Source organism: Hibiscus syriacus, unplaced genomic scaffold, assembly GCF_006381635.1.
Source record: "Hibiscus syriacus cultivar Baekdansim isolate YM2019G1 unplaced genomic scaffold, ASM638163v2 tig00002511_pilon, whole genome shotgun sequence".
NCBI classification, from domain to species: domain Eukaryota; kingdom Viridiplantae; phylum Streptophyta; class Magnoliopsida; order Malvales; family Malvaceae; genus Hibiscus; species Hibiscus syriacus.
The window spans coordinates 759,936-832,024 of NW_024061932.1; the positions used below are offsets into that span (position 1 = coordinate 759,936).

General features: G+C 34.8%; 2 protein-coding genes and 1 pseudogene across 5 annotated transcripts; 2 read left to right on the plus strand and 1 right to left on the minus strand.

The window, feature by feature from the left end:
- Positions 1–1,042: 1,042 nt before the first annotated feature.
- LOC120147315 lies at positions 1,043–5,542 on the minus strand (annotated as a pseudogene).
- Positions 5,543–12,623: 7,081 nt separating this feature from the next.
- LOC120146558 (potassium channel AKT1-like) lies at positions 12,624–32,545 on the plus strand. The gene is made up of 7 exons (XM_039160087.1): positions 12,624–13,028; positions 13,117–13,174; positions 13,260–13,580; positions 13,669–13,826; positions 14,192–14,322; positions 14,411–14,567; positions 32,535–32,545. The coding sequence occupies exons 1-5, from the start codon at positions 12,778–12,780 to the stop codon at positions 14,250–14,252; spliced, it is 849 nt and encodes a 282-aa protein (XP_039016018.1). The 5' UTR covers positions 12,624–12,777; the 3' UTR covers positions 14,253–14,322; positions 14,411–14,567; positions 32,535–32,545.
- Positions 16,162–21,319, plus strand: LOC120146530. 4 transcript variants are annotated; one of them, XM_039160060.1, is made up of 11 exons: positions 16,162–16,258; positions 16,878–16,941; positions 17,020–17,079; positions 17,162–17,641; positions 18,231–18,289; positions 19,923–19,986; positions 20,059–20,118; positions 20,366–20,391; positions 20,621–20,694; positions 20,820–20,905; positions 20,994–21,319. In XM_039160060.1, exons 2-11 carry the CDS (start codon positions 16,878–16,880, stop codon positions 21,098–21,100), a joined length of 1,080 nt encoding a protein of 359 aa, XP_039015991.1. In that variant the 5' UTR covers positions 16,162–16,258; the 3' UTR covers positions 21,101–21,319. The 4 variants fall into 4 exon arrangements, with proteins under 4 accessions (XP_039015991.1, XP_039015998.1, XP_039016008.1 ...); XM_039160067.1 differs by having other exon boundaries at positions 16,162–16,252; XM_039160073.1 differs by lacking the exon at positions 16,162–16,258 and adding an exon at positions 16,315–16,636.
- Positions 32,546–72,089: the final 39,544 nt, after the last annotated feature.

The following is a 72,089-nucleotide window of genomic DNA, read 5'->3' on the forward strand; positions in this document are numbered from 1 at the left end:
TTCAAGTTAAAGAATTTTCTTTAATTAAATAATTCGAAGCAAATTAATCAATATTCAATAATTGGATCATATTTTAACTTTATATTCGATTCATACCTTCCACCATTTACGACAACATGTAAGCGATTCAGTACCAGTTTTTTGGAGTTGAAGGGGGTGCTTACCCTTCCCCATACGTAACCGACTCCCGAACCTTTTTAAATCAAATCTTTTGTAAAAGCATACTAAGTTTTTGTCTTATAAAATGATTTTTCTTAAAATTGTTTTAAAAGACATTTTTAGGTATTCGACTTACCTAACTCAAAGGTCGGTGGCGACTCTATCCAATTTATTCTAAATTAATTCAAAATCCCCAAATTTTCAAATAAAAGTCATAATCGTTTTTAAAATAATATTTAATTGTTTTTTTCTAAAAAATGGTTATGACAAAAACATTGCCTTAAATTAGTGAATTATGTAAATAGATTTTAATTTTAGAAGCACAACTAAAATTTTCCCCTTTGCAGTTCAAAAATATCTCAGAATTAGATTATACAAATTCCAGAGCACCATAACTTCACAATATAGCAACATTCCACTCCAAAATGAAGTGAATAAAACGAACCCATTAAAAAAATGGGGAGGAAATATTGAGACTAACCCAATAAATAATTAAATACGAACTCATCTCTCAAAACACCCAATAAATTGAGACTAAATACCCAATTTAACATAACCAAAAACGAAAGGGAAATATTGCTTTGGGGATCTAACCTGGCATGTGAAGATATAATCAAAGAAACCATTTTTAAACTAAAATGAAACGTTAAATGGTCAAATGTTCCAAAAAAATCAATACGGACAAATTTGACAATACTATCAAACGTTAGGTTATGTTATTGCATTGTGCCTATAAGATTTGCGTACAGATTGAATATAAAAGAAGAACAGCTGACACATAATAATTTTTATTCATTGCTTTGCTTGTTATATTTACGTAATTAGGTATGAAACAAACAGACATAACATGTGGCGCAAACAATGTCGTTTCACTTGAGCTTTCTCAGAAGAAGTAATCAAACGTGGTTGATCATTCCTCGCTCTTTGGCTGGTAATAAGATGACGTCGATTGCCGTCTAATCTCCAGAATCATCGGTGGTGTGACCAATCTTATCAGCGCGAAATTCAGTACTTTAAAAAATGGGTGTTTTGACGTCGACAGCGATACGTTTGGATCTCAGGCGAGCGTTGGGGTCCTTGTTCAACAAGGAACAGATGAGGCCACCTGCGTGATGCTCAAGGAGGTAACAATGTGGGTGGGTTGGATAGAGACGCAAAAGGCGTACGACCATAGATCAACTCGTAGATGAAGATCCCAAAAGCCCACCAATCAACGGCATTATCGTGAGACCCACCCAAGGCAACCTCTCGAGAAACATACTTGTGGGTCCCAATAAAGGAGGCTGATCGGGCAGAGACGGGCTCTGCCACGAAGATCAACTTTGTTGGTGGTGAGAGTGTTTCGATTATCTTCGACTGCAAGATCTTCCGAAAGAGGCTGGAGAGTCAGGTTAGATGCGGACGATTGTCAGCCTGGTCCCCTAGCGGCATTGGGTTCGGTGATGACGATGGTGATTCAATAGTGGGGATAGAGTCTGAACAAAGAAAAGGTCGAAATTTGAGAGCATGATGTGACCGTCTGATCTTACTAAAACGATTTTCGGTTTTAGGTCTCTGTAAATAATGCCCAGCATGTGAAGGTACTCTAGAGCTGCCAGAACCTCGGCTGCATAAAACCTGTTGAAAAAATTATTAACAACGAGAGATCTAGCTTAAATGAATATCATGCAAACAGTGCGAGATTCGTTTGTTAACGTTTAAACTATCTCAACTACCAACATGAAAAAAATAAATCAATGACAAGACTAACTCTTTTAATATTGCCTGCAATTGGATTCATAATCAAATAAGGAATTTGAGCAAAAGGTCTCCTAACAATTATATGAATTAAGCTTAAACAAATGCAAGGAAGATCAAATAATTTTTAGAGATAAATTTGATTATTGGTGGTGACTTTGCATAGTAGAAGTAGACAATGATAAGAACAAGTCAAGATACGTGTTTGCAACACAACACAACACAACATAGTACATGAAAAACAAAACACTAAGAATAAAGCATGCATGAAGCATCACTGTAAAGTCAATGTAGTTAATTTTTTTTAAAATAAAAGAAATACTGTCAGCTATGCAAGTTGTCCACGATTTGTGAGTATTAAATATGGGTGCGGATATATGTACAAGTATACACAATCGAACAAGTAATACAGTGATAAGTGAGTATCGTCTCCACGTGGATTGGAAGAAATTGATAAGTTCAATCAAAGCGCTTTACTATGTCACCTAAGTAAAGTTAGTGATGTTATATGCAAATGAAAATATTGTGGCAATTTGAAATGGATGTTGTGGAAACTGTATGATGGTAATATGGTAGTAGATTGAGATGTTATGGCAAATTGGAGTGTGTGTAGTGCAATCTAATGAAAATATAACGGCAAAATAAATTGTAAATATTGGATTTGATTATAACAACTTCAGACTCCTCACACGACAAGCTACTAGGGGAATGTGTGATAAGAGTCACTTAGGAAAATCTAATTCTACTTCTCAAAATTGTCTCACTTCTATGTCTTATCTGCCCGAAAGAGTTTACTAGGGTGCCCTATGCTATCTCTAGTAAGGGACTCGACAGATTGAAGATGCCTTGGTAAAACCGGTTGGCGTAAGCCCCTGCAATGATCCTATTAGTCCAGATAACAGGATATGTCTCGGTAATACCTTTTTGCTGTAACATTAACATCTAACCTCTCGTTCATGCACAACTCCTTTTAGTCGAATGAAATCCTAGCCTTATCTCTAAGGTGAATTAGGCCTAGTTACTATCTAGAACCCCTTGCTTATATGGTTCCTTCCTAGTTTCTCTCGAACACTAAGGATGTGCTACCTAGACATTCTCTCGAACACTAAGTAATCTCCTAAGGAATGACTACTCTCATAGCTCCTATAACCTTAAGGCACTAAGATCCATATACAAAATAGTTAATAACATAAAAAAACAACCATTCATTAAAGCAAATCTTAAATATCTAAAATGAACTCCCACCAAATAGGATTAGTTCATGGTGGGGTTCGAAATAAGAAAGCACAAAGCAAGTTAATCTGTTCCTTACAACCCAAAAGATAAAATATGAAAACAAAGAGCAAAGGGAAGGAGGAAAAGCCTTCGACGTGCACTGCCGGAGTTCCCTCGGCCACAATGGACAGTCCCATCGAACTAGCTCCTCTCGGACGTCTAGAACGCCACTCCCTCTAGCTTGTCAACGGAGGAATGCCACGGGAAATAGGATTGGTGGAGAACTTTTTCTCTGAATTTTTAACTCTTGGCGGCGGGGGTACAAGTCCAAAGTCCCCAAAAGTATGATATTTATAGGTGGAGAATGAACCTAGGGTTTTGTGTTAAAATTACCCTAGTACCCTAAAGATCATTCCTTTTATGTGAGAGACGGTGCAAAGATGGTAATGGGACCCTCCTATGTGGTTGATTGCAGAAATCACGTGTAGAGAATGACAGCTGACTCTTACTAAAAATATTTTTCTTTCGTTTTGATCGCTCTCGAAATGCCAACTAGTTCGACATCTACATTTTGCTCAGCAGTCTCCTTATGTCACGGCATTTTCCTTTTTCTTTTCCTTTCTCCTAAATCCTGCACATCACTAAACAAAAACCTTTCCCATAAAGCAGCACTGATTACAAAATAAAATGTCGCGGAAAATAGATTTCCAGCACATGCAACTATATGCTCCTAAATGCATCTATATGATACTAAATGGGCTCTTAGACATTCAATAACTTAAGTGAAAATGTCTCAAATATGACCTTTTTACGGAGTTATGACAAGTAGAAGAGAAAAAGGGTACCTTGCGGAGCTTAAAGAGAAAGTTTTTTAGGTTGTTTATGTCTAAGAGAATGCAAGTCACTCTTGAACAGTACTCTATGACTATACAAGAAAAATTAGAAGCTTCAAACTCAGCGTACAAAATAGGCAAAAATGGATAATCCAGCATCTTCAGGATCTTCTTCTCTATCTCAACACGTTGCACCTTTTTCTTCATAACCAACACTTCCTTATCCACTACTTTCATCGTATAAAAATAATTTTCATCGACGTTAGCTAACCAACAAAAGTAGACAGTTCCAATGTCGTCAGAACCTATGTTGCGTACGAGTCAGAAATCACTAAATGTAATGTTGGTTTTGCGGGCCAAGGTGGTGGATCGGATAGTGGAGTAAGCGAAGTCGGATGATAGGTGGGGTTTGAGAGAAAGGCTGTCTGGTATGGACTTAGATGTGGGAAGAAGCTCAAAAGAGAGATGACTGAAACTGCTACAGCTTTCACTACTCATTGAACTTTGACTCAAAGAATTCCTTATTTTTGAACTCACCTCACTTTCTGACTTACGTTTGTACTCCAATATTTTATGTTTTCTCACCCTGATTGTTTCTCTCTACTCGCAAAAGAGAATTCAAAATAGTCAACGGTGGGTGAAAGCAATGAACTTTGAATACTAGAAGCAGAGATGGGTGCCCGAAGAATAAAAACCATAGAGCATTAATGCATCAAATGAAACAACTAAAGGAGGGGATGAGATTCAGAAAAATGGATTAAATGCGCATACTGAAACAACATAGTAGGCTTTTCTTTATTATAGGGCTCGCTGGGACCTGAAAATTAGGATATTTGAGTAATACCCAGTCCGTACACAGAAAGATCATCTACTCCAAACAAACTAAAGAAATGAAAAAACAAATTCAAGCCTTTTGGACTTTCTCTATTTGGTTTGCTCTGAAGAGAGGAGGAACAACAAAGGCAAAATGAAATGAGAGGGTTTGGTTGGTTGGGGATATTTATGGTTTATGAAATGTACGGACCCAGGCTTTATCTTACGATTGAAGAGGCTGTAATTAGCTTCAGATTTTAACTTTTAACCATCAACTTACTTGGCTTAAAAATAATAATAATGAAGTGTCTTTGTAGTTTACACGTGAGTGTAAAAATACCACAGAGTTTTGAGTGTGAAATTTGAAATGGAAGATTTTGATGTTTACCTATTAGATGAAGCTATAACTAGTAGACCGATAGCAGTGTTGTCGACAGGACGATGCGTTTCGTTTCTGGCACGTGCGACTGACTATTCGTCACGTGGCAGAGGTTGCATTTTTACTTTAGTCACGATGGCAACATGTCACACCCTACTTTAGGGCTAATTTAAAGTATCAAATTAAAGTTGTAATAAGGGAATTTAGGACCAAATTATAAGTTTTTGAAATTTTTGGGCTAATTTTGAAAATTTAGGAAGTTTAGGGACTTAGCCCTGAATTTTCTTAATTTTTCTGGATAATTAATACCAATTACCCCGATTGGAAGCAAAATCCCTAAATCCCCAAATTTCCCTAACTCCATCCTCATCGACTCCTCCACGATTCCATGTCGTCCGACCACCATAGCTCACACTGTTCCCGTCACTCGGCTCCCCATCGTCTAATGATCAAAGCCCAACCGTTAATTCGGCGAAAATCATCTTCGTTCATCATTAATGAACGTTTAAGTGTGCATCAAGGAAATCCACCATCGCCTTGTTTTCTTTCAGATTCCAGTCGAATCCGTCGTCGGCTCGTCTCACCACCCTTCCCATCGAGTTTCCCAACTTCGTGCGATTAAACCCCAACCAGATTCATCACCCTACCGTCGCTCGTTCGTTGTCCGTCGTGGTAAACGCACTGATTTCCTTTCTCGTTTAATTTTTGTTTTTTTGACTCATATTTCATACTAATTTGGAATGATTATTGTGTATGGTTACTTTTGGAGTAATCGGTCGTCGAAAATTCCCTCGTCGTCGTCGTTATGCGTCGCCGCATGTGCGTGGGGCTCGCCCCTGCCCTAGAAACCTTCTAGAACTGGTCTAGCCGGTCTAAACCGGTATGAATCGACCCAAATTGGTCCGAACCGGTTTTGTTTGACATGAAACAAGTCAACCCGACCCGACCCGTTGACTGTTGATCGGTTTGACAGTTGACTTTGACTGGTATGACCTTTGATTGTTGACTTTGACTGAAAAAGTTAAATTTTTCTAAAAGCCCTATTTTATGTTTTTTTTATGTCCTGAGTCCGAATCTGAAGTTCGTTTTTTCCAAATTCGCACTCGGTAAGCCATTTTTTAGTATTTTATCTTTGAATTCAAGTTGGTTTCTCAATTAAGTTCAGTTTCTGACGTAAATTTGGTTGCTTTGTATTAGAGGAATTATTGGACGTTGAATTTAATTTCGAGAGTGATCGAATGAGGATTAAATGGTCGATCGATATGATACGAAAACCGAGGTAATACTCTACTACCTTTTACATGCTTACTGGAACACATTGATAATTGGTAAATGTGTGGATGAAAATAATTGGTCCATGAGATGTAGTTAATTATCATTGGACTCAAATTAAATTTGGAATAAAGACAAAACATTGTATAAGAATCAGACGATTCGTAAAAAAAATTGGTAGACCGATTGGAAACAAATCTAAGTTAAGTGATTTAATCAGTAAATCAATCAATCTCAGAACACGTAAATTCTGATTAATCTCGTTAAAGATTAAATGTTGGAAATATTTGGATAAAAAATTACCAAAAATAACACTATGGGGTAAAACTAATATACCCTTGTACTGTAAAAGGACCAAGACATCCCCTAGTAGTGAAAATAACCTCCAGTGATCAAATGAACAAAGTACTTTGAACTCTAAAGGAACTAGAATACTTTCAAGTGATGTAAGGTGAATCTACACACTTTGGTGGAAGAGAGTAGATAGCCTTATTGTGTCCCGATCTAGGATTGACAAGTATTGATGTCCTTGAATTATAAGCTTGGGCTGCAAATAAGATAAGAAAGAAAATACAATTAATATTGGAATAATAAATGGAATAATAAGATAAATATGGCTGTAGAATTGATGTTATTGATGGATGAAGTTGATGGTGTTGATGACAAAATGGAGATGGTGGTGATGTTGTATCTCAAACACGCCAAAGATGAAACAATGCTAAGGAGCACAATCTCGATCTTCACAAACTTGGTTGAGGGGTGGTCATAGTGTCTTCAACCCACTAGATATAAATCTAGGAATTTAGGAATCAAGATGAAAGGAATGACGCCACAAGTATATGAATTATAGTTGTTTAATCGATAAAGTTCACAAAGAACTTTGAAGAGAAATTAACTCACAAGAGTAATTTTAATATATGAGATGAGATGAGTACAAATGATGGCAAGCCACTCTATTTATAGGAAATGAGAGGGCTTGGTCGAATGGTTACATGATGTTTCAGCTAGATACATGACTTTATGAAGATACATAATGTTTTAAAATGAAAGATTAAGTCATTTAGGCTTGTGATGGTTCGGCTAACCCTTAATAAAGGGGCTTGATGATTCGGCTAAGGATGAGAAGGCATCTCCCTTGGTCGAATGGTGATGCTTGTTCAACTTGGTGCCATTTTTCTTCTCTTTGGCCAAATGGGTTTGCATCTCCTCATGTTGGTGCCAAATGCTCTCATGTGCATAGCATGTGATGTGGCTGAATATATATGAAGCTTTATATCATGTCTCATGGTAATTTAAGCCTCCAATGCAGTATGCTCTTGGATGTAAAGGCATCTTCATGGGCAACATCATTCATGAAAGGTCACAATGTTTGAGAAAAGTGTCCCTTCATGTTTGAGCTACTTATTGTGTGAATGAGCTAAAGGTGAGCTGGCCATAGGTGGCTTGTAGCATGGTGAACATTATGGCAGCTCCTTGTGAAAAGGTACCTCTTGAGTTGGCAACTATTCGCGAAAAGGTATGATTTCACAAATTTTGACTTAGGACATATTTGAAGTGTCCTAAGTGGTGATGATGATGGTGCAGGTCCCCAGCTGAAATGAGGTCATCTTGTAGTTCAAATCTTCAGCTCAATCCAGCTATGAGCTCACGGCCTCAAAACAGTTTTTCACCAAATTGCTCCTTCTGCTCTCCTAATCGTTCCCATGTAAGTATCCTTACTTTTGCATGCTCTATTTAGCTCCAATGTAGCTCCCAAGTATTGGCCGAATGTGCCTACATGCATAACATAAAGAAATAACTAAGTATATATCAACTTATATAATGTATAATATAAGAATGTGAAATATAGCATATTATGATAACTTATATCTCACATATTAATGGTTAAGTTATCATCATAATAGCTATAGATATAGTATATGTAAATGAAAATAACTATATTAAAATATTTGAAATAAGCATATATATGTGTAAAGTTAGAAAGTCTCTCCCCTTGTAAGGGTGAAATATCCATGATGCTGAATTGGATCACATCATCAAGCCTAAGTTATCTGAAGTAATGCCTCTGACAAAATTGAATGAAATGAAGATAATACCCTTAAAGAGTAAAAAAGGCTATGGATGAATATGATAATGGAGACAGGTTGAGAACTTAAATTATGATCCACTTGAATATTGGAATCACTGAGTAAATTCATGATTCAGTTGGAATGCCCCTGAAGTGTAATATGATTCAAAGTACGTCCTAGCTCTGGAATAACTTAATACTCCCAGCTCTGTAATGAACAAATCAGCCTCATATATTATATGACCAAGTTAAACCGAATGAAAGTATTGTATGTATTCGAATTTAAGAAACGATATAATTACTCTAGAAATTTCGAAGTGACCAGGATAAACTGAACTACTAAATAACCTAAGTAACCTCAATGACTTAAGATTAAGTGGATGACTTGGATAAGTTTGGAAACGTTAATAAACTTACATTATGTACCATAAACCCTAAAAAGCAAACCCAAAACCAAAATACTCGGCCACCACCCAACTTCCCCACGGCGTAAAGATGGTGAGCCAGGAGCCCAATGCCCAAACCCAACACCGTAAAGATGGTGAGCCAGGAGCCCAATGCCCAAACCCAACACCCAAATCTCAGCATAGGCCTGCGGCCACAGTGATACGTTAATTCCTTCTATGTTAAATACCACTGCCTTTGTGCTTTACCCCGGTGTGGGATTTCGTTAAACCTTAGACAAAACCCGAAACTCTCCAAACAACCAGGAAAAACGGTTCTGTCGTGTTTCTCTCTTTTTTTTCTCTCTGGTTTTAGGTGGCAGACAACCGATCTCCTGTCATTATGTTTTATCCCTGTCCGTCTGTGTTTCTCCATTGAAGGTTTTGTTGATGCGTTTGTGCGTTTTATCAGTGAACTGGGATCTACGACTGGTATTTTTTCTTCTACTTTCACGAGACATTGATTCTGTAATGTCATAAAGAGTGGCGGGTGTTGGAGGGTTCAAAGTTGAAAGGGAGAGTGGTTTACCAGTCAGCCGCAATGAAGGGCATGGAGTTTCTAACGATGGTTCCTGGTTTCCCCGAGTTTAATCTTTTCCAACGTGTGGTCGATTTTGAGTTTACTTTGGAGCGATTTACCTCTTTTCTCACGGCTCAATTGGTGTTTTCTTTTTATTTTGCTTATTGACGAGTACCAGATTGGTGTTAGCGCAGTTCCTTTGATTATTTGTTGTGGGTTTTTATGTTCTTTATATAAAAACATGGTTTTTATTAAATATTCTTTATTTTTTTCTCAGGGAATTTACGCTACACTAGTCATTGCCGTTGTAGTGCTTTTGATCTGCAAATTTTAGATCTCCACAGCATTCTAAGGTTAGTGGTAGTAGTCAGTAATTTGGATTTCAAATTTTATAAAATAATATCGTTTTATTGTTGAGTTGGGCTGCTTGAATTCTGAATTGCAGCTTCCATTGTTGAATGTTACTGTATATCTAAATGTAAGTTACATTTTCTTCTTCTGATTTCTGAGTGGAATGAAGAGGCTTGTCCCTAAGTTACATTATCAGGGCATTTGGGTTTGGGTACCTAAAATCTCTATGATTTGTTTTGACTGTTAAAACTAAGTTCTTTGTTGGCTGTACTCTGTTGTAATGGTTTGTGTTCATGAGAAATTTCAAAATTGTAATGGCACTGGGTGTTTCTATAGGTCCTTTTTGTACAATTGGTTCTTCTGCAAAGCTAGGGAATAGATGTCGATTGCATCCTTCGAACCATGTTTTCGAAAATACAGAATTGGGGAACCACTGTATTTTTATGACTTAAGTTTACTTTGGTTGTCTTCCTCTTACTAATTTGTGAGGTTCTGTTAGAAGTATGCATGTTTTATGTCGTAATTTATGTAATTACTAAACTTTATCGGGCAGTGGTGCAGTGGTCGGTGATGATATTCCCAGGCGTACTGTAATTGTCTTATTCGGCTTTTCATCAGTTAGAAGCATACTACATGTATGGTACAAATGTCAAATATTTTCGAAAGATATGACCACTTTCCATTGCATTTCTGTGCTATTAGTTAGGGGATAAATGTTTTCTTGTTATTGGGGACAACAATGACATATTGTCATGGTTGGGCATATCCATTAACACATCCCTCTTCCACAAGATTTTCTTCTCTGAAAAGATGGATAAAGATAAATGACTTTTGATGGTGGAAAATGATTTAAGCAATAAAACAGTCATTGCCATATTTAGAGGTTTAATCATCTTCCTCGTTATTTGATCTCATGAAAGACTAAGGTTTCTCAAGTACAGTTCAATATCTGGACTTAAACAGGAATGATTCTTCTTAGAATGGGCTAGTATATGAGCATTATAACTGTAAAGGAAGACATGAAACAGAACCACTGTCTTTTGCATTAATTTTGTTAGTCACTTCTTGAATTTTTAAGTGTTCCCCTTTTTTTACCTTTTGAAACTTACTTTTAGACTTGAGTTTTACTTCATAGTTTGTTTCACCTATGGTTTTCTATCCCAATCACATGTTTACTAGTATTCTTGATGGTGATGTATGATTAGCTAACCAAAGAATGCCTAGATAAAGCTACAGCAATATGTACACCACGAGTGGAGTTCAAGAAAATCGACAATTTCTGTAATGCACCCAATAATATATAGCCTTTGTGCGTTTGTTTTTATATCCTAAAGTAATATTCTACATTTTTTTGTTTATTATGCTTTTATTATATGTTTCTATCTATGATTTTTTAAACATCTACTGAATTTCGTATAAAAGAGGAAAACAAGAAGGTATAAATCTTTACACTTACATTACAGTTAAAAGTATCAAATATCGTATAATCAAGTTCTTCAGTTAGTTTTTCTGCTGTCGGGGTCAGTTTGTTTGATCAAATTATGAGTTATTTATTTGGAATGTAATTGCACAGGTTCTAAGTTATGCTGAATAATTCCATTCACGGTATTTTCCGTGATGTGATGAGGAAGTTGGAGAATTGTTTTTGGAAGAAAATGTTATGAATGATTACTGAATGTTGTACTATGAAGCTTGCAAGCCAATGCATATGCTTTAAAAGTTGAGATAGGAACTACCTTAGCTGTACTTTACTACTGGGATAGGAACTCGTAGTGGCTCGTTCTTCCTTATTAAGTGTGCCAGCTCAGTATGAAGAATAATTAAAATGCTGTGACATGTTCATAATTCAGTTTTAGAGTGACTCTCAAGAGAGAGTAGTCATTATAGTCTATCCACCGGGATACTTTCTTCGCTTGGATACAGGAGTACCTGAAGAATCAAGCTCAGAAGTTATATCATTTCTCCTTATGATCGTCATTACAGGTCCATATAAAAACAACCCCTTCTTCTTGATTGTTTTTCAGACCTAAATTATTTTGGAATCATTGTTGGTAGCCATCAATGTGTAATTATTTCTTTTTTTCTGTCTTTTAATGAATAGTGTGTTGGAAAAAAGACTGCCGCAAAACAAGGCGTTAACGTATATAGTGTTTAGGGAAAATCCGTGCATTGATTCTGGTGAGCTTTTGCTTTGGTAGAAGACTGTAAAAAATTTATCTTTTGTAACCGAGAAATTGCACAGTCGTCTGTAATCTTTGGCATTGTAAAATTCTTCTTTACTTATTTATTTATTTGCTATACTTTGTTGCGGCATATGGAAAAGGACTAATCAGAAACCAGAAATGTTTACGTGAATGAAAAGTATTTACCTGGTTCTGTTAATATGTTTCATTTTTATCCGTCATCACTGCTTGTTTTAAAGATATACAAGTTAATTCTATGGTGAATGTCTTTATCGTTATGAACACTATATTAGAACACGGTTTGATCTTTGAATGTGTTCTGAAATTTGTATTCCAACGTCTGTTCCTTCCAGTACTGTCTTTATTTTTTTATTCTTAAAGCAGATTCTTCGTTTGAGAATCCGACGGTTGACAAGATTCTAGCCTAGGAAATCACTTTGAAATTCTTTACTATAATATTATATGCTTTTCCTTTTGCTACCAACCTCCCCCTTCATGTTTATTATTCCTTTTCTTTCTTTCTTTTTCTCCAAAAAGAATGATTTATGATCAAAGTTGAGGTCTTGATGTGTCCATATCTTTAGAAGCTTCCTTTATCCCTCTTTTCAAACTGAATCAGTTCCAATTGCAGCTGCTTGTCATTACTTGATGCCTTTGAAATTTGAAAGGAATAAATAGATCCTTGCAGGGTATGGGACACTTTTCTGGTTCATCTTGTCATCTACACTGCTTGGGTTTCACCATTTGAATTCGGATGCCTCGAAAAACCAGATTCACCACTTGCTGTTACTGATAACGTTGTTAATGGATTTTTTTGCCCTGGATATTGTCCTCACCTTCTTTGTTGCATACCTAGATAAAGCTACCTATCTCCTCATCGATGACCTGAAAAATATTGCTTGGAAGTATGGCAGTTCCTGGCTGGTTCTAGACATTATATCCACGATACCATCCGAACTAGCTCGGAAGATTTCCCCTAGGCCATTGCGCTCATATGGCCTATTCAACATGCTTCGCCTTTGGCATCTCCGAAGAGTTAGTGCCTTGTTTTCAAGGTACAAGAGCTTTTTCACTGCGATAATTGTTGAAATTCGTTTATTGCCTCTGGACTTGTTTGACATGAGGTATTGTTGATTTCAACAGATTGGAGAAAGACAAGAATTGCAACTACTTTTGGGTTCGATGTGCCCAACTTATTTGTGTGAGAAAGCCAAAATTGAATTGGTACGATGTTAACTGAAATGTGCTTGGAAGTTGGAACTTATGAAGCTTGGATGTTTTTGTAGGTTACCCTTTTTTCTGTTCATTGTGCTGGATACTTCTATTATCGTATTGCTGCAAAATATCATGATCCTGGAAAAACATGGCTTTCAGAATCTATGGGAGACAATTTCCACGAACAGAGCTTGTCGATTCGATATGTGACATCGATATACTGGTCCATCACTACACTCACTACCGTCGGCTATGGGGATTTACATCCTGTGAATACTCAGGAGATGATATTTGACACTTTCTACATGCTCTTCAATCTCGGATTGACTGCATATTTGATCAGGAACATGAAAAACTTAGTTGTCCATGGAACTAGCAGAACCAGAATATTCGTTAGTGAATTCTTAGTGTTCATCAGCCTAATCAACGCACTGGTTTTTTATTATTATTTGATAATCTTTTACTGTTTTGGCCTTTCAGAGGGATACAATTAAAGCTGCTTCAAGCTTTGCTCAGAGAAACCAATTGCCTCCTCGCCTGCAAGATCAGATGCTTGCACATTTGTGTCTCAAGTACCGAATCGATTCTGAGGGGCTGCAGCAGCAAGAGACACTCGATTCCCTTCCTAAAGCCATCCGGTCTAGCATATCACATTATCTTTTCTACTCTATTACGGATAATGTGTACTCTCTTATGCAGTAATCAAAGTGTGAAAAGACACCATGAAAAAATGAAAGCAAACCTTGAAATAGATCTCTTATTTTGGCTATAGAGAGCCTACTATGGTTCTACATTGCAAAGTGAAATTTCTACACATTCTACAATTAATCCTAATTAACTAAGGTTTTAAAATGAATTCACTAAGATTGTGAAATGTTCTAAATTTCTAATTAGTTTGTGACTGGTTGTTTGAAATGGTGCCTTCTCTTGGCACTAGATGATGAACATTTAATATTATTCGATACTACTTTCGTTATATATTATTCACTCCTTACATTTGCAGGTTCTTGCCCTGGTTGGTGATCAACTGGACTATGGAGATAATGTTTGTGGTGCAGTGCTGAGCATTCGCTTCAATGAGGATATATTGAGTGTATGGAATTGTAATGCGTCAGATCATCAGGTTTGCTATTAGTAAATAGTAATCGTACTGATTTTCCTATTTCGTGTATTTGTATTTCGATCTCGTCAGTAGTTATTGATCGTGTTTTGTTTCTACCAGTCTGTCATGGCCCTTAGAGATTCAATCAAACGGCACTTAAAGCTTCCGCACAGCTATGTAATGGAGTACAAGCCCCACAATGCTTCTTTGCGTGACAACTCGTCATATCGAAACACGTGGTTGAGAGGTTAGACGAGCTGTTGACAAAAGGGAAACAGTTAAGACTTTCGAACGTCTCGTCTCCGCTTCATTCGATGTTCCTTCGCTCATCCTGTGTTTTGGCATAAGAACCGTTGTTGAATATCATGGTTTTGGGAAACCTTTTAAGTTGAACTATAAAATGATATCATTTAGACGGAATTCGATGTTTGGTTTATGGATATGTTATATTCCTTCATCCATAGGTATCATAAATTCATAATATTATTGCATATGTTATTAGTGTGAACTTCTGCTAGACGTTTGTAGAAGTCTCTTATTTGTTCGTAACGTGGGAGAGAGAGAATATTTTATTTATATTATTTTTAAGGGTAATGTATATAAATAGTCCCCACATTTTTAGAACGCTTGAATTTAGTCACCCAGCTTTTAAAAATTACAATACAGTCATTAGACTGTTTATTCGTTTTCAATAAAGTTCATATCGTTATCTCCTGTTAGTTTTTTCTGACTAGACATTTAATTATCATTAGTTCTTCTTCTTTCCAAAAGCCTCCAAAAGTTCAACCTATCATGAACAAGTCCCAACAGGCTACAATAGAGGCCACGACAGTCCCTTGCACTTGTCCCCTCTCCAGCATGTCTCCATCAGCAACACATGTACAATAAAACAAAAATAAAAAATGTTGTAAATTAATTTTTTATTTCTCATTTTGTAACAAAAAATGGGTAATATAAAACCCAATTAAACATATTGTAAAGGAGTTCTTCCCAATTTTTTTTGGAAACACAGAGAAAACAATGTTCGTCGAGGCTAGGAATAGTGAGAACTGATAGTCTTCTGTCGTTTTTAAGGGATGGATTGTATTAGTTCTTTGTTTTGTTTAGGGTTTGGAGTAAAAGATAAAAAATGCTTTAGTTGGGTTTAGGCTTTAGACTTTCCCGACCACCGCTGGTGGTGGTCGGAAACGAAGGTGAGCGGTGATTTACTAAAAATGAGAAAATTAATATAAAAATGGGAAATTTACTAAAAAAACAACATTAAAAATACAATTTAAAATTCCTCTAAGAAAAAATTACTCCTATTTGTTGATAACCTCTATATTCACGAGTCATTCCTAATGAATTTTGATCCTTCCTAATGCATGTTGAATGAAGCAAATGAAGTAAAAGAGTTCGAATATGAAATGCACTCATCTAGTTCTCAAAGAAAAAAGGGAAAAATAACTTCGAATAAAAAAGCCTTCGTTCAAGCCATCAGCGAAAAACAAATGTTCTAAGCCTCCTCAACCATCAGCTGATGGAGACATGCTGGAGAAGGGACAAGTGTTGGGGGCTGTCGTGGCCTCTATTGTGGCCTGTTGGGACTTGTTCATGCTGGGTTGAACTTTTGGAGGCTTTTGGAAAGAAGAAGAAGAACTAACAATAATTAAATGTCTAGTCAGAAAAACTAGCAGAGGTAACGATATGGACTTTACTGAAAACAAATTAAAAGTCTAATGACTGTATTGCAATTTTAAAAGTTGGGTGACTAAATTCAAGCATTCTAAAAATGTGGGGACTATTTATATACATTACCCTTAAACAAAATATAAATAAAATATTATATAATTTAATTTAAAATAGATTACTTTCCTTGCGATAAACTCTATATTGGGATCGAAAACCTTTAGCTGTTATTATTGTTCTCTCCGGTTTTGGTTGTTTTAGTCGTCGACCGTAGCCACTGTCGCCAGCAATCGGGTAAAGGTTTGTCCTTCGTCTCTCTATCTTGTTTTTATTCAAAAACACATGATTCTTTCGTTAACGGCGATGATCTCCTCTGACTTTCAACGAAATCGATAATGAAAATTTTCAAAGCCTAGCTTAACATTATTCCCCAAATCAGATTGTTGTTCTGTACATGCCTTCGAATCTGTGCAATCATCACTGCCCATCCCCCGTAACCGAGAATCCTAAATAACTTCGAATAAAAAAGCCTTCGTTCAAGCCATCAGCGAAAAACAAATGTTCTAAGCCTCCTCAGTGTCAAAGCTTTGTTGTGAAGCAAACGAGTTTCAATGGAGAAAAGAAAGGATTCGAGAACCTAGGGTTTTCAAAACAACTATTAAGGTCCGAAGAAGGGAGGTAAATTAAGATAGAGATATTAGGAGTAAAACAGGTCCGAGGGAGTAAAAGCAGTGAAAACGGTGGCGTTAATGAAATCTATGGATGAGAAAAAGTGGAGGCGTCTGTTAGCCTTTCAATATGTTTTTGTAGTTGGTATTTAGAAATTCGTATGGATTGTATTGTCAACTATTTTTCCTCTGTTTGTTGCCTGGTTTGCTCAATTTTGAATCATAAATTTTCGTTTGACATGTGAATTCAGATGAGTCACACAATAGGACATACTCAGAGTGAGGAAGATATGTCGGAAAATGCAGAGAAAATTGGTATTCAACGAGCTTCTCTCTTTTTCCTTTTTCGCTTTTGAATGATAAGTAATGGATGTTTCTCACATATGACTGCAGCTGATTCAGACATCACTGCGAAACCTGAAGAAACTGTTATGGGGGGTGAAGAAAAGAAAGGTAATCCTGGAATTCTATGTTTTTCTCTTTTTCCTAACATTTGTGCTCTCGTTGAGAGACTAAGCTATGGTGAATGATACAGAGGCCATTAAAAGTCTGCATGAGACTGTTGCTCGTCACGAACATTTGCTGGGTTCTCTGCAAGTGCATGCCGAAGAGCAGAAACAAGTGTGCGAAATGATCCACCGGGCGCTTCAAGACGTGCAATGTCAACTAGCAGTTATATCATCACAGTTGGGATTGACGTCCAAAGCACAACCTGAAATCTATGAATCGGGGAAAGTGGAAATCAAACTAGACGATTCAGGCACAAAGCTCCACCGGGTGTTTGACAAAATGTCAACATCAGTAAACACTAAAACTTCTGATCAACTGGTTCAGAAAAATGAGGGACTTGATTCTTCAGTACGTCAACCCAATGATTATGGGCTCTCTATCCTTGGCGAGGAGATGAAGGGTGAAGAATTGGTAATCCATGGTGAGGAGATGAAGGGTGAAGAATTGGTAACACATGGCGAGGAGATGAAGGGTGAAGAATTGCTAAACAGGACGGTGAAATTAGGTATGACGACTGTATTTGATAATAGCTTTCACATTGAACGATGATCAAAGACTTGCCAGACACATCACCAGGAACACGAAATCAGTTATTTAATGATTGGAAAAAATTATAAGGGTGCAATGGAAAAGCCAAGTGATGTTTTATATGTTATATGTTTTAAGGATGAAATTGCTCCGGGAACTACAGATAAGTGTTATTTAGGAATTGTTCATGCTTGCACTAATCGGCATGGGAAATCAATGCTTATAAATTTTAATGAGTTTATGGAAGTGGAAGACCCTCGTGGCTTTAGGTTGTTGCTAATGGACAAAGATATTGCTTCGTTTCAAGGGGATTATGAGAGTTGTGGTGATAGATGCATCTCTAAATATGTTGACAAGAAAGAGCCAAAGACGTTGGATGAATTTATGCATTGAGTTTATTGCTTTATAAGGAAAAGGAGCTGTAACAGAATTGACATTGCACATTGTTAATTAAAATACTTGTCTTCTCCAATTCCTCTTGCTTCTCTATCTCTTTCTGTATTTTCTTCTTTCTTTGAAATTGCAGACCTGTTCCTAACAATATGTTTCTCACATATGACGTGCAGCTGATTCAGACATGACTGCGAAACCTGAAGAAACTGTTTTGCGGGGGAAGAAAAGGAAGGTAATCCTGGAATTCTATTCTTTTCTATTTTCCTCTTCAATGCATCTGAGTTTCACTTTCTCACTTAGCTATTTTGAATTTTATGGGAGTCTGTTCAATCTGGTTTTATTTTATGGAAACCAGAAGAAACTGTCGATGGGAATTCGGTTGATTGGTATGCTGTTTTGTGGAAATAATCTATTCGAAATCTAAAACATTAACAATAATAGCTACAACAGTAAAGAGACAAACAACTAGCTCATGCCAAACCAGGATCAAATGGCAATGCAAATATCATTAGACAAAAATTAGACCAACAAGCTGATAAAGTAAATTATGTTTTAAGTTCAACACCTGATAAGATGGCCCAAAAGCTATCACGGTCATCTTAAACTGATCTTCCCTCGGCCGATTCTTCATAAGCTCATCCTGCTTCACCTCAACAATTTCTGTTGGTATCTCATTCCTCCCTCTCATTCCCTTAACTTTCACCCCATGTTCAGCCATCCCTGAGGGCTCCGGCAACATAGTTGTTGCTGACCCATCAACCCAATTATTCTCATATTGTACATTGTAATTCACATAACTCCCATAAGTAGTAGTAGCAACATCAGTGCTCCCACTATTCGGATCAACACCCAATTGGTAGTTGCTATAATCAGCATAATTTACATAATAGTTCCCAGGATTTTGGTCAATATTCAATTCATCATTTGCATAATTACCATAATCCATAGGGTTTTCGGCATTTGCATCAGTACTCTTATCATAATTTGAATATCTGGATGAATTATTATCAACACTTGCCTCGCTTCTGTCTTCAAAATTGGATGTGGCTACTTGGGTGGTTTCAATAATGGTGTATTTTTTATTATTTTTCACTGATGATGTGGCATTACTTTATTGACACGTCATACTTTCGTAATTGAAATGACAGTGGTTAACTGTTGAGTTATTGTTATGTTATAAAATAATAATATTAGTTTGTTTTGTAATTTTTAAAAATTTCAATTGCGAAAATAGAAACTAATTAAAACTTTAGTAACCTTTGATGTAACCTGCCCTAAATATATTGATCTCCCTTGTTAGTGCAACCGGTGCATATTTCTTACGTTACCCAAGGATTCTCCCTCAGTAACGAAAACCTTTCCCTGTTATTATTATTCTCCTCTTTGTGTTTGGTTGTTTCAGTCGCCGACCGTAGCCACATTCTTTTGTGAATGGCGATCCGAAAATCCTAAATAATTCCGATTAAAGACTCCTTATTTGATTCGCTCAAGCAATTAAAATCCTAAGCGAAAAATAAATGTTCTAAGTCTCCTCGGATCATAAGCAAACAAGTTTCAGTGGAGAAAAGAAAGGATTCGAGAAGCTAGGGTTTTTAAAACAACTATTAAGGTCCGAAGAAGGGAGGTAAATTAAGATAGAGAGATTGGGAGTAGAACAGATCTGAGGGAGTAAAAGCAGTGAAAACGGTGGTGTTAATGAAATCTATCGATGAGAAAGAGTGGGAGGTGCCTGTTAGCCTTTCAATATGGTTTTGTAGTTAGTCTTTAGAAATTCATATGGATTTTATTGTCAACTATTTTTCTTCTGTTTGTTGCGTGGTTCCTCAATTTTGAATCATAAATTTTCATTTGGCATGTGAATTCAGATGAGTCACACAACCCAAAATACTCAGATTGACGAAGATATGTCAGAACATGCAGAGAAAATTGGTATTCAACGACCCTCTTTATCCTTTTCCTTTTTTTCTTTTGAATGATATGTTTCTCACATATGACGTGCAGCTGATTCAGACATGACTGCGAAACCTGAAGAAACTGTAATGGGGGATGAAGAAAAGGAAGGTAATCGTGGATTCTATGATTTTTTTTATTTTCCTCTTCAATGCTTGTGTTTCACTTTCTCACTTAGCTATTTATGGGAGTCTGTTCAATTTGTTTTGATTTTATGGAATTTGGGAATCCACATATACTATTATTTGGTTGTGGTGGATTTTATTCCGCAAAAGACTTAATAGGCACAGGCATGCCTTAAAAGTGGTTGTCTTTGATTTTAACTTGTTTGTTACTCATTGAATACTTTGTGTTGCAGGCGGCAAAGACGAGGGGGCAAGAAAGGTTGGTTTTACTCCTTTGGTTTGTGGTTGATGGTTTTCATATAATTGAATTGCATGATTTTCAAAGAGGGTTATAAATGGTTGACTTTACTATTTCTTACGAAGGTTGGTTTTACTCCTTTGGTTTGTGGTTGATGGTTTTCATATAATTGAATTGCATGATTTTCAAAGAGGATTATAAACAGTTGACTTTACTATTTCTTATGTGGTGACTGAATGTGCAATTGCAGTGGTACGATGTGAAATTTTTTCCTGGTTTAAATTTTGACAAACAGTCTCGCTTGCTGGTACGCGAACTTCCTGAGTAAGCATGGCTCTTCCACTTTCATTTGATTCGGTTTGATTAGTATATGTATGTGGTACGTTGAATTGAATTAGATTGAATATTGTAAATTGCTATTTTTAATTCCCTATTTTTTTCATCAACAGTAAAAGAGCTATTTTTGATTTAAACGGTCGAAATCATCGTATAGTGTTAGTTTACATGACTGAGGAAGAAGCTGATAGAGTTGAAGGTCCGTTTACTAAATTTTAACTAATAAATATGTGTTTATCTATGGTTCTTCTAGGAAATTAATGCATATGTTTATTTTATTTTTCCAGGGCTGTCTGAAGTTGAATATGTGGAGACAATGCGTTCGGAACATGGTTTTATATGGTCGGACTCAGAGCCAGAAGATGAATATGGATATGGATATACTCCGTGTTAAACATCTTTGGAGCCCACCCGGAACAGAAGCTGCTTCTACTTGTGGTGGCTTACCTATCACGGATCCATACCCAAGAGATATATTTGAATCCTTTGTTAATTATGCTTTGGTTTGTTAATTATGCGTTTGAAGTTGGATATTTGATCACTATATCCATGAATTTGGTTGGTTGTTTAGCAGATTTCGATGATATTATTAAGCCTAAGCGGATTTTATATATTTTGATCCTACAAATGGAACCTTAGAGCTTCCTCGTTGTCGTTAAGCCAATTTTATAGACCCGAGAAAAGCAACCCATCCCACTTCTTTTGAAAATGGAATGTTTTCTCCCAAGTGGGTATAAATGTCTTTTTCCTCAAAGTTATCATTTTAAAGTGTCTAGTTAACGACATTAAAGAAATTTATTATCTAATTAGTGCTTGACATATATTATGTTTTTATAATATTTGTTTTTTAAAACAAAAACAAAATCATTAATTTTCAAAAATCTTTAAATCTCATATCCTGTCGTCCGATTAACCGTAATTGATCTTTTTTATTTTTGTAGATGGATTTCCGTTGATTGATTGTTTCTCTTATTGTTGTCCGAAATTACAAAAATAAAATAAAATCACTCGGTCGTTACATGTTTTTATGAAACTATATCGTCTCGTGAGAATCAAAGCAATTTAAGAATCAAAATTGAACATCAAAGGAATTTGAGAAATTAAAAAAACTAGATTTTTTAGAATAATAAAATTTATTGTTTTCTATGTTAATATTAATAAAAAATAATAGTGTGTACGAAATTCTTTTAATGATAGTTGATGGAATGTTTTTAGAATGATAATGGAATAAAACTTTAGATACCTTAAAGAATAACATAAACTATATTAAACATCTATATTTGACAAAAAAACTTTAAGAAAATTAAAAAGAAAAAAAAAACGAACATAGTTGAATTCAAATTTAATTGTAACATTTTTTTACAAATTTATTATTTTTAAAATGATTTCATAAAATAACTATTTGACTAATAGCTATATATATAAACTCTATTAGTTCTACACATATTTAGGGTCATGGGATGAGTGAAAACAGATAATTAAGATTAAAAGTAGTAAATATGAAGATTTTTACTGGGAAAATAAAACAAGTAATCAACCTCGACCATTTATTTTTACTCATCCAATGATCCTAAATATGTGTAAAACTAAAGATTTTACATTGTGTAAATGGATCCTAATCCATATATATATATATATAGCATTGACGTCCGTCATTCGTTTGTAGTCGCCTACTATAGCTACCGTCAATAACCATATGGTAAAGGTTTACCCTTCGTCTTTTTTGTTGGTATAATTCAAAAACAGCTAATAATTCTTTCGTTAATGAAGATGAACTCATCTGTATCGTTGCCAATAATGGAAAATCCGTTGTATCAACAAATAAATTCACTCATTGTACTTTAAATATTTTAAATTTCCTCACTGAACTTAATACATTAGTTTTTTATTCACTCGGCCGTTAAATATTTAACATCATTAAAATGAGTTCTTAAATAGTTACAAAATGATTTCATTTTGGTGAATTTTTTTTGAAACGACGTCGTTTTAACATCATTAACTATTTAACGACAGAGTGACCAAAATAGGCGACATAGTCGGGCTTAGTGATAAAAAACCCAAATTATTATGTTCAGTGAGGAAATTTAAACTTTTAAAATTTAGTGAGCAAAATAGAAGAAAAAAGTTCAGTGATAAAATTTATAGTTTACCCATAGTATATAGGAAAGTTCTACTTAATGTGCCCTTGTTTATTTGTCTAGGAGCGAAAAGTATTAACCTTATTTGCTCTTGTTATTTATTCACGTGTAGTTGTAAATATAATTATGACGTGGATATGTGAGTTATTGTTATATTATAAAATAATAATATTAATGTTTATTTTGTATTTAAAATTTTAATAGCGAAAATAAAAACTAATTAAAATTTTAGAGACCTTAGATGTAGTCTACCGTGTATATATATGGAAGTCGTAATTTTATCCCAAAAAAAAAAGATGATATCCAACATTACAAAGAGCATACAATTAGGACATATCTTTATAATCATTAATATAACACTTAAGATTACATAAAGACCATAAGGACCAAAATGGTTAAAAACTTATCTAAAAAACTTGAATAAAATAATGATACAAACATATCTGACTACATCGGTAAATGGATTAAAAAACTGGATGAAAATATTGAAAGATCATCAACAATCGCAAATCAGAGTCGAGCGTCGTTAGAAAACTCTTTTTGAACACAAATCTCATATCTAAATCCAATCCAGTGTTCTAAAGTGGAAAATATCAACATGATAACATATTCTTCAAATTTAACTAAATCCCTAACTTAATTTAACCAAATCACAAATTCTTAAAAACCCTAGGTTAAGGTCGAACATGATTAAGCTTGATTTCAAGTGTTTTAATCATCACACGTGCTTTAGAAATAATCTATAACATCGAAAACATAATAATCTTCCATCAAATCTTCAAAATCAAACATGTCCTTCATAAACCCTAATCTCCAATCTCATCATATAATCATGATTTCTATGTAACTTTTATACTAAATGATAGAGAATTTCAAGAGGATTAATTCTCTCTCTAATAGTTAAATCTAAAAATCAATTGAATAAGCTTAAAAATAAAATCAAAATTTCTCCTTACCTTGCTATGGCGCTGCACGACTTGAACATGAAGAGGGGATGAAAATTCTTGTTTTATCTTCATAATTAATATATACACTTGTCTTAATTTAATATAAATAAATTTAAAATTTGTTTAATTAGAAATTACCATTTTAACCTTACCAAAATATGATAATTTCCACTTTGCCATTGCTATAACATCATCCATGACACCATCGTATTTATATCATCTTCAAAGCCATAGATGAACAAATAAAAATCCACTTTCCACCTTTTCCCTTGCAAAATTTTGAAAACTGTAATTTAGTCACTAAATTTTCCAATTTCAGCTAAATATTGAAAATCGACTTCAATTCCACTGATCCACATTAAATTTCACTGTTATAAAATTTGGAAATAATATTTCCAACCTTTATCTATCATCCTTCAAATTTTCATAAAATTATGATTTAATCCAATTATCTAATTCTATATCGAACTTTACTGCCTTATAGCTTTTAATACAATTCTTGTACCAAAATTTTGATTCCCAAGAAAACGTCATTCTGGGGATGATCTATTCATTTATGGAATACTTTTTTACGAGAAAATTACTACTTTGGTCCATAAACTTTTCCAAGCTTTATGCTTTGTCTACTAAACTTTCAAAATTTATGTTTAGGTCACTAACCAAAATTTGGGGTATTAGAATTCTCCTCCTCTTAATAAAAATTCTTCCAAAATTTTTTAATTACGTGCCTGATTTAGAAAGATAAGGATATTTTTTTCATACATTGTTCTCTTTTCAAATTAGCTTTTCCAATTTAATAGAAGATTTATTTTCCTTTAAAATCTGGATAAGAATTTTGTGGATCAACAACTATCTTGAAATTATATTGAATAATCTTTACCTATTACCAATGTCCATTGTAATTCGTTCCCGTTTTCACTAAGGGATGAAAATCAATTACAACAATTCATAAGGCACTTGATGCTTTATTTTAACTTGTTGACATGACAAGCATTTAGAAACAAACTTGGTGGTAGTTCTTTTCATGCCTGCCACTAATGTTGACTCTTTCCTCGATACTACATACAATCCAATAACTTAAATTTGGGGAGAATTATGGATGAATCTTTCCATATTCAGTGTGAATACCTATACAAGGAAAGAATCCTACTAACAGATGTAATTAAATAAGATTGGGTTGGGTTTCCTTCATTTTGGGGATTATGCATTAATTGGGATCATCTTAGCCATTGATGTAAATAGATCTAGGCCATTGATTTAAAGGGAGCTCAACTATAAATAGAGAGTCTCCGCTCCTCATTTGCAACATCTCATATTATTCATTCTCTTGGGAGAATAATAAAACTATGAGGCATTTACTCTATCTCTTGTGTGCTTTGTTCCTAAGTATCTTTGTTTTGTTGCATCTCTTGGTGGGTAGGAGTAAATCAAACTTACATGGTTTACCACTTCCACCAAACATGTACGAAACGATCGTTGTCTCCCCACAATAACTCACTCTCATACCCACTTGTCATGTCCTCATAATCTTCAAGCCCAAACTGTCGCAATATCAGAGTTAAGGTCTGACGAGATGTTTGACCTTTAATGCTTCTTGACACTTCTGAGTATTCTCTGCGTCTAAGTAAGCGTTACCCAAGCCTAGTGAGCATGCAAACCCACCAAGGTTGGAACCAAGCCCTCAAGGTTGCACTTCTTAATCGAAGTTCTTCGCTCCTTTCCCACCTTGCCCATTGGTGATTCCACGGTTGCCTTGTCACTCATTGACTTAGCTCCCTTTAACCCTTCTCCATTTATAGTCTTTGAAGACATGTTCTTCTCCGCTTAAATATGCTCAGTGAGCTCTCCAGCCTCTTTAGATATGGCTATCCCTTTCGCCACTGGGCTACCACTTGCTTTGGTAGAAACAAACCTTATTGCACCAAGTCTTGCATGCTCATTATCCTCGGCCTGGTCCTTCCCCTGGACTGCTTGATTTGATTTGGGCACCTTCGCACCTTATGAGGCCCTTGCATAGACATCACTTTAATTGCTTCATCTTTACTCTCATCTTGACGGTTTTGACTCTGTTTTTTTCCTGGGTAGGGGAAGACCAGTATCGAATTAGGGGATTTTCCTTTGAAAAGGTTTTGAAATGTGAGGAGTCACCACCAATCAATTAAGGTGCAATTGGGACACCACAAAAAATTGGATGATTTTAATAAAACATTTTATTTATTTTTATCAAAATACCAAGTTTTAGGGTTTATAAAAATCTAAAAATCAGGGTCGAGAGTCAGTTACGCGTGGGGAAGGATTAGCACCCCCACAAGCGCCCAAAAATTGGTACCTAGTTGATTACCTTATATTTAGAATAAAAAATTTTGAGTTTGAACTTTATTTAATTTATCAATCATTATGGATGCAAAGTTGAAAAGGGTATTAGTTTATTAAGGCCGATAACATTCGCCCCTAGCATGAATGCGAGAGATCACCTATTGTGCCCAATAACCGAATATTGCCTCGATATTTTAGAAATCATTATGCGATTTTGGAAAGGATGTCGACCTTTTTCGGGAATCACTAGTAGTCACCCCGTGAGCATACTTGCGGGAGATATACTATTAATTCCCTAATAAGTGAACATTGCCTTAGTTTTAAAAATAAAATGCAATCAAACAAAATTTTATTCATCCTAATTAAGTTAAGGGTAAATTAAGGCCCTTTCTATCCTAAAGTATCAAATTATGAGAATTAAAGAACCTAAAGGAACAAACCTAGAAATGTATGTTATAATATTAACCCTATTTAATTTTTAATCAATTATTGAATCGAATAATTGAGATGGTCCCTTGAGCATTTAGGCGAGGGTCGACTCGAATTATTCCCTAAATTAAGAGGACTATATTGAAATCTAGCTAAAAATGGAGGTTATATTTAACCTATTTGATTAAGTTAATTTAAAAGTCTAATTGAAATTTTACGGACTAAAGGGTCAAGATCTAGAATCCAGAGTTTTAAGAAATAGAAGTTTAGAGGCCTAAATCAATAAATCCTAAAATTTAAGGACTAATAAACAAATCAAAGTTCTAAATAATATCTAAATTAAACTATTAAAAATTATGAGATTAAACTAAAAGAGTTTTAGAAAATTATTCGATGATTAACAAATTAAAAGTTGAGCAATCGATTAATTGGGCATCTTATGCGAAAACTCGACTCGAATTGCTTCTAATTAAAAAATAGGGTGCCATCCTAATTTCTAGGTCAAATTTGATTTATCCGCCTAATCTAAGGACAAAATCTAAAAGACTGGTTAATAAAAAAACTATTAAATATTAATTCAACTTATAAACCTAATTAAATAAATTTATTATAAAAAGTAACAAAACATCAAAAAATAAAGAAATAAAAATAAATGTAATTGTGAAATTGCATGAATATTAAATTACAAAGAGAACAAAAAAATTAAACATATGATAAGGTCTAAATTAAAATGAACTAAATTTAATGATCAAATCTGAACAAAAATAAAAAACAGGTTCGTGATTAAAATGTAAAAACACACGGAAGTTGCAGGGACAAAAAGCTAATTATCCGTATTATTTAAGCCTAAAATGCACTATTAAACTAAAATGGGAAAATAATAAAATTAGTCATATCAAATCAAAATAAAATTTAAACAGTCACCACATATGACCAAAGTGTAAAACATACTAAAATTATAAGGGCTAAATAGTAAATAAGCCAATAAATACATAACATGCAAGAAAAAGGGAAAATAACAGTTTCAGTTAGGGGTGTGCAAATCCGGGTACCCGTAACTTCCGGGTCGACGATTTTTCGGCCCGTGTCCCGACCCGGATGTTACGGGTACCCGGTAATCGGGTACCCGGATTTTGCGGGTACCCGGTAATCGGGTACCCGATACCCGATTTTTAATTTTTTATTTTCAAATTATTAATTTAAAAAAATATATACACAAATTTAAATGTTCGAAACTTCGAATTACATACTCTAATATCCGAACATAAAATTTAAAAGTTCGAAATATAAAATATAATAATCCATAATATAAATAATTCATTATATTTTATATAATTATATATAAAAAATAAAAAAAAAATAAAAACTAACCGGGTACTCGGGTACCCGGGTACCCGGAAAAACTATATTTTGTGACCCGGGCCCGACCCAGGAAATGTCGGGCCGGGTACCCGACCCGGCCGGGTAATTTTTTTTAGAGAATTACCCGGTTTTTTATATCCGGGTCGGCGGGTCGGCGGGTCGGGTCAACCGGGTCGGGTAATTTTGCACACCCTAGTTTCAGTCCTCACAGATGATCAGAATGCAAAAGCACGCTAAAGTTAGAGGGAATAAACAGTGAATAGACCAAAAATTATATAATATGAAAGGAAAAGGAAAAAGAATAGATTTGGTCCCTATAGGTGACCAAAACATAAAAATGCGCTAAACATAGGGGGACCTAAGCATGATTTTACCCTAAACTTTGTCTATATATACTATTTTTATTTCTTTTTTCATTTTACACCGAAAACACACAAAAAACAACAAAAACTTCTCCCCTATTAACTCTCTTCATCTGTCGGCCCACTGTCGGCCGCCTCACACCCCGCTCTGGTCGCCGTTCGACCACTGTTCTGGTCGCCACACGCGGTGGTCGAAACTCCTAAACTACCCTAAAATGAACCAAACATCTAGTTGTACTAACCTAGGCCCCTACTTAGGGCTAAAAATACCAAAAAAAAAACTCCATAATAGCCCGAAAACCCCCTTGACCTTTCGGTTTTCCCAACTCCAGTGACATTCGACGAAGCCCCCTATGACTCAGGTAAAATCGGATCTACCATCTTCTTTTTTTTTCTTTTTTTTTCACTGCGAAAAAGCTTAGTTGTTGTTGTTTTTTTTCGAAACTTTAAAAATTTTCTTTTTTTTCTTTTCGGTTGTGTTTCGAAACTAAGGCCCTTTTTTGTGTTCACTATTTTTTTGAAACAAATTTTTTTCTTTTTGCTTAGTGTTATTCGAAACTAATTTTTTATGTACTCGAAACCTTAAAAAAAGAAGGAAATCACCTTCAAATTTTCTTTGCCTTGTATTGCTTATCGAAAAAATAGGAACCAAAAGATCCCTTGTACATGGTTTGCTTTGGGTTTTTATACCAATTGCAGAAAAAGAAAATCATTACAATTTTTTTGCTTGTTTGTTGTCTCTGCGGGTAGCGTGGAGTGCTGGGTGGTGGCATGTTGGAGCGGTCTTCATTTGCTTGGTGCAGAGATCGGCGAAAAATGATGTGGTTATTGGGCGGCTACACTAGGGTTAGGTTTAGTTTATGTTAGGCTCCAGGTCGGGTTTGGTTTGGACTCCGGGTGAGTTCTGTTTTGGATATTTCGGGTATGGGTTTTATTTTGTAAAGGGGCCCGTGTTTTTCTCTTTTGGGCTTGTAATATATGTATTGGGTTATTGTTTTGTAAATAATAATAATAATTATAATATAATAATATTATTAATAATATATAGGTAGATTGAAAAATGATGATTACAACTGCCCCTCTTTGCTCATTGCAGTGAAACGAGAATAGAGCAAAGACACACAAAACACCATCTTTTAACTCAGTCCCTATTCTTCAAGCTGCGAGTTCTTTTCATTACAAATTATCTACTAGAAATGTTGATCCCTCGAGTGAGGCATCGCTGATTCAACTCCAAAATTTGATGAATCGAGCTAAGGTTGAACAAGTTTTTCTCATTATGAACTTTTCTCCCTCATCGGATGAGTTCTTCTCATTATGAACCCTACATTGGAAATATTAATACATCGAGTAAGGCGTCGCTGATTCAACTCTATATACGATGAATCAAGTAAATGTTGAATAAGTTCTTCTCATTATGAACTTCTTTTCCCTCTATCGGATGAGTTCTTCTCATTATAAACTCTCTACTAGAAATTTTAATCCTTTAAGTGAGGCATCGCTGATTCAACTCCATATGCGATGAATCGAGCAAAGGTTGAACAAGTTCTTCTCATTATGAACTTCTTCTCCCTCTATCGGATGAGTTATTCTCATTATGAACTCTCCACTGGAAATGTTGATTGGTTTATCTTCTCTTTGAAGAGTTTTAAACCTGTAAAAGATTATCATATGTTATTGATTTGCATTTAAAGTACCTGGAGGTAATGATCAGATGGACCTTAATTTTCTTGCGATCAATTTCCTTCAACGGTAAAAGAAAATATAGACTGATCCTTCATCCTCATGAAATCTTTGTTGACTCCCTAAATTTCTCTCAGACAATCAAAACTTGATGCCAAATGAATGTGTATGTTCCTATTTTTGCAAATGCTTGAATATGCATAATGTATTTTTGTGTTTTGAGTTTTAATGTAATACCCCAAAAACATAGATAATGATCAAAATGTAAATTTTGAAAGTTTGATGGTCAAAGTAGAAAATTTGGGAAAAGTTTAAGGAATTAAGTGGTAATTTCATCAAAAAGAATGTTATTCCATAAATGGATTTATTTAGTGATCAAATTATACATTTGGTAAAGTTTGGTGACCAAAGTATAAACTTTGAAAAGTTTAGGGACCAAAATGTAATTTTGGAAATATTACAAATGTGTCACGAAAATAAGAAATAAAAATATTATTTTCACATTTTAAAAATGTTGGGCAATAATATTTAATGGTTTAATTTCATGTTCAATTTGGATTGTTTGATTAAAGTGACTGAATTGTAAATTTTGGAAATTTCAAGGGCAAAATGGTAAAGTGGAAAACTAATTTGTTCATCTTTGAATATTGAAAGATGACAAGGATGATATTTAAGTGATTTTAAAGATGATAAGGATATGTATCTTGGTTTAATGGTGATTATAAAGTTTTATTAAGGGTAAATTGGTATTTTCCAAGTAAATGACTTAAATAATTGTTTTTAAAGGATGATAAGCATGATATCAATCAAACATATCATGCCAAAGTGTTCTTCTCTTCTCCATAGACGTGTGAAAGCTTTCAAGGTAAGGAAATATTTCAATTTTTGAGCTAATTCCTTTGGAATTGGAGTTATGTTGTGAGATAGGAAAGTGATCTAAGTGAAAAACTCTATCATTTGGTACCAATATTGGTTCTAATCTTGGAATTTCAAAGATCCCAAATCTAAGGGTTTATGTTCATGATAGGGTTCATGAAATGATGATAATCTGATGATTTATGTTGTAGATTCATATTCAAGTATTCTACAAGCTTTGGAAAATTTAGTGACTATTTTGTAATTTTTGAAGAGTTGGAGATTAATTCGTAAATTTTGGAAAATAGAGGGGTTGTTGTATAAGTGTTTTATAATTGATGTACTATGATGGAAATTGTTGATTTGAAATTTAAATGATTGTATGTGATAAAATGGTGAAGGACCATTTTAAGTAATTGGAAAAGTTAGTGGAAACGTTAAAAGGAATTATTAAGTGTGAAATACTTGGTAGAAAATGAGTTCCAAGTATATTATGGAATTGTTATGGGATGTGTTTATGTTAGTATAATACTAACATAAGTATTGTTATGAATTGTGATTTTATACAGATTTTGAGTTAAGTGTGATTGAAGCAAATCAAGTATAAAAGAGATATTGTGGACAATTAGTGAGGATCATATTGTGGACTATATAAAGTGTCAAGGTGAGTGCAATACATGCATGGAATTATACATGGATGTTGTATACATCATTAGGAAGACTTGCGATAAGTCGACCTTGTTTATATCGACATGATTTTATATCATTTTCATAAATTGACATTGTATGTCAGAGTATGAAATTAAAATGCATTGATCATAAAAAAATATGATATTTTACCATGAATGTTTTCGGGTATGAACTGCCCAATGTTAAATTTGATAATATACTTTGCCATGGTTGGATCAAATAAAATAGACTATATGCCCAAGTAAGTCATTGAGGGACAAGGTATAGTTGGCATGCCATAGAGTATAACAGCTGCAGGTTTAATACTACACTATAGTGTGTAAGGACACTAAGTGTATATGATGGGCACGACCTTTTGTGTAATACACTTCGGTGTATATGGTGGGCACGACCTTATGTGTAATACACTTTGGTGTATATAGTGGGCACGACCTTATGTGTAGCACTACGGTGCAAATATTACTCGAATACCCAGGGTCCTCAGGGTTGTATATTGGGCTATTGTTTATGATTTTATGGCTTTATGATTTATTGATAAATAAATGGTAAGTATGAAAATAAGCTTATGAGCATATGGAATAATGACAAGTATATTGATAAAAAAAAAAGATTATTAGCCTATGTGATAAATGCTAAGAAAATTTATATTATTTTGATCATGGTAAAATATTGGACATGTATATAACATGATTTAATGGCATTTGTTTTTGACAATGAAATTCATGCATGAGCTGTATTGTACTGTTATTGTTATAATTGTCTCACTAAGTATATACTTAGCGTGTGATGATTTTCATGCGTAGGTAAAAAGCCAGTAGTGGAATAAGGAGTGTAAAGAGACGTCAAGCATCAAGAAGTATATTTCAATATCAGTAAGACATCCTAAGTTGTAATGTTAATTTTATTAGTGGCATGTACTTATTAATGTACTAAGTTGCTTTGTTGATCTATTTGGAAAATAAATGGTTTGCAATGGTTAAACTAAATTGTTCTACTCTATTTAAAAGTGGATAGCATAAATCAATATTAATTTATGGATTGTACAGACTGGTAAGGCGTGCCCACGCCTTAACTTAAAACCTTTTCTGCAGTATCTCAGAATGAATAAGCCGTGCCCACGCCTTAACTTAAAACCTTTTCTGCAGTATCTCAGAATGAATAAGCCGTGCCCACGCCTTATTCAAAAACCTCTTCTGGTACTATTCATCACTATTCATAAAAAAAATCTTTTGAATTAAATTTGTTATAACGAAACATAATTTATATGATATGATATTTTTATAATATCAGTTACTATTTTTAAAGAAATTAAATTTTAAATCAATTTTGAAAAGGAAATGTTTTAGAAATTAAGGTGACATTTATAATCTGTATAGGTATACTTATACGGGTTATGGGTGTGACATTTATTGGCATCAGAGTTACAGGTTTAACCTATTCTAGGACTAAAACGAGTTTGTTTTGAGTTAAAAATTGTATACATGCCACTAGGATGTGAAAAGTTACTGATAGTTGTATATACACTGTGATGATGCTTATTAGGAGTAAAGTTACTCTTTACTAAAGTACGATGATTTTGACTGTGTTCAGATGTCAGATCATCAAGAATCGAGTAGGGCAGGTGAGCATGTTATTCCTGTACAGAGTGGGAGTAATGAGGTGAATCAGAATTCACCCAATGCTCAGCCGAATGTAGAGCTGTCTAATCTGAATCAACAGGATATGTCTGTTCAAGATCGGGGGTTGTTTTTACAAGCCCTAGACACCATTATCAATCGTCGAACCCCAGTGTCAGTTCCGAAAGAACTGAGAAAGATGAGAGCACCTGAATTTCGAGGTGATTCGGATGCTAATCTGATGGCTGCTGACTTCTGGTTGAACGATGTCAAGAATATGCTCAACAAGATTTCTTGTGATAATCAAGGAAAGTTGGAAGGGGTTGTGTCTCTACTGATGGAGTAAGCCAGTGTGTGGTGGAATACAGTCGTCGCACGAGTTTCCACTGAGCAGATCACATGGGAATTCTTTCTGAGGGAATTCAAAGAAAAGTATATTGGGGACGTGTTTGTCAATGAGATGATGCAACAGTTCCTAAACTTAAAGCAATCCGGCAAAATAATTTATGAGTATGAATGTGAATTTCACAAGCTGAGTCGGTTTGCTTTGGAGCTTATTCCAACTGAGAAATCTAGAATTGATAGATTTGTTTCTGGATTGGATTCTCAGTATAAGAGAATTCTGGTTTCTCATCATTTTACTGCTTTTCAAGAAGTGGTAAACAAGGTTAAAGCTATGGAAAAAGTTGATCTTGAAGATATAAAGGCGAAGAAGGTTCAGACAAATAAAATGTTTGGAAGCTCTTACTCTGCACCCTTTCCCAAATGCAACAAGGTTCAGCAGCAGAAAAGTTATTCTTCCTCAGTATCTATGGGCAGAAAAGGATTTTCTGGAGGAAAGTTCAGACAGACACATGCAATTTCGGTGGGTACTCAAGGATCAGGATTTCGTCCTGCTGCAGAGTGTAAGTTTTGTGGAAGGAGACATTCTGGTCAATGTTGGTTTGCTGAAGGAAAATGTTATAACTGTGGGCAAGAGGGTCATTTCAAAAGGCACTGTCCAAAGTTAAATCCAGATCAGACAGTATCGGGACCTCAGAGGGGTAGAGGTGGAAAAATGGGTAAACCTGGTACATCTGAGACTGCATCTAATCGTGAAAACAGAACTACTGCAAGAGTTTATCATATCAAGACTGATGATGATAGAGATGCTCCTGAGATTGTAGCAGGTACCTTTTATCTCTTTGACGAACCTGTTTTTGTATTGATTGATCCCGGTTCTACATACTCTTATATAAGTACAAAACTGGTAAGAGATAGAGGAATCTTTTTAGAATCTATTTCTAGGAATATAGATTCTTCCTCGATAATACAGACATCCATCCGATTTGACTTCAAAGTCTTTAGTCTCACCTTTTCCCACTAGTGAAATCTTTTCCAAGCATCTGCCATCTTTCTTTTGCAGCTTTGCGAGCTATGGATGTGCGACTATTGTTGAAAGAAAATGGCGCACTGTTGGCTGAATTAAAAATAAAGCCGATGCTTTCAAATCGGATAATAGAGCTACAAAAGAAAGATGGCAGATGCTTGGAAAAGATTTCTCTAGTGGGAAAAGGTAAGACTAAAGACTTTGAAGTCAAATCGGATGGATGTCTGTATTATCGAGGAAGAATCTATATTCCACATGATGATGAGTTGAAGAAAGATATTCTTCTGAGGCACATTATAGTCCATTGACTATGCATCCAGGTGGAAGCAAAATGTATCATAATGTTAAGAGTCGATTTTGGTGGCCGGGTATGAAAAGAGCCATTTCTGAATTTGTTGCTATATGTCTGACGTGTCAGCAAGTGAAAGCTGAACATCAGGTGCCTTCGGGATTGTTACAACCAATTTCTATTCCAGAATGAAAGTGGGAGAGAGTTACTATGGATTTTGTTACAGGGCTACCATTGACATCAAATAAAAAGGATTCTATATGGGTGATAGTTGATCGGTTAACTAAATCGACACATTTCATTCTGGTGCGAATGGACTATGCCTTGGAAAATATGCAGAGTTGTATATCAAAGAGATAATTCAGCTACATGGAGTGCCAGTATCAATCATATCTGACAGGGATCCAAGGTTTACTTCAAGATTTTGGAATTCTTTGCATAAAGCTTTGGGTACTCGATTGAATTTTAGTACGACATTTCATCCACAGACGGATGGTTAGTCTGAGCGGACTATTTAGACATTGGAGGATATGTTGAGGGCATGTGTAATTGAGTCCGAAGGATCATGGGAAAAGTATTTGCCTTTAGCAGAATTTGCTTACAATAACAGCTACCAATCTAGCATCAAGATGGCTCCTTACAAAGCTTTATATGGGAGAAAATGTCGAACACCATTAAATTGGTTCGAGTTAAAAGATCGGAATCTGGTTTGTCCTGATTTATTGATGGAGGTTGAAGATAAAGTGAAAATAATTAAAGATAATCTCAAGATTGCAGCTGATCGTCAGAAGTCTTATGCATATTTGAAACGAAAAGAGATTGAATTTCATGAAGGTGATAAAGTTTTTCTTAAAGTATCGCCTTGGAAAAAGATTTTTCGTTTTGGACGAAAAGGGAAACTAAGTCCAAGATTTATTGGACCTTATGAGGTCTTAAAGCGTCTTGGACCGGTGCCTTATCAGTTAGCATTACCTCCAGAGTTGGACAAAGTACACAATGTTTTTCATGGGTCAATGCTTAGAAGGTATCGATCAGATCCTTCACATGTTATTATATCAGAAGAAATCGAGATTCAACCAGATTTGACTTATGAAGAAGGACCAGTTCGGATTTTAGCTCAAGAAATTAAAGAACTACGTAACGAGACGATTCCTCTAGTCAAAGTACTTTGGCAAAATCATAAAGTTGAAGAAGCTACGTGGGAAAGAGAAGAGGACATGAGAAAACAGTTCCCACACCTCTTCATATCAGGTTCTTCTTAAAATTCGAGGACGAATTTTATTTAAGGAGGGAAGAATTATAAAACCCCAAAAACATAGATAATGATCAAAATGTAAATTTTGAAAGTTTGATTGTCAAAGTAGAAAATTTGGGAAAAGTTTAAGGAATTAAGTGGTAATTTTATCAAAAAGAATGTTATTCCATAAATGGATTTATTTAGTGATCAAATTATATACATTTGGTAAAGTTTAGTGACCAAAGTATAAACTTTGAAAAGTTTAGGGACCAAAATGTAATTTTGGAAAAATTACAAATGTGTCACGAAAATAAGAAATAAAAAATATTATTTTCACATTTTAAGAATTTTGGGAAATAATATTTAATGGTTTAATTTCATGTTCAATTTAGATTGTTTGATTAAAGTGACTGAATTGTAAATTTTGGAAATTTCAAGGGCAAAATGGTAAAGTGGAAAACTAATTTGTTCATCTTTGAATATTGAAAGATGACAAGGATGATATTTAAGTGATTTTAAAGATGATAAGGATATGTATCTTGGTTTAATGGTGATTATAAAGTTTTATTAAGGGTAAATTGGTATTTTCCAAGTAAATGACTTAAATAATTGTTTTTAAAGGATGATAAGCATGATATCAATCAAACATATCATGCCAAAGTGTTCTTCTCTTCTCCATGGACGTGTGAAAGCTTTCAAGGTAAGGAAATATTTCATTTTTCAATTTTTGAGCTAATTCCTTTGGAAATGGAGTTATGTTGTGAGATAGGAAAGTGATCTAAGTGAAAAACTCTATCATTTGGTACCAATATTGCTTTCTAATCTTGTGGAATTTCAAAGATCCCAAATCTAAGGGTTTATGTTCATGATAGGATTCATGAAATTGATGATAAATCTTGATGATTTATATGTTGTAGATTCATATTCAAGTATTCTACAAGCTTTGGAAAATTTAGTGACTATTTTGTAATTTTTGAAGAGTTGGAGATTAATTCGTAAATTCTGGAAAATAGAGGGGTTGTTGTATAAGTGTTTTATAATTGATGTACTATGATGGAAATTGTTGTTGATTTGAAATTTAAATGATTGTATGTGATAAAATGGTGAAGGACCATTTTAAGTAATTGGAAAAGTTAGTGGAAACGTTAAAAGGAATTATTAAGTGTGAAATACTTGGTAGAAAATGAGTTCCAAGTATATTATGGAATTTTTATGGGATGTGTTTATGTTAGTATAATACTAACATAAGTATTGTTATGAATTGTGATTTTATACAGATTTTGAGTTAAGTGTGATTGAAGCAAATCAAGTATAAAAGAGATATTGTGGACAATTAGTGAGGATCATATTGTGGACTATATAAAGTGTCAAGGTGAGTGCAATACATGCATGAAATTATACATGGATGTTGTATACATCATTAGGAAGACTTGCGATAAGTCGACCTTGTTTATATCGACATGATTTTATATCATTTTCATAAATTGACATTGTTATGTCAGAGTATGAAATTAAAATGCATTGATCATAAAAAAAATGATATTTTACCATGAATGTTTTCGGGTATGAACTTCCCAATGTTAAATTTGATATTATACTTTGCCATGGTTGGATCAAATAAAATAGACTATATGCCCAAGTAAGTCATTGAGGGACAAGGTATAGTTGGCATGCCATAGAGTATAGCAACTGCAGGTTTAATACTACACTATAGTGTGTAAGGACACTAAGTGTATATGGTGGGCACGACCTTATGTGTAATACACTTCGGTGTATATGGTGGGCATGACCTTATGTGTAATACACTTTGGTGTATATGGTGGGCACGACCTTATGTGTAGCTCTACGGTGCAAATATTACTCGAATACCCAGGGTCCTCAGGGTTGTATATTGTGCTATTGTTTATGATTTTATGGCTTTATGATTTATTGATAAATAAATGGTAAATATGAAAATAAGCTTATGAGCTTATTGAATAATGACAAGTATATTGATAAAAAAAATAAGCTTATTGGCTTATGTGATAAGTGCTAAGAAAATTTATATTATTTTGATCATGGTAAAATATTGGACATATATATAACATGATTTAATGGCATTTGTTTTTGACAATGAAATTCATGCATGAGCTGTATTGTACTGTTATTGTTATAATTGCCTCACTAAGTATATACTTAGCGTGTGATGATTTTCACGCGTAGGTAAAAAGCCAGTAGTGGAATAAGGAGTGTAAAGAGACGTCAAACATCAAGAAGTATATTTCAATATCAGTAAGACATCCTAAGTTGTAATGTTAATTTTATTAGTGGCATGTACTTATTAATGTACTAAGTTGCTTTGTTTATCTATTTGGAAAATAAATGGTTTGTAATGGTTAAACTAAATTGTTCTACTTTATTTAAAAGTGGATAGCATAAATCAATATTAATTTATGGATTGTACAGACTGGTAAGGCGTGCCCACGCCTTAACTTAAAACCTTTTCTGCAGTAGCTCAGAATGAATAAGCCGTGCCCACGCCTTATTCGAAAGCCTCTTCTGGTACTATTCATCACTATTCATAAAAAAATCTTTTGAATTAAATTTGTTATAACGAAACATAATTTATATGATATGATGATATTTTTATAATATCAGTTACTATTTTTAAAGAAATTAAATTTTAAATCAATTTTGAAAAGGAAATGTTTTTAGAAATTAAGGTGACATCTATAATCTGTATAAGTATACTTATACGGGTTATTGGTGTGACATTTAAGATCTCATAAGCCTTGTTTTTCCTTTTTTATCCTTGTCGAGTCTTTGTTGTTGACTCCTTGTCTGATTCATAATCTCGAAAGACTGATTTCCTAAAGGTCTATACGCGCCTCTACCCGGGAGCGGTCGGAAACATGACTGGGAACGAATTGTGTTATCACCTTTTCATTATTTATGTCATTTGGGCTGCTGTCATCTCTCGTCTCACCCATTGTCAACCACTTGTTTCAATGAGTGTAAATATCGACCTGGTGGACTGGCTTGGATTCCCATTATTTTATTAGTTAATTCAAAAGTAATACCTAGAAATTATTCGTTTGGAATTTGGATTATGTTAGGCTGTTCGTGGCACACATGAATGAATGATTTGAAGATTGAAATGATAATCATAAAATTCATTGAAAAATATAAGTTTTACACAAAGACATGGCAATCGAAAGAATTGAATAGAGATTCTGAAAGAATATGTCATAATGAATTCTAGCAAAAATGTTCCTGAATCAGTTAATTTGACATCTTGAGGTGATCCTTTGTCTGAGAGATCCCAAGGTAGCGGAGCTGTTTGAAGATGTGAAGTCTTTTGCGAACTATTAGTCTTTCGAGAGGGTTTATTGTCGGATGCCGCAATATCAAAATGCATTTGAGCTGGCTCTTCAGATTTTCAACTCAAATCCTTCCCTTTGTTTCAAGACACCCTTTGCGGGTTTTCACTTCGAACCATTTTTTCCTTTTCTTTTTTCTTTTCTTTCTCTTTTTTTAGGTGTAATATTCTTGACAGAGTCTATATTTATTGGGTTTCCCAACACTCTTCTATCCATCTCTGCCAAAATCAATGCTCATCCGGAGAAGGTATTTTTGGCAACGTATGGTCCTTCCTAATTGGGCATCGATTTCCCACGGAAATATTTTTGGATTGGCAAAATCTTCTTAAGTAATAGATCCTCCTCTCGAAACTCTCTTAGGCGTATTTTCCTTTCATGAGCTCTCATTATCCTTTTTTGGTACATTTGCCATGACACATATCTTTCAGCCTCTTCTCTTCAATAAGATTCAATTGATCAATACGAGACTGAACCCATTTTACTTCATCTAACTCTACTTCTTTCAAGACTCAAAGTGATGAAATTTCAACCTCAATGGGTATGTCTGCCTCTGTTCCATATACTAGAGAGAATGGCATTGGTCCTGTCAATGTACGCATGGTCGTTATATATCCATATAGGGAAAAGGGTAATTTCTCATGCCAATCTCTGTGTAGTCTTTGCAATGATTCTTTTGATATTTTTGTTTGTTGTTTCTACTAACCCATTCATTTTTTGGAAGTAAGTCATGAAATTGACATATTTTATCTTGAACTGCGCACATAGATCGTCCATCATCTTGTTATTCAGATTAGTAGCATTATTTTTTCTGGCAATCCATCTCGACATATTATTTCTCTCTTTATGAATTTGCAAACTATATATCTCTTGATACTGGAATAGGAAGAAACGTCTACCCACTTTGTGAAATAATCGATTCCCATTAAGATGAATCGATGACCATTTGAAGATTTTGGTGTAATTGCCCCAATGATGTCCATACCCCACATGGAAAATGGCTAAGGTGAGCTCATAACATGAAGAGGCGAGGGTGGTGCTTGAATTTTATTCGCATATATCTGGCATTGATGGAATCTTCTTACATAATTGATGCAATCTGTATATATCGTGGCTCAATAGTATCCATACCTCATGATCTTCCTAGCCATAGATAAACCATTTGCATGTGTTCCACATGTTCCGCCATGCACCTCTTCCATTTCACTTTTTACTTCTTTGGCAGTTACACATCTCAACAGAACTTGGTCACTGCCCCTTATGTATAAGATCTCTCCATCAAAGAAGTATCCAACTGTCATTCTTCTGATTATTTTCTTGTCAATTTCATATGCACCAGGGGGGATGTCTGGTATGTCATATACTGTAAGATATCTTGGTACCATGGATGGCTATCAACTTCTTCTTCTAGAAGATAGCAATGAGTCGGGGTCTCGTATACTCTAATCCTTATTGGCATCATGTCTATCTTCTTATTAACTTGTGAAAGGATAATAGATCTCCTTTGGGGAAATCTACACTGCCCCAATTCCTTTTCCTAAAGCGTTAGAGGCTCCATCAAAGTACAATGTCCATGATTTGTTGCCCACGATGCTTTCTTCTTCGGTAGAAATGCACATCAAATCCTCATATGGGAAATTAAAGTTTATAGACACGTAATCTTCTGAGGAAGGACTTGCAAGATAGTCGGCTATGACACTCCCTTTTATTGCCTTTTGGCTCACATAGACAATATCAAATTCAAACAACATCTGTCATCTAGCCAGTCTACCAGTCAGAGAAGGAGACTCCATCAAAACTTTTAATGGATTCATTCTCGATATCAACCATGTCGTATGGTATAACATGAACTGCCTGAGTCTCCATGTTGCCCACACTAAAGCACAACACATCTTCTGAATTGGTAGTACTGATGCTACTAATATGGGGGTATTTTATAGATATTTCTTGATAATTTCAAGAGTCTCTTGGAATTCGTCATTCCACACCTCAAGATTATTTTTTCTAAGTAATTTGAACATAGGGTCACATTTATTGGTCAACTGATAAAAGAATCGAGATATATAATTTAGCCTTCCAAGGAACCCTCAAACTTCTTTTTATATGCGAGTGCTAGAAGGTCTTGAATTGCCTTGACTTTATCGGGATCAATCTTGATTCCTTTCTAACTTACCCCAAAGCCAAGTAGCTTCCCTGATTTTAACCTGAACGTGTATTTGGTTAGATTGAGCTTTAATTGGTACTTTATCAATCTTTGGAACAAGTTTCTCATATTTTGTATATGTTCTCCTTCTATTCGAGATTTGGCAATCATATCATCCACGTATACTTTAATTTCCTTATGCATCATGTCATGAAAAAGAATTACAAAGGTTCTTCGATAGGTTGCCCCAATATTTTTCAAACCAAATGACATCACTTTATAGAAGAAAGTTACCCACACGGTTATAAATATTGTTTTGTCCATGTCATCATGGTTCATTTTGATATGATTATACCCGAGAAGCCATCCATGAAGTAAAACCAATAATGCCCCGTAGTATTGTCTACCAGAGTATCTATATGAGGAAATGAAAAATTGTTCTTCGGGCTAGCACTATTAAGGTTCCGATAATCCATGCACATGTAGACCTTCCCATCTTTCTTTGGTACCGAAACTATATTGGCTACCCATTCGGGATACTTTGCCTCTTGAAGGAAGCCTACATCGATATTTAATAACATTTATGGCTTGATTCTCCTAAGTTTCTGTTGAATTGGCTTGCATTCTGGTTTAATTGACAACTTATGGACTACTATATCAGTGTTTAACCCATGCATATCTTGGTACGACCATGCAAAGATGTCCTTAAACTCTTGGAGCAAAATTATCAATTCTAGCATTATCCATGTGGATAGAGTGGTTCTAATTTTTATTTCTCTATTTACTTCTATTGTCCCCAAATTCAAGAGCTCCTGTTTATGGGGTAGAATCTATTTCTCCTCTTTTTCCACCAATCTTAATAGCTCATTAGGAACTTCACAGTCTTCCTAATATTCACACTCATTGACTTCTTCCATACACAAAGGTCGCTAAAAATCTATCTTGTAACTGGCGTCAGGAACAATTATGCTAGTATTATTGTGACATGTGAATATAATTTGACTCGGATGTTTTGGAATGTAAAGAATAAAGAATAAAGAATAAAGAATAAAGAATAAAGAATATGATGCAAAGAACGCGATGCAAAAATATGAAGAATGAAAGTGAGTGCCATTTGAGAAAATAATAAAAATATCTTTTATTAATCAATTTGATAACATTGAGCTCTACAAAAAAGTTATTTTAGATACTTTCAAAATGATAACACGAGTTATCTCTGGGTATTACTTTGAGTTAACCCTAAAAACTACAAAGAGGTCTTCAACGGTCCAATTATTAAGATTTTCATTGGGGAAGCAAGGATGGATTCCAGATAATAACTTTCCAACTCCTCAATCCACTCCTCAATCCATTCAAATATTTTCTCATCCATTCCTCTTCTCCCGCCAACTCCTCAATCGTGATAATACTGGATAACTGCTTCTCTACGTCGTATACTCCTCCGAATTTGAAAGAGTTCTTTAGAGGAGGGAAGGACATGCGCTCTCCAGAGATATCCTCTCCATTCAAATTGGCTTTTCTTGGTTCAACCCTTTTCCTTGGCTCTTGGCTACATTGCAGGAATATTAGCTTAAACCCTAGCCTGAAATGGTCTATCTTCTATTTGATGGTTATATATCATACCATTCCCTGTAGATCCTTTTCCAGTCCTTTGTCGGTCTTTACCTCTTTTCCCAGGGTTTTCCTTATTGACATCTTGGTATAATCTGATAGCGCGGGGCATAGAATTTTGCCTCCTACAACTACATACATTGCTTTAATGAACTCTAAGACCCTAAAGGAGCATTCCAAGACGTATTCGTTAACGTCAATGTATGGGAAATTGAATGCTACCGAAACAATGATTTCTTCTTCAGATCCAATGCTGACTAACCTTCCATCAATCACAAATTTTAACTTCTGATGTAGAGATGAAAGAACCGCCTCTCCAGCGTGGATCCAGGATCAGTAAGCAGTTATAAGCAGACCCAATTAATAAAGGTATCTTCATTTTTCCTATAATGTCCTTTTGGGTTCCATCGAATGCCCTGACAACATTGTGATAAGCTCTCATGTGTGAGCTATCTACAGGCATCCTTTGCAGCGTTGCCAAATGAATCACGTTTAATGCATACCCGTTGTTTATTAGAACCCCTGGTAAAACATGGTCGTGGCAATGAGTCATGATATTTAAAGCCTTGATGGATCCCATCCCTCCTTCTAGGATCTCATCATCAGTGAAAGTGATATAGTTATTTGTAGTTATGTGCCCCACAATTCCATCTAATTTATGTGTCAAAATATCCTCAAGGATGAATTTATGGTTGAATACTTTCAATAAGGTGTTTTATGTACTTCTGAGTTGATTAACATATCCAATATTGAGATTTCAGCCTACTGCTTGTGAAGCTGCTCTATTATGATGTATTCACTAAGCTTTAAGAACCTCATGAATTCACAGCCCTGAGCTCCAGTCACTGGCTCATTAATGATTGGTAGAGGTTTTTCGTTGAAAATGTTTGGTGCTACACTACCTTGGCTTTTTATTTTTCCTTATCTGCCTCTATGAACGTCTTAGGCGAGTAGCATCTTCTACTCTCTAAGTGGCATACTCTCGTGAGTGACCTCCTCCCTTCAGAAGACCTTGACCCTTCTGGTATAGATACACTTGTTGTATAACTCTAAGGAACCTATCGTATGTCCTTGAATGAGAAAGGTGACAGATTTAAAATCACAACTTTAGGAGTTATTGATGATGAGCTCTTGTTTCTAGGTTTAACTCTGATGATCACACGCTTCCTCATTCCTTGCATCATGTTAGAGTTATCCGTCATACAAACATCCATATTTCTTTGGCTCTCCTCTTTGTTAAAGAATTCCACTTCACCATCGTTCATCATATCTTGAAGGAATTCTCAGAATTCATAGCAATTCTAAATGTGTTTCTCCTCCTTTATGTGATGCTCACAATATATTTCATGTCTAATCGGTTTTGGCTCAGGATCACCGTTGATCATTCCTGGTGCTTTGAACTCCAAGTCTCCAATGTTGATGAGATTTTGTACAATATTTTTGAACGTTAGATAGTTCTCGATGTCATGCCTGGCGATCCCTGCATGGTACTCACAGTGGGCGTTGGTATTATACCAATGATGGTAAGGTGATTGTAGCGAAGTCAACTTATAGGGGCGTACTAAATCTGCTTTCAATAGGAAGGCATATATTTTAGAATATGGCACTGGCACGGGTGAGAAAGTCATTCTCGTAATCTCCCTCCTTGGCCCTTTGTTCTCATGGCATTTGCTTTCTCTGCCCTAGGCTGGGTGATCGTAACACTAGATGCAAATGTTTTGTGGTAAGTTTTTATATGATTCACCTCGTTCTTATGTCTTTTAAAATAGGGTTTCTTCGACCCTTCTCCTCCCTAAATTTTACCACTCTTAATGACATTTTCAGTAAGTTCTCCTTAAATGACTAGTCAACAAAATTCTAAGTGGTATTTCTTAACAGGTGCCCAAGATACAGTGCCTTTAAGGTATTCACGAAAATGAAGGTAGCCTTATTTTTCAGAAGTGGGGGCTGCACCTGTGCTTCCACATCACGCCACCTCTGGGCATATTTCCTAAAGGTTTCATTGTGCCATTTCTCCATGTTTTACAGAGTCCATTTGTCAGGTACTAAGTCAATAACGTGGTGGTACTGCTGCAAAATGCCATGGCTAAATCCCTTCATGATTTGACATGGGATTTGGTTAACTGGTTGTACCACTTTACAGCCGACCCAGTCAAACTATCCTAGAAACAATGTATCAATAGCTTTTTATTCTCGGTATAGCCTGCCATTCTTTTACAGTATATAGTGAGGTGAGCAGATGGACAGGTGGTCCCATCGTACTTTTTGAAGTATGGTACTTTGAACTTTGGGGGAAGTATAAGATTAGGAACTAAGCTTAGCTCTCGTGCATCCATTCCATAAAACGACTCTAATTCTACCAAACTTACTCTTTCTTCCAGACTCTTCAGTTGATAAGTTATCTCACTATTGGCTTTCTCTTTTTCTGCTAATTCGTTAAAGTCGGGTGACATCTCTTCTATGCCTGATTCAACAGGCCTTACCATAGCTATATGTAATATCTAGCCCTATCTCCTAACTTCTTGAGCTCTATCATCATGTCTATAATGTGTCTCTCTTCTTCAGACTTTGGAATCACAAAAGCTCTTAAGGTCGCCACTTATTCAGACAACTCAAAGACTTGTCGAGCAACCTCACTTTCCTGATCCACTGCCTTCTCCATCTCTTCCTACTGCATCTGAATGATATCATTAGCTTGACGCAGTGCAATTCATAGCTCTTAATTAGTCAACGGTCGGATTCCTTAGAGCTGTTGGATTCATTCATGGCATCTTTGTATTTTCACTTCCAACTCAGTAATCTTGACCATTAAAGCTTTATTTTTTTAGCTAGTCATTTCTCGAGCGGATGAATAAATCAACTCTCCCTCTTCCAACTCAACTATCATCTTCTTCAATGTCTCATTCTCTCTTTGAAGAAAAATACCATTTTTGGTGTAGGGATTCTAAAAAGCCTTCTCCAAACTCATTAGTTTGATTAGCCTCATCCATTTGTTCCCTTAATCTTTGGGCATATTGCATGACTCGCTTATTTTATTCCTGGCTTCTTCTCACACTTTTCTCTTCTCCATCGAGCTTCATCTTTAAAGCCTTAATAGTATGATGCCGACTTTTTCTTTCATGTTCTTCTCCAAGTCTATGAAATCCCAGTCCAGAGCATCAAAACTCTCTTGGACTTTCTCTTTTTCCTTAGCTAAATGCTTCACCACCCTATCTCTCTTAATTAGCTCGAGTTCCCACATCGTCCTTTCATCTGAGAAGCTTCTCTGCTCCTTTTCTCTATCCATATTCATCAAGCTGATTTATTCTTTCAAAAGCCTGGATTCAGTTGGGAGTCTTCTTAATCGTTCCTTCATGGTCAACCATTCTTTCAAATTTGGTTTCGGGGTGACCCTGACCTACAAATCTCATAGGCTGGAATGAATGATGATTATATCATCTTAAAGTTAATAAAACATGGCTTTTACCAAGCAGTGTACATTTTTTAGATTCAATCTCGGTAACTTGGGGTAGAAAAATAAAATTATGCCTCATTTAACCCATGGGTAGCTGGTATAAATTTCTGGGTACTGAAATGTCAAAGTGATATTAAGGGAGTATAACCAACTTCTACTCACAATCCGTGCAACATAACAAAGTTTTCCTTATCGCATCTGTACAATATGTTTTCCTTGAGCAACCAATATGCTCTCCAGACTATCTAGGTGTCTTTCATATTTCGCAGGGCCTCAACCCAATCTTTTCTTTTGCGAAGTTATGGAATTTGGAACTTGTCAAGGAAATCCACCAGATGAGAGAAATCTGATTGATTCTTTTGAGCCTAACGCTTTTCAACTATCGAGGAATAACTCCACTACCATACCAGTAACAGAGATGCACAACCGATAAACTGATCTCCACCTGATTGCCTACATTGGTTTAAGGACATGAATGTATCTACTAGGATGACAGGTGCAGGATTTGTTTTCCTAGCAATGACTTCAATAAAATCAATTATGGTAATGTCTAAGTGATCTTCCTTTCTCGGGAAAACCACTAATCCATACAATGCGAGTGCAAAGTGGTCTCATCTTTTTGGATGGTTCTTGCTTGAAACTAAACTTTTTAGTTAAGCTCATTAGATCCCATAATTCTGAATATATTCTTCGACCCATTCTTTAGTCTTTCCCATCAAAGTAACCATATTGGTTGAGAATCCTTTGGGTCCAATCGCCTTAGTGTAAAGTGAGTGCCTTTTGACATCTGGTATGTTCAGTAAAGCAATATATTCTTCAAGGGTAGGGGTCATGTCTACTTTGCCAAAAGTGAAGCAACAGTAAGCAAGATTCTAGCATTCAACCAAGGTTCGAACTATAACTGCATCGATTGGTACCCTCAGTAACTCGACTATGTCCTCGTAGGCTTCTTTGAATACCATCTTCTCAGTCTCATCCAACTAGCCCATATTCTTGATAACTTGGACCAATGTTCTTACTTGACACTGATAATAACCTACTCTGGCAATACAGATTCTTCACCAATTTCATTATTGTCTCTAAACCATGCTTACCCATACACTGACTATGTCTAAACATTTATAACATTCTCGGTCCTATTGGAAGACATTACTGTCTTCAACTCTTTTTCAGTAACCAGATAATTTGGGAATCAATATCTTCTATTTAATGTTATGAAATGAAAATGAAAATGATATATGCAATCAAGAAACAAAGAGATGTGTCAGTAACATTCAATTAATTCAAAGCATTCAAAGAATAATTAATGTGAACTAGCAAAATTTATTGAATTCGAACGTAAAACACACCAAAGAAAATTAAGATCCTAGCCACATGTGTTATAGTTCTCTTAGGTTATCCATATGGCTCTTATCACACCCCAGAATAGGGGCTAGTTTTTTTTATTACTTTAAAGTATCGAATTAAAGTCGTAACAAGGGAAATTTGATGACTAAATTGTAAATTTGTATCTAGATTTTGGAACTTATGGGAAGTTCAGAGACTTAACTCTGAATTTTACCATTTTTACTGGTAAGTGAAAAATAAAATATCAGAACCCCCTTGTGACCCAAAATTCCCAAAAACAAACTTTTATAGCCACCATCGGACTTTATCAAATCTGTTGCTGTCTAACATCCATAGCCGCTGCTTCCACTTACAATCGAACAACCATCTCACCCCGACCAAAAGCCCTCTTACGCCTCACCAAGATCGAACATCGTTCGCTGTGGAAAACTCACCGAAGATTCCTCGAAAATCCAAACTCTGTGTTTGGATTTCTTTTGATTCTAGCCGATCCGGCAACCGTCTCACCTTACCACCGCACCCATTAGACTCACCATCTTTGTCCGCTCCAAACCCAACCCTTGGGTCGCTCAGTCATCACCGATTTCCTCATCTTCGACGTGGTTAACCCCGTTATAATTCAGTTAATTATTTTTTTATCAGTTTTGGCTTGGTTTTAGTTGATTATTGGAATTGATTTGGGATTGTTTTGGTGTAAGATTTCTAGTAGAGTAATCTACCAATAACCCCGAGCCCGTCACCGATGCCACGCACCTCTACGTGTGTGAAGGCTTCATTCCCTGCCTTGGAAACATTCTAGAACTAGTCCAGCCAGATTGGACCGGCCTGAATCGATCAACCCATTCGAATAGGGTATGTTTGAGCAAACCAAGTCAACTCGGTATGAGTTAACCCAACTGAGTCAACTCAGTTCTAGTCAACTTATCTGAGTCAACACATTAACTTTGATCGTTGATCGTTGAATTTGACCCGAAAAGTTAAAATTTTTGAAAAGAAATATTTTATGTTTTTTGACATCCTAAGTCCAAAATCGAAGTACGTTTTGCCAAATTCGCATTCGGTAAGCCATTTTTTAGTGTTTTATCTTCAAATTCAATTTGGGTTCTCAATTAATTTCAGTTTCTTACGTCAATTCAGTTTCTATGTATACGAGGAAATATTGGACGTTGAATTTAAGTTTGAGAGTGATCGAATGGAGTTTAAATGTTTGATCAGTGGGACACAAAAATCGAGGTAATACATTCTACCAAATGCATGTTTTATAGAACATGTTGGCATTGGTAGTTACATGGATAAATATGATTGATCTCATCTATATAGTAAATTATTTGTAAACTCGATCCGAGTACAATAAAAAATCAATAATCGAATATGACTCAGATGACTCATATAAGAAATTGGGGGACCGATAGGAATTTAATTACAAGTTCTGTGATTAAGTGGTAAAGCAATCAACCCCATGATTTGTAAATTTTGATTTATCTCATTAAAGGTTAAATACCAAAGGTACTTGGATGAGAAATTATGAAAATGCTTTCATTGGGTAAAATTACAAAAATACCCTTTATGGGGTAAAATTACAAAAAATACCTTTGATTTATAAAAATGGTATGTATTGATCATGATAGTTGAATTACCCCGAGAATAAGTATTTTGACTCGATAAAATTTATGACGCACATGTTAACTCCTAATTTATCTGGAAAATATATTTTAATCAGTTTTAAACCTTAGAAAAAGCACAAGGCCAATACAATTTGATTCTTGATTAAACACTTGAGGCCTAAGTTATCAGAAGTAATTACACTGACAGAATTGAATGAATGACAATAATACCCTTAAAGTGTAAAAAGGACTTTGGATAACTATGATAATGGAGACGACCTGAGAACTTATTTTATGATCCACTTGAATCTTGGAATCACCGATTAAATTCCTGATTTATTTGAAATACCCCTGAAGTGTAATATGATTCGAAGCACGTCCAAGCTCTGGAATAACTAAATACCCTTAACTCTAAAATGAATAAATCAACCTCGAATACCAAAATGACTATAATATATGACCAAGTTGCACTAAATGAAAGTATTGTATGTATTCGAATTATGGAAACACACGAATTACTCTGGAAACTCCGAAGTGACAGAGATAAACTTGACTACTAAATGACCTAAGTACCCTCAATGACCTAGGATTAAGTGAGTGACTTGGATAAGTCTGGAAACGCTGGTTAACTTATACGATGTACAATCCCTAAGGGTTATGAACCACAAATCAAGCACATAGACATTTCTTGATATCCTTGCAATACATAAGTAAAATAAAACCCATTGGAATTATATATTCGTCTCTCTAAGATCCATTCAGCGAAGATTCTGAAGATGATCAATTCGATAAAAGTTGTCAATATTAAATTGTGAATACCCTTGAAGTGCAACTATTTGACTAGTTGTCAGGTATCACAATGTTGGGAGTTGTTTAATTCGTGTTAACTCGATATCCTAATAAATCGACATGAATCATAAATACCATGAATCATCGTTATTCCCTTATTGGATTAAATTACGAATGATTCTCCAAGAACCAAATGTCTAAAATGCCCCTGATTTGCCTGAATAATGATAATATTCATGTTATGTCTAAATCCTCAATAATTATGATGTAAAATATTCTGAATGTCTTCCTAATACTCAAATTCTTACAAAAAATTTATGAATATTGTATGATCTTGATAAATCACTTCCTGGTTAAATGATGAATCAGTTAGCTATCAAACTCCCCCTCGTATATGGATCTTGATTCTGAAATCCTATTAAATTAAAAAAGTTTCATGGTTCCCTACCTGATAATTACCAAGTATATCTGAATAGTATCTGGATCCTCTAGTGTGCTGCCTATATGCTACACGACTATTTCATCTACTTTGAAATAAGTTTCATTGAAAATTATGATTTACTAATTTGTTGGTTAAAGGTTTATGGACTATGGTGGAATGATATATGTTATTTGAATATTTGTTTTCACTAGAAATATGATTATGCCGAATATGAATCATGTAAATTGCTTCTTATTATGTGAACGATTTTATTGAAACATTTTTTGGGTAGGCTGGAGTATGGAGGTTCGGCTTTGATCAAACTGGTAAATCCTTACAGACCTAAGGAGACCCTTGGGTAGGCTCTGAGGCCCCGAGAACTTTCTTGGGTAGGCTCTGAGGCCCCGAGAACTTTCTTGAGTAGGCTCTCAGTCCCCAATATGCTCCCTTAGGTTGGTTCCTTATATCCAATAGGTATAAGGTAAGCCCTACGAATGCAATTCTGGGGAACTGCATATGGTGTACGGGTGGAGGGCAGTTATGTTATCCATTTCATTATCACATTTACAAGATTTTACTGGATCATGATCTAGATATTATTGTTACTGTTAAATCTGATTTCTACTGGATACTGTATGGGTAGGATTCTAGAGTATGGAGGTTCAACTCTAATCAAGCTGGTAAATCCTTACGGACCTAATGTGACTCCTGGGTAGGCCCTTAGGCCCCAACGCATTTCCTTAGGGCGGCTCCTCTGCTATGTGCTTAGGGTAAGTCCTTATGGATGCAGTTTTGGGGAACTGCACTAAGGTGTTCGGTTGGAGGGTTATATTATGGATTTTTTAAAATATGTTTTAAATTGTTATTATTTTAAAAATATTTGTACCTTTCACTGGTTTTGTGGGAACACACTAGAAACCCTATTTTGAACTCTTAAACCTAGTCCTCTGAACGTTTCCTCTGAACTGTAAGCTTCATGTTGTTTACTACTTAAAATATCAGTGCAATCTCAACTCATTTAAAAAACATGTAGATGGTTGAGTCAATAAGGAATATTTAAGATGTTCTTTTTATTTGCATGTCCTTTAGCATCACTTAGTAGTTCTGTATTACTGAGCTTCGTAAAGCTCACTCTTTTACTCACCTTTTCAGGTTAAAAGAATCAAACTAGTGCAACTATTGAATTCAGTAAGGGAGTTATTCAAGCTTTTCTTGCAGAGTACGGTGTATGTGATTAGGGGGCATGTAGGTTATATTTTATTTTTATACCAGAGTCTAAAATTTGTATGATTTTAATCCTATTTATAACATGTGAATGATTTTTTGAATTTTTATTGATTATAAATTATTTTATGATTTTACGGGTTTTAACAAAAATTTTAAATTTTCCAGGAATTTTACTGTGGGTCACTTCAGTGGCCCTAATGTGACACCTCAGATCGGATCGGGTCACCCACATCGGTCTATGGGTGTTACAGCTCTGGCAGTGTAGGTTTGCTAAATTTTATACATGTGGTTGGGTTCTAGCAAATGTTCTCAAGCCATCTATACAACCTATTAAGATTGACTCTGATTCTAGCACATCACAGACTTAGGAATCGAATTCGGCTCAGGGGATCACACCACTAAAAGTGTATCTCATATCTGATATTCAGATAAGGAACTTTGGATACTTTCTATAGATACTTTATAAGACCCACACAAGGAAGCCCAATGCTCCTCGTGTAGTGTGATGTTTCTCCCTACTTAGGTAAACCAGGATTTGAGCTCGGGTTTAGAGCTATGATATGTAACAGTCGTAAACAAATTCACATAAGTGTAAAAATTAACCAGAGAGAATTTTTTTTGATTTGAAATAACATAACGAACTGTAAATTAAATAAGATCGAACTCATAATTTCCAAAATCTTAAATATAGGGTAACCGACTCGTGGCTCGAATCTCAAGCTATTTAAAAAACAAAACATCCCCAGTGGAGTCGTCAAGCTATCGATACTATTTTTCGCTTGGGTGGAGAAAGACCAGTACTGACTTAGGGGGTTTTCCTTTGAAAAGATTTTGAAATATTAGGAGTCACAATCAATCATTTAAGGTACGATTGGAACACCATTAAAAATCGGGTGATTTTAATAAAACATTTTATTTTTTTATCAAAATACCAAGTTTTAGGGTATGCAAAAATCCAAAAATCAGGTTCGAGAGTCAATTCTGCATGGGGAAGGATTAACACCCCTAGAAGCGTCTAAAAATCAGTACATTGTTGATTACCCTATATTTAAAATCAAAACTTTTGAGTTCAAACTTTATTTAATTTAAAAATCATTACGGATGTAAATTTGAATAGGGTATTCGTTTATTAAGGCCGATAGCATTCTCCCTAGCATGAATGCTAGGAATGACTCAAATAATCAATATGGTCCCTTGAGCATTTAGGCGAGGGATGACTCGAATTATTCCCTAATTTAAAAGTCTAATTGAAATTTTAAGGAGTAAAGGGTCAAGAGCTAGAATCCAGTGTTCTAAGAACTAGAAGTTTAGAGGCCTAAATCAATAACTTCTAAAATTTAAGGACTAATCAACAAATCAAAGTTCTAAATAATATCTAAATTAACTTATTAAAAATTATGAGATTAAATTAAAAGAGTTTTAGAAATTTTATCGACAATTAATAAATTAAAAGTTGAGCAATCGACTCGAGTAATCATGCGTCTTAATTGCTTTCTAATTAAAAACTATGGTGCCATCCTAATTTCTAGGTCCAATTTGATTTATCCTCCTAATCTAAGGATGAAATCTAAAAGACTAGTTAATAAAAAAAACTATGAAATATTAAATCAACTAATAAACCTAATTAAATAAATTAAAATAAAAACAAGCAAAACATCAAAGAAAATAAAAATAAAATAAAAATAAATACAAGGGTTAAATTGCATGAATATTAAATTACCAAGATAACAAAAAATATATTAAACATATAATTAAAATGAATTAAAATTTAATGACCAAATTAGAACAAAAATTAAAAATAGGTTCGTGATTAAAATGCAAAAACACGAGGAAGTTACAGGGACTAAAAGCTAATTATCTATATTATTTAAGCATAAAATGCACTATTAAACTATTATGGGAAAATTACATAATTAGTCATGCCAAATCAAAATAAAACTTAAACAGTCGCTACATATGACCAAAGTGTAAAAACACGCTAAACTTATAGGGGCTAAACAGTAAATAAGCTAGTAAATACATAACATGCAAAGAAAAGGGAAAATAATAGTTTCACTCCTCATATATGACTAGAATAAAAAACATGCGAAAGTTAGAGGGACTAAATAGTGAATATAAAAAAATGTATATAACATGAAAGGAAAAGGGAGAATAACATATTTGGTCTCTACAGGTGATCAAAACGTAAAAACGTGTTAAACCTAGGGGGATCTAATCGTGATTTTACCCTAAACTCTCTCTATATATACTATTTTTATTCTTTATTTTTTTTTCATTTTACACCAGATATACAAAAAAAAAACAAAAACATGTCTCTTCTCTCCTCTCTCCCTCGGTCGGCCCAATGCCGACCACCTCTCGCCCCGCTCCAGCCGCTGTCTGACCTCCATTCAGCCACTACACGTAGCGTTCGAAACTCTTAAACTAGACTTGAATGACCCAAACATCTAGATCTACTAACCTAGGCCCCTACTTAGGGCTAAAAGTACCGAAAAACTCCCTAATAGCCCAAAAAACCCTTGACCTTTCGATTTCCCCAATTCTGGCGACCTCCGATGAAGCCCCCTATGACTCAAGTAAACTCGGATCTACCCATTTCCTTTTTCTTTTGTTTTTTTACTTTGAAAAGGCTTGGATGTTGTTGTTTTTTTGAAACTAAAACATTTTTTCTTTTCGATTGTGTTACGAAACTAAGGCCCTTTTTTGTGTTCACTATTTTTTTCGAAACTAAAAAAAGTTGTCTTTTTGCTTAGTGTTATTTGAAACTAAATTTTTTGATGTACTCAAAACCCAAAAAAAAGAGGAAAATCAACTTCAAATTATTCTTTGCCTTGTATTGCTTATCGAAAAACGGGAACCAAAAGATTCATTGTACACTTTTTGCTTTTGGGTTTTATACCCATTACAGAAAAAAAATCATTGTAATTTTGTTTGCTTGTTTGTTGTCTCTGCAGGTAGCGTGGACTATTGGGATGTGGCGTCTTGGAGCGACCTTCATTTTCTTGGTGCAGAGATTGGAGATAGTTGATGGGGTGATTGGGGGAGACTACACTAGGGTTAGGTTTAGGTTAGGGTAGGCTTCGGGTCGGGTTTGGTTTGGACTCCGGGTCGGGTTATTTTTTGGGTATTTTGGGTATAGGTATAGGTTTTATTTTGTAAAGGGGGCCAAGTTTTTCTTTTTTTGGCTTGTAATATATGTATTAGGTTATTGGTTTGTAATTAATAATAATTATAATATAATAATAATATATAGGTAGATTGAAAAGTGGTGATTATAGATGGCTTCACTTGCTATCTCATCGGTGCACTAACGGAAAAACCCATGATCAATGTTCCAAAGCTGAAGGAGTTCAGGGGAATCCACTTGGCGCATGAAGTTGAAAACTTGATTTGGACTATTGAGCATACTTTCGGGGCATGGGTGTAGAGGATGAAGCCACTAAGGTAAATGCGACTTCCAATTACTTAACTGATGTTACTTTGTTTTGGTGGCGATATAGATGCTCGAAGGAAAAGAACCAAGATATCCCAATGAAGAAATAGAAGGAGTTCAAAATGGAGTTCAAGGAACAATTCTACACCAAGAATGTCGATCTTGAGCCTTAAACTTGGGAACGTGCGGCCTTAGACGTTTCTTGACGCTTCTTGACACTTCGAGGTCTTCTCTGCGACTAAGTAAACCTTACCCAATCTTAGTGAGCAAGAAAACTCACCAAGGTTGGAACCAAGCCCTCAAGGCTTCTAGGATGTGAAAGCTTCAACACCAACGTGGCTACTCCTAGCCACTAAGAGAGTCAACAACACAAAGGGACTTAGGAACAAAGCACACAAGAGATAGAGTAAATATCTCAGAGCTTGATTACTCTCCCAAGAGAATGAATGGAATGAGATGTTACAAAAGAGGAGGGAAGGCTCTCTATTTATAGCTGAGCTCCCTCTAAATCAATGGCCTAGATTTATTTACATAAACAACTAAGATGATCCCAATTAATACACAATCCCCTAAATCAAGGAAACCCAACCCAATCCTATCTAATTACATCCATTAGTAGGATTCTTTCTTTAAATAGGTGTTCACACTGGATATGGAAAGATTCTTCAATAAACCTCCTTGATATGACATCTTCCCCTGTCATATTTTCCAAGCTCCTGTGAATATCTTTGAATATGATGCCACTTTTCTTTTTTGTACGACCAGTATGAACGTGATCCATAGTTTTCTTCAAGTGATGGGCCAAGTATGGTGGTTTTGGCAAGCCTGAACTCCATCTTGAACCACTTTGTTGGAAACTTGACTAATGTCCCGAGCCCAACTCCGCGGTTCCAAGATTGTCCATTGGTGGTTACACAGTTGCCTTATCCCTCTTTGGCTTAGCTCCATTCGAATCGGTTTTCCCCTCATTCTTGACTGTGGAACCAAGGAGGGACAAGGCAGCCGTGGAACCAACAATGGGCAAGGTCAGAGAGGAGCGAAGGACTTCGAGTAAGAAGTCCTTTGTATGTTCTTTGTAATGCTCCTAATTGTATATATATTGTAATTGTATGTTCTTTGTAATATTGGATGTCATCTCTCTTTTTGGGGAAAAAATTAGGACTTCTATTTGCGTCAATATATATATACATATACATATACCGTAGACTACATCAAAGGTCACTAAAATTTTAATTAGTTTTTATTTTCACTATTGAAATTTTAAATACAAAATAAACACTAATATTATTATTTTATAACATAACAATAACTCACATATCGACGTCATAATTATATTTACAACTACACATGAGTAAATAACAAGAGTAAATAAGGTTAATACTTTTCACTCTTATACAAGTAAAAAAGGGCACGTTAAATAGAACTTTCCTATATACTATGGGTAAATTATAAAGTTCATCACCAAACGTTTTTATTCTATTTTTCTCATTAAACTTTAAAAGTTTAAATTTCCTCACTTAACTTAATAATTTGGGTTTTTTATCACAAAACTTTACTATTTCTCCTATTTTGGTCACTCCATCGTTAAATAGTTAATTATGTTAAAAATGACGTCGTTTTAAAAAATAAAATTTTCACCAAATCGAAATTGTTTTGCATCTATTTAAAAATTAATTTTAATGCCATTAACTATTTAACGGCCGAGTGAATAAAAAAATGTATTAAGTTCAATGAGGAAATTGAAAATATTTAAAGTACAATGGGTGAATTTATTTGTTAATACAATGGATTTTCCATTATTTACAACGATACATATGAGCTCATCTTCATTAACGAAAGCATTATTAGCTAATTTTTAATTATACCAACAAAAAAAGACAAAGGAGAAACCTTTACCAGATGGTTAATGAAAGTAGCTACAGTAGGCGACTACAAACGAATGACAGACGTTTATGCTATATATATAGGTTAGGATTCATTTACACAATGTAAAATCTTTAGTTTTACACATATTTAGGACCATTGGATGAGTAAAAATAAATAGTCGATGCTGATTACTTGTTTTATTTTCCCAGTAAAAATCTTCATATTTCCTACTTTTAATATTAATCATATGTTTTCACTCATTCAATGACCAAAATATGTGTAAAACTAAAAGAGATTATATATATAGCTATTAGTCAAATAGTTCTTTTATGACATCATTAAAAAAATAAATTTGTAAAAAATGTTACAATTAAATTGAATTCAACTATGTTCGTTTTCAAACCTAGCCCTTGGGTCACTCAGTCGTCACAGATTTCCTCATCGTCGTCGTGGGTAAGGCCGATACAGTTCGGTTAATTATTTTTATTAGTTTTGGATTGGCTTAGTTGATTATTGGTATTGATTTGGGATTATTTTGGTGTGAGAATGCTAGCACTACAAGAAAATATACCTTTAATGACACACGAATGATGACACACACTAATTTAGACTTGCAAAACATGTGTGTCAAAAAATAAATGTCATGTTTTTTAAAATCTGAACGATTTATGACTTACAATGATGTGTGTCATCTTTAATAGTCATAATCCAAAAAAATTACAAAAACACGGAGTATAGATGAATTTTGTGTGTCATCTTTAGGAGTCGTATTCTAATTTCCCCCCTTATTTTTCATCATTTCCCGCGCGCTTGATCTTCCCCCTATAGTTAACAAAAGTTCACGCCGTGCTTCCCCCATTTTTCTCTGTTTTCCCTTTTCTTCTTTACATCCTCCCATCGGTTTGGCCATTCACCACAACGCAGTCGATGGAGTCAAAAATCAAGGGTTTTCACATGTAATCCTCATTTCTCTATTCTAATATTTGTGGGTTTGTTGATTTCTATTTTCTCTGATTTAATGGGTTTGATGCTTTTACTTCATATATGGTTTTTTGAATCGAGATTTGTTGCATGCAAGCTTGTTTTATTTTCTATTTTTTGTTTAATCACTACTAATTTGTTCATTTCATTCTTCGTTTAAGTGGGTTATTTCAGTTTTTTACTTCAGTGGACTTTTATGCTAGTTCTTGATCTCTTTTTGTTTTTTGGGTTTTGATGGATTATGTATGTTGGTTAAAAAATGTTGAACTTTGATTGTCTTGTGATATATGTTTTGTTATGCTTGTTGAAATGTTTACAAACATATTTTGTTTCACTTGAATTGAAGTATCATTGTCCGACATGAGGGTATGGTAATATGACTCTCTAAGTACATAGATAAACCTAAAAAAGAATCCCGTATCCGTTACTCACTTTCGAGTCCAAGCAATATAGGTCAGAATGACCCTACAATATATTTCGAGGATTTTTGGAAGGTTATATTATGTTTGGGATTCTTTTGTTTAAAAAAATTGAGTGAGGGAGGTGCCTCTGCTTCCCAGTTCCCACATATGTATTTTATTCGCTAACTAGAATGGTTCCAAGTTTTTACCTAATTGTCATGTTTCAGATGGATTTACTTTTGGTTACTTATGGCTGCTGGTTGTTGACTTTTCATTAGTGAAGAGGCTTTAAATATCTGGTTATGTCCTTTTCATTGGTACTTAATGTTTCACTAACACAACTTTTAATGCCTTTTTCTGCTTTCTATGTTGTTTGGATTCTTCTTTTCATTTGAAGTATCGATATCTGACATTTTGTGTCGGACATATAGATATGTGGATATGACCTCCAAAGATCTTCTAAATTCATAGAAATAACTTTAAAAAATCTAATAATACATGTATTCGACACTCATACTTACGTTCGAGTAGCATAGTTTCCTTTTAATTGTTTTGCTAGTTTAACTAAACACTCCCTCTTGAAATTTAATTTTTTTTTTGATTAATGTAGGTTGGCATAACTTTGGCACGAATGCTATCATTGGATGGAACATGACATTCCTTTGCTGAGTCTCTCTCAAGAAATGCCTCATACATAATATCCAAAGTTCTCTGGGTATACTGGTTAGTGGCATCTTATCTTATTAATTATTTTAGTCGAATTTTGTAACTATATGTTGCTTCGACTTTTCATTCTTTTCTTGAACTGTTTATTTCTAACATTTTTTTCTGTCATATGGGTACTAGCATATGACTTTGAAGAATCTTCTGTCCAATATAATCGTTTCAGACATGTACTCCTATCTGATGCTCACACCCGAATTCAAGTATCGTAAAATACGATTATTAACTTAGATTTAGGCAACATTCTTTGAATGATGATTATGAATATAGGCAATGCGACTTTCTCATGTTACAACCATGTGCTTCAACTTAAATTACAACAAGCACAAGATAGAGATTTTGAGGCTAACGCCAAGAACGTTATAAGATATCGAATAGGCTAACACCAATAATTTATCTAACATTGTTAGGGTTTGTTCCTGTTTCAAATGAGTTTTTTAGATTTTATGAATGGGTCATAACCCTTGAACATTGTTCTAAAGCATAGTACAAAATGAATTTGTTAGGGTTACTTTGTACTCGGTAATTTGGGGTAAACATTTTGTTCTTCATATCTTACATAAATAATTCATCAATCATCAGTTATAAAGTTGTAGTTTTGCTAATACTTTATAATTATTTAGGTTGGTAAGTAATGGTCGATGGATAAAGCATGGATTTTGTCTGATAGGTTATCTGATGCATATGAAGTAGGTGTAAACATCTTTCTAGACTTTGCACAAAGTAATGATCCAAGTTCAGATCTTATTCGATGTCCTTATATATATTGTATTAATTTGTGGCACCACTCAATTCAGACTGTGCGCTATCATCTGTTTGCCTATGGCTTCGATGCAAGTTATAAGGTTTGGTCTTTCCATGGAGAAAGACAACCCAAGCTTGATTCTAGATGCCCTAACAAATCTATTCCTCCCGACTTTGATTACACAAGATATATGCTACATGATGCCTTCAGATATGTAGAAAAAGAACCCGATTCATTGAAGTCACTTCTTGAAGAATGTGAGAAGCCACTTTACGTAGGGTCAAAGTATAATGCACTTAGTGGATTATTGAAATTCCAACATATCAAGGGTCAATTTGGGTGATCTGAGGCTAGTTTTGAAGTATTGTTAGGTGCCTTAAAAGATGTCTTACCATTAAACAATATAATACCTAACTCCCTATATGATGCCAAGAAATTGCTAAAAGGAGTAGGTCTACAATATGAAAAAATTCATGCATGTGAAAATGATTGTGTTCTATTCTTGAAAGAACATAAGGATGCTTCTCAATGTCCAACTTGTGGCACATCTCGTTGGAAGAAGAATACCAAAAACGTACCTTCGAAAGTTTTGTGGTATTTTTCTCCCATCCCCAGATTTAGGAGAATGTTTTCATCACCAGAAATGGCACAAAACTTAACTTGGCATGCACAAGGTCGGGCTAATAATGGTATGCTAAGTCATCCTCGCAATTCCCCCTCTTGGAAGCTTGTTGATAGAACGTGGAAGAATTCAGAGAAGAAAAACGGAATCTTAGATTAGCCTTGTCCGCTGATGGTATCAATCCTCACAAGTCATTAAGTTCCAAGCATAGCTGTTGGCCGGTTATCTTAATAACTTATAATCTACCCTATTATTTGTGCATGACAAGAAAATTCATGATGTTGACTCTATTGATATCAGGTCCAAAACAACCTGGTAACAATATTGATGTCTACTTGGCACCATTGATAGCAGATCTAAAACTCTTGTGGGAAACTGGCGTGAAGACATATGATGCTTATAAGAAAGAATACTTCAATCTAAGAGCAATATTACTTTGGACTATAAATGACTTTCCTACATATAGTAATCTTTTGGGGTGTGTTACCAAAGGTTATTATTCGTGTCCAATATGTTCAGAGAATACTTGTTCACAGTGGTTTCCAAATTCGAAAAAAGTATGCTTTCTTGGTCATAGAAGATTCCTGCCGCTTCAACATCCTCTTCGTAAAAGAAAAAAAGATTTCAACAATCAACAAGAGGATGGTGTTATAAAACAACCATTATCAGGTGAAGAGATTTATGACTATCTGACAGTGTTTGAGACTTCATGGGGTAAGAAGACAACGTCTAAGAAGAAAACGTCAAAGAAGGAAAAAGAAAGCATCGATAAGAGAGCTAAATTTTGGCACAATAAATCGATTTTTTTTGAACTTGAATATTGGAAGAAGTTGCTCGTTCGTCATCAGTTAGATGTTATGCACATAGAGAAAAATGTGTGTGAGAGTGTTTATGGGACATTGTTGAATTTGCCTAGCAAGACGAAGGATAGGTTAAGAGCACGACAAGATCTTGAGGCGATGGGCATTAAGCCTGAATTACAAACTCAACCAAGAGGGAATCGTACTTGGCTTCCGCCTGCGTGCTACACATTGAATACCACGGAAAAACACCGGTTTTACGAAACCCTGTCTACCATAAAAGTGCCTGATGGGTACTGTTCAAATTTCAAGAATCTCGTGTCTGATGATGTATCAAAGATGAATGGTTTGAAGTCTAATGATTGTCATGTACTGATGCACCAACTTCTCCCTTTTGTAATAAAGGGGGTGTTACATGTGAAAGTGAGGAAAACAATCATAGGTTTGTGTCATTTTTTTAACGTGTTGTGTAGTAAAGTCGTTGATGTTAATAAGCTAGGCAAGTTACAAAGTGACATCGTATTAACTTTGTGTTTGTTAGAGAAATATTTTCCTCCTTCGTTTTTCGATGTCATGATCCACTTGATGGTGCATTTAGTTAGAGAGATGAGGTTATGTGGCCCGGTTCATTTTAGGTGGATGTATCCATTTGAGAGATACATGAAAACACTCAAAGGCTATGTACAGAATCATCATCGACCCAAAGGTTGTATTGCAGAATGTTATGTGGCAGAGGAAGCCTTGGAATTTTGCTCAGACTACTTAAAAAATATGAAATCAGTTGGCAATCCTCATGAACGTGTTGATGAAAGAATTCGCACCGACAAACCTTTATCACGGGGTACAGTCAAGGTTGTATATGCTAAACTACTTGATGAAGCTCATCTTTATGTATTACGAAATACTGCTGATGTCGAGCCATATATAGAGTAAGAACCACTGTGTCTTCTTTGTACTCTATGTAATGAATTAAACTTTTTCTAACTTATAATATGATTCTATCTTCAAATATTATTTAGGAAACATATGTTGGAATTGAAAGATCATAACCCCCGTGCCTCTCGAAATAGTAAATGGTTGCAGACTCAGCACATTCAAACATTTATTAGTTGGCTTAAGACCAAGGTTGATACACATTTCGCTAACGGGGAAGACATTTGTGAGAGTGTTCGTTGGTTGGCTAAATGGCCAAGTTTTGCTGTGAAGAAATATAGCGGTTTTGCCATAAATGAGTATCGGTTCCATACAACATCTCGAGATGAATCAAGAACAACTCAATGTAGTGGAATATCTCTAGTTGCACATGCTATGCAGATTGCTAGTGTAAAAGACTTCAATCCCGTGTATGGAGCTGTTACTTACTATGGTTGTATACATGAGATATGGGATCTTGATTATCGCATATTCACTGTTCCTGTTTTCATGTGTGATTGGGTTGATAGTTGTGGAATAAAAAAAGATGACTTTGGATTCACAGTGGTTAACTTTGCTAGGCTTGATCACCAATCTGAACGCTTTATATTAGCTAGTCAAGCCAAACAAGTTTTTTATGTTCAAGATCAACAAGATGTGAATTTGTCTGTTGTCGACTTCACACCACATAAGATGTACAAGTATGGAGCAAATGGTGAAACTGATGATATGTTGGAATACCATGTTACTTTTGATTTTTAACAAGACTCCCCTTTAGTAGAACTTGATGATGATTTTTTGTGTACACGCTCGGATGGCGAGGGCATATTAGTTTAAAATATTTTTTGCAAAGTAAAATCTTTACTTTTTGGTATGTTTTTATTTCAACATCTGTATGTTATTAATTCTGTCCCAACTGCAAGAAATAGCAATGTACTAACTTTTTTTTTATTTCAATCATGTTGAAACAGGTTGTACTTGGTACCATGGAATCAGATCAGTCTTCGAGTCATGATGAAGACTCTAAATAAAGAGGTCCGACAATAAAGGGAAAAACTACTAAAGGAAAAGTTATTGTTACTTACTATAAAAAGGGTGTTCCGATTGGCATTGAAGCAACGAAACTTGCTTCCTTTGAGGGCATAGTAGCAAGATCAATAGTGCCTATCACTTATGCCACTTGGCGAGATGTTGAACAGGAAAAAAAAAAGAATTATGGCAATACATTTTGGTAAGTCTAACATCTGATCTTAACTTCCAATTAATCTTTTTTTTTTTGTTAAAAATAATATATTTTTTAATTAATGCTTTATGTTTCAGATGAATTTTGAACTTTATCCAAGGAGTTGGAAGAACACCCTTCAATCCATTGGGACAAAGTGGAAGAACTTTAAGCATTATTTGTATAAGAAATTCATTGAGAAGTTTAAGAATGACCCTAATGCAAATCTGCTCAACCCTCCAGAGATGTATCCTTATTTGAAGATAGATGAGTGGAAGGTTTTCGTATCGCAAAGACTTTCAAAGAAGTGGGAGGTTAGAAAACAGTCTGTATTTGTCAGTATTTGTTATATATATTAGTTTTAGAAACCAATCTTGACTGTTTTAATGTTTTTAATGCAGGAAATAAGTCAGAAAGCTAAAAAAATGCATGGACAATATAGATACAATCATCAGTTGAGTAGAAAAGGATATGCTGGACTAACTCATGAGATTGTATGTAGTAAATTAATTGAATAGTTTAGATATGCATTTGTTTATGTTAATTCATTGTTGTTATTATTTTTAATTTAGATGCAAGAAACGGGAAAGGAGGAAGACGAGATTGATAGAGTATTGTTGTGGAAAAAGGCAAGATAAATGAAAAAAGGAGGTTATGACCCAAATGTCCAGAATGTTGTTGATAAAATGGTAAGTTCCTGTGAACATTCCTACTTTATTTATTTTCATGTTATTGTTATAGCACCATATGAGCTTTAATCCTTTGAATATTTTGAATATGAATATTTGCTTTCACTACAAGAAGAGATACAGAAGTCAAAAAATTTAGGAGAGGTCAGTTGTGGAACAAATGACATGCTTACCCAAGCCCTAGGTACCCAAGAACAACGTGGGCGTGTATGAGGGATGGGCAAATTTGTAAGGCCACACCAATACTTTGTCTTACCCAATACCGTGAAGAACTACTTAGATGGTGAGAAAAAAAGATTGAAAAAAGGTTCAACCAAATTGAAGGTGCAATAAAAAGGGATGAATCATGCTTCTGAAGGCGCAAGTTGCCAAGGGTGGGGCAAAGCAGATTTTGTAGACAACCCACCCGAGGAATTACTTGTAAGTCTTATTAAATTATAGTATGAATTAAATGTAAGTCTTGACTACAACTAATATATATATAATTTGTAGGATATTTCTTGTTATCTTGTGATAACCTCCAATATAGTTGCCAAAGGAACAATAGTGAAGCACAATGATCTATCAGGTATTACAAAAAATATCAGTTTTCTTTTTGACTTTTTAGAATATTGTATCTTAGTAATAACTTTATATAACAGGTGAAAACATTGAAGTAATGATGGAAATGAGTGTGCAAGGAGACACTTTATTACCGTTTCCACTAGATGAGGACTTCATTTACAAGGTTAAAGATGCAGTGGGGTTCCTAGTGAAGTGGCCTAGACATCTAGTCATTCGATGCTCTGATTTGGTGATATTTTCATTTATTTAAAGAAATTATATATGTCTAATTTAAATGATATCTTTATATTTTTTTGTGTAGGAAAAAATGTTGGCATTTATGGGAAAAAAACGTGTGAATGGAGATGAAGTAGAAAGTAATAAAGGAAAAAAACCGACAAAGAGAACTTGTTGAAAAAGAAGTAAAGAAAGGAGAAGGGACACCGAAGACGGAAAAAGAGAAAGAAAAGGAAGAGGGTAAAGGAGAAGGGACACCGCAAAGGAAAAAGGAAGAGGAGAAAGAAGAAGGGACACCGAAGAGGGAAAGAAAGAAAGAAAAGGAGGAGGGAACACCGCAAAGGAGGAGGACGAGAGCACAAATGAGGACAAGGCTAAGAGTTGAAAGCAATCGTGTTTTGAAAGTGTTTGCACGTATGGTTGATATACAACTTAAAAATGTGAAGTCCGTGAAAGTGCAATGTGAGGACGATATGTTTGGGTACAAGAGTTTCACGTATATAACTTGGGAAGATTTTGAAGTGGTTTTTACTGTGGATGAGATGACCGGTTCTGCGATTACTTGTTATATGATGTAAGTGCATAATTTTAATTTTATTAAAACACAATATATTTAATCATCGTACTTGTGTAATGTTAATATATAGGTACTTGTTTGAGGAAATCAAGAATGGGCCAAAAAAAGATCATGGAATTTGTTTTATGAGCCCGTCTGCAATCTCGCCATTAGGACTAAGGCAAAATTCAAAAAATAGCGATGAGGCAATTCGAAGCGTTGCAGATCGATTGTCTCTAAGAAAGGACAATGACATCATCCTAGTGCCATATAATCCCGAGTTTGTTTTTTCATTTGATTTTTCATTTGATTATCAATATAATTTAGTAACTTAATTTGGTTTTTCATTTTTATAGAAGACATTGGGTCTTGGCGGTGATAGATATGAAAGTAACAAGTTGTTATTATCTTGATTCCTTAGGGCCTACCAATGTCCATCAGTAGTTGAAGCAAGTTATTGATGCGTAAGTAACATAAATTATCGAAACATTATAGTATATTCTTTGATATATTTCATCAATTTTTATAGGGCAATGAAATTGTACAATGCTCAAAGTGGATCTAACAAAAGGGTTAGCCTCAGTTGGATCAATGTTTTGGTGAGGACTTGGAACGATCATTCCTTGTTTAAATTGCATCTTTCATTTTGACTAATCATTTATTGTAAACTGTTTGTAGTGTCTCCGTCAGTCGGGAGGTACCGAGTGCGGATATTATGTTTGTAAGTTCATGAAAGAGATAGTCGAGAACGGACTTCAAGTGCTGGTCAATAAGAATGAAAGCAAATATTTCTGATACACATCTGTCATATCATACATACACATTAGTCATACAACTATCATGTGGACTTGAAGTAGGATGATATTATTGGAAATTCATCTACGATAACATATTGTCTATTCATATTAATAAGAATTGTCATGCTCTTTTTATTTATGCTGAAAAACTCATACTTAGATGCTATTCTAGACTTCTAGTTATCACCTTGTAGTTTGAAATGTTCTTTTATTTTGATGATTCACGTTTCTGTATGGAATGAAGGTTATCGTTTATAATTTGAAACAAACTTAAAAATCTTGTGAATTTAACTTAGTGAAAGATTACATTGATGGTAAACCTCTTGTTATTTGCTTCTATATATTGATAGATTCTGTTGTAAGTAATGAGTGAATTCTTGAATCTAATTACACGTTTTAAGCATATGCCAATCGATACTATTTATCGATATATGAATCAATGTCTAAAGGAACAATTTGAAATGTTCGGTGAAGTTGTGAAAGCATTTGACACGTAGTAGCACTTAAAATCCAAAATTTGATTTTGTCAAGTACTATAGACGTAACAGGGACTCTCTTGTGGTTATTATTTATGATGATATTGTTGTCAACAAAGTTGGAATTTTTTATAATGCTATTGATTTTATGACTTTGCATAATGTTATTATGCTTGAAAGAATGCATATGTAAAATTGCTCATTTTAGTACTCTTTAATAGTTCCTTATATACTTCACTTTAAATAAGTATAAATTATATACTTATTTAATATTTTTTACTTAGGTTGGCGATGGGAAAGAAGAATATACGGATGATGATATTCGCAAAGAATGGGTATCTTACGTGGCAAACTTTATTATGCCTTGATATTTTGTATCGACATATGATTAATACAATATTTTTGATAACTTAATGTGAATATATTGTATGCAAATGGATTGCTTATATATAATATGGTACATAGATTTAGTATTATGAGTCATTCAATGTGATTTAGTTTGATTATTTGTCAATCTGCTATATATATATATATATATATATATATATATATATATATATATATATATATATATATATATATATATATAATTTCCGAAATACAATTACGACACACGAACGTTTGTCGTCTTTTTAAATGACGTGTGCTTCAATGACATGCAATGTAAGTCATATATGCGTGTCATATATTTATGACACACAAATGTATGTCAAGCAGATTTATGACGGGGGCTTCAATGACGCGCAATGTAAGTCATACATACGTGTAATAAATTTATGAAGCATAAATGTGTGTCATCTTAATTTATGACGAGGGCTTTAATGACGCGCAATGTAAGTCATACATGCGTGTCATAAATTTATGACGCAAAAATGTGTGTCATCTTAATTTATGACGGGGGCTTCAATGACGCGCAATGTAAGTCATACATGCGCGTCATAAATGTGCGTCATAAATGCGCATCATAAATGCGCGTCATAGATTTATTACACACAATTGCGCGTCATAAAAAATTCATGTCGGTGGCTTCAACGACAGGCATTTGTGTGTCATCCGCACCCATAGATGACGCGCAATGCGCGTTATTAAAGGGTATTTTTCTTGTAGTGTAGTAGAGTAATTAACCAACAACCCCGAGCCCGTCGTCGCAACCACGCGCCTCCGCATGCATGTGGGCTTCCTCCCCTGCCCTGGAAACATTCTAGAACTGGTCCAGCCAGTTTGGACTGGCCCAAAACGGTTAACCCATTCGAACTGGGTCTATTTGACCCGACCGAGTCAACTTGGTTCGAGTCAACCCGTCTGAGTTAACCCGTATGATTCAACTCGTCTGAGTCAACTCGTTGACTTTGACCCAAAAACTCAATTTTTTTAAATACATATTTTATGTTTTTTGACGTCCTAAGTCTGAATCTGAAGTATGCTTTGACAAATTCGCACTCGATAAGTCATTTTTCAATTTTTTATCTTCAGATTCAATTTGGTTTCTCAATTACGTTCAGTTTCTGACGTAAATTCGGTTGTTATGTATCTGAGGAATTATTGGACGTTGAATTCAAGTTCGAGAGTGATCGAATGGAGTTTAAATGTTCGATCGGTGGGGCATAAAAATCGAGGTAATACATTACTACCTAATGCATGCTTTATGGAACATGTTGGAATTGGTAGATACATGGATGAATATGATTGATCTCATCTATATAGTAAATTATTTCTAAACTCGATTCGAATACAATAAAAAATTCGGTAACTGAATATGACTCAGATGACTCGTATAAGAAATTGGGGGGCCGATAGGAATTTAATTACAAGTTCTGTGATTAAGTGGTAAAGCAATCAACCCCAGGATTTGTAAATTTTGATTTATCTCATTAAAGGTTCAATGCCAAAGGTACTTGAATGAGAAATTATGAAAATACTCCGGTTGGGTAAAATTACGAGAATTCCCTTATGGGGTAAAATTACAAAAAACACCCTTGAGTTGTAAAAATGGTATTTATTGATCATGATTATGGAATTACCCCGAGAATATGTATTTCGACCTGATAAAATTTATGATGCACCTGTTAACTCCTAATTTATTTGGAAAATGTATTTTAATCAATTTTAAACCTCATAGAAAGCACAAGGACTATAAACTTAGATTCTTGATTAAACACTTGGAGCCTAAGTTATCAAAAGTAATGCCACTGACAGAATTGAATGAAATGAAGATAATACCCTTAAAGTGTAAAAAGGACTTTGGATGACTACAATAATGGAGATGACCAGAGAACTTATATTATGATCCACTTGAATCTTGGAATCACTGATTAAATTCCTGATTTATTTGGAATACCCCTAAAGTGTAATATGATTCAAAACACATCCAAGCTCCGTAATAACTAAATACCCTCATCTCTAAAATAAACAAATCAACCTCGAATACCAAAATGTCTATATTATATAACCAAGTTGAACATAATGGAAACACTGTATGTATTCAAATTGAGGAAATGACCGAATTACTCTAGAAACTTCGAAGTCATCGGGATAGACTTGACTACTAAATGACCTAAGTACCCTCAATGACATAGGATTAAGTGGGTGACTTGGAAAAGTTTGAATATACTGATTAACTTACATGATGTACCGTCCCTAAAGGTTATAAACCACGAATCAAGAACGTCAACATTTCTTGATATCGTTGTAATAGAGAAGTGAAATAAATACCATTGGAATTACATGTTCGTCTCCCTAAGATCCATTCAGTGAAGATTCTGAAGATGACCAGTTCGACAAAAGTTGTTAGTATTAAAGTGTGAATACCCTTGAAGTGCAACGATTTGATCGGTTGTAAGGTATCATAGTGTTGGGAGTTTTTCAGTTCGTGTTAACTCGATATCCTGATAAATCGACGTGAATCTTAAATACCATGAATCATCGTTATTCCATTATTGGATTAAATTACTAATAATTCTCTAAAAACCAAATGTCTAAAATGCCCCTCATTTGCCTAAAAATGGGAATACTCATGTTATGTCTAAATCCTCAATAATTCTGATGTAAAAGATTCTTAATGTCTTACTGATACTCAAATGCCTACAAAAAATTTCTGAAGATTGTATAATCTTGATAAATCACTTCTCAATTGAATGATGAATCAGTTAGCTATCAAACTCCCCCTTGTATAGGGATCTTGATTCTAAAATCCTATTAAATTACAAAAGTTTTATGGTTCCCTATCTGATAAATACCAAGTATCTCTAAATAGTATCTAGATCCTCTAGTGTGTTCCCTATGTGCTACACTACCGTTTCATCTGCTTTGAAGTAAGTTCTTTGAAAATTATGATTTAATGATTGGTTGGTTATAGGTTTATGGACTATGGTGGAATGATATATGTTATTTGAATATTTGTTTTTACTAGAAATATGATTATGTCGAATACGGATCATGGAAATTACTACTTATTATGTGAACTGTTTTATTGAAACATATTTTTGGTAGGCTGGAGTATGGAGGTTCGGCTCTGATCAAGCTGGTAAATCTTTACAGACCTAAGACAACCCTTGGGTAGGCTTTGAGGCCCCGAGAACTTTCTTGAGTAGGCTCTCAGGCCCCAAGATGCTCTCTTAGGTTGGCTCCTTATATCCAATGGGTATAAGGTAAGACCTACGGATGCAATTCTGGGAAACTGCATATGGTGTACGGGTGAAGGGAAGTTATTTTGTTTACTTTATTATCACTCTTACGAGATTTTACTGGATAACGATCCAAATATTATTGTTACTATTAAATCTAATTTTTATTGTATATTGTATGGGTAGGATTCTGGAGTAAGAAGGTCCAACTCTGATCAAGCTGATAAATCCTTACAGACCTAAGGTGATCCTTGGGTAAGCCCATATGCCCCAAGGTATTCCCTTAGGGTGGCTTCTCTGCTATGTGCTTAGGGTAAGTCTTTATGGATGCAGTTATGGGGAACTGTACTAAGGTGTTCAGTTGGAGGGTTTTATTATGGTTTCTTAAAAATATTTTTAAAATTGTTACTATTTTAAAAAGATTTGTACCTTTTCACTGGTTTTGTGGGAACAAACTAGAAACTCTATTCTGACCTCTTGAACCTAGTCCTCTGAATGTTTCCTCTGAACTATAAGCTTCATGTCGTTTACACCTGAAATATCAAAGGAAACTCAGCTCATTTCAAAAACATGCAGAGGGTTGAGTCAATAAGGAAAATTTAAGATGTTCTTTTTATCTGCATGTCCTTTAGCATCACTTAGTAGTTCTGCATTACTGAGCTTCCTAAAGCTCACTATTTTACTCACCCTTTTAGGTTAAAAGAATCGAACCATTGCAGCTATCGACTTCAGTAAGGGAGTTCCTCCAGTGTTTCTTCCGGAGTACGTTGTATGTGATTAGGGGGGATGTAGGTTGTATTTTGTTTTTTATATCAGAGTCTGAAATTTGTATAATTTTAATCCTATTTATAACGTATGAATGGTTTTTTGAATTTGTATTAATTATAAATTGTTTTATGATTTTATGGGTTTTAACAAAAATTTTAAAATTTTCCAGAAATTTTACTGTGGGTCGCTTCAGTGGCTCTAATATGACACTTCAGATCGGATTCCACATCGATCTATGGGTGTTACAGCTCTAGCAAGATAGGTTTGCTAAATTCTCTACATGTGGTTGGGTTCTAGCAAAGGTTCCCAAGCCATCTATATAACCTGCTAAGTTTGACTCTGATTCTAGCCCATCATAGACTTGCGAATCGGATTCAGCTCAGGGGATCACACCACTAAAAGTGTATCTCATATCTGATATCCGGATAGGAAACTTTGGATGCTTTCAAGAGATACTTTATCAGACCCACACAATGAAGCCCAATGTTCCTCATGAGGTGTGACGTTTCTCCCTACTTAGGTAAACCAGGATTGAGCTTGGGTTTAGAACTATGATATGCAACAGTCCTAAATAAATTCACAGAAGTGTAAGAATTAACCAGAGAGAAAATCCTTTTTGATTTGAAATAACATAACGAACTGTAAATTAAATAAGATTGAATTCAGAATTTACAAAATCCTAAATATAGGGTAATCGACCCGTGGCTCAACTCTCAAGTTGTTTAAAAAACAAAATGCCCTAGT

Excerpts from the sequence above, each read along its gene's own strand:
- LOC120146530 (XM_039160060.1), top strand. The coding sequence starts at position 16,878 with ATGAGTCACACAATAGGACATACTCAGAGTGAGGAAGATATGTCGGAA. Across the intron at positions 18,290-19,922 it reads TGCGGGGGAAGAAAAGGAAG|ATGAGTCACACAACCCAAAA; the intron begins GTAATCCTGGAA and ends ATGTGAATTCAG. Across the intron at positions 19,987-20,058 it reads AGAACATGCAGAGAAAATTG|CTGATTCAGACATGACTGCG; the intron begins GTATTCAACGAC and ends TATGACGTGCAG.
- LOC120146558 (XM_039160087.1), top strand. The coding sequence starts at position 12,778 with ATGGATTTTTTTGCCCTGGATATTGTCCTCACCTTCTTTGTTGCATAC. Across the intron at positions 13,175-13,259 it reads GATGTGCCCAACTTATTTGT|GTTACCCTTTTTTCTGTTCA; the intron begins GTGAGAAAGCCA and ends ATGTTTTTGTAG. Across the intron at positions 13,827-14,191 it reads TCCCTTCCTAAAGCCATCCG|GTTCTTGCCCTGGTTGGTGA; the intron begins GTCTAGCATATC and ends TTACATTTGCAG.